This window comes from Musa acuminata, chromosome BXJ1-3, assembly GCF_036884655.1.
Source record: "Musa acuminata AAA Group cultivar baxijiao chromosome BXJ1-3, Cavendish_Baxijiao_AAA, whole genome shotgun sequence".
NCBI classification, from domain to species: domain Eukaryota; kingdom Viridiplantae; phylum Streptophyta; class Magnoliopsida; order Zingiberales; family Musaceae; genus Musa; species Musa acuminata.
The window spans coordinates 17,608,992-17,681,080 of NC_088329.1; the positions used below are offsets into that span (position 1 = coordinate 17,608,992).

At 38.6% G+C, this 72,089-nt stretch overlaps 1 protein-coding gene across 4 annotated transcripts; it reads left to right on the top strand.

The window, feature by feature from the left end:
* The first annotated feature begins 21,510 nt into the window (after window positions 1–21,510).
* Window positions 21,511–51,091, top strand: LOC135623700 (ribonuclease E/G-like protein, chloroplastic). 4 transcript variants are annotated; one of them, XM_065126950.1, is made up of 14 exons: window positions 21,511–21,826; window positions 23,482–23,582; window positions 24,213–24,397; window positions 25,402–25,666; window positions 25,750–26,831; window positions 28,542–28,859; window positions 28,989–29,030; window positions 29,310–29,434; window positions 30,642–30,789; window positions 31,206–31,278; window positions 49,178–49,290; window positions 49,849–49,968; window positions 50,377–50,532; window positions 50,742–51,091. In XM_065126950.1, exons 1-14 carry the CDS (start codon window positions 21,663–21,665, stop codon window positions 50,916–50,918), a joined length of 3,069 nt encoding a protein of 1,022 aa, XP_064983022.1. In that variant the 5' UTR covers window positions 21,511–21,662; the 3' UTR covers window positions 50,919–51,091. The 4 variants fall into 4 exon arrangements, with proteins under 4 accessions (XP_064983022.1, XP_064983030.1, XP_064983037.1 ...); XM_065126958.1 differs by lacking the exons at window positions 49,178–49,290; window positions 49,849–49,968; window positions 50,377–50,532; window positions 50,742–51,091 and adding an exon at window positions 33,473–33,558; XM_065126965.1 differs by lacking the exons at window positions 49,178–49,290; window positions 49,849–49,968; window positions 50,377–50,532; window positions 50,742–51,091 and adding an exon at window positions 31,365–31,625.
* The last annotated feature ends 20,998 nt before the right edge of the window (window positions 51,092–72,089 follow it).

Genomic DNA, 72,089 nt, shown 5'->3' on the forward strand with positions numbered 1-72,089 from the left:
CAGGTCTACTCGATCAAGATTAGACAGTTAACACAGGAGGAATTGACGTTGCGCTGAAAGAGATCACGTCAGGATATTGGATGGCTGAATGCTTCGGACGTCGGGCATCGGGCCAAGGAGAGCGAAATTGCGCCAAGGATATCGGGGTTGCGGAGGTCAACCGCCGATTGGGCAACAAGCCGCAAGAGAGGACGATGCACCGAAGAATCGGACGAAGCGCCAACCAATGACGTGCCGGGCAACAGAATGTCAATTCACGTTGTAATAATTGTCTAGATCGGAGTTGAGTTTTGGTTTGTGTATACAGGATTAACTACGATAACGATGAAGACATAAAGCGAAACAAAGTGTCAGAGTCAAGCGCGAAGGATTCGTTGGGAGTTCGAGAGTTTGACGGAAGTCCGAAGGTTCATCGAGAATGCTGCTGGAACTAGCCGAGAATGAGTAGGGAGCTTGCCGAAGGGTTTTTCGGAAGCTCGCCGGAAGGTTCGTTGGAAGTTCGCGGAGCTCACCGAGAAAGATCGGAGCTTATCGAAGAAGCTCGTTGGAACTCGCCAAGATCAAATCGTGAAGTCTAGCAGCTTACCGGGAGTCCGCAGAATGGTTTCCGAGAGTTTATCGGAAGACCGTCGGAAGTTCGCCGGAAGCCCGCCGGAAGAAGTCTTGACTTACGGACTTTGTAATAGCTTAGAAAATATCTTTAAATTTGTAGTTAGCACATTAATTAAGGTTAGGATTAGGTGTTAATCCTATAACCCAAGTATGGGCCAATTGGGACCGAGTTCGGACTGTTTTAGGCCAAGTTTAGAGCCCAACCAGTGAGCTGAATTGGCCTAGGCGGTGGCACCGCCCAGCACTATCAATGTCTGACAGTGACAAGCGGTGGCACCGCCACTGACAGGCGGTGGCACCGCCAGCATCGGGAACCCAAAGAGAATTCAAATTTTGGAGCCCAAATTTGAATCCTCTTTAGGCCTATAAATACCCCTCAAATCTCAGCTGAGATTACACCTTTTTGAGCAGCAATTGTTTGAGAGAAATGTCTTAGAAATGTCTTAGAAAAGTCTTTGCTAGTCTTGTTTTCAATTTGCTAGTGTTCACCTCCTTCTTTCTTGCTGAAAATCTGTAAGAGAGTGAACCGCTTGTAAAAAGTTGTAAGAGGGGTATTTGCCCTTCTATTTCAAGAGATTTGCTAGTGGAAGGTGGGAGCCTCATCGAAGAGGGGCCTTGCAAGTGGATGTAGGTCATTTGACCGAACCACTGTAAAATCGGCGTGATCTCTGGTTTGCATTTACTTATTGTCATTTACATTACTGCAAACCATTTGCACTTTAATGCTCTACTTCTTTGTCTCCGTCTTACTTATCTCTTCAAGTTAAAACGCAATCGAAATGGTTTCAAACGAAAACGTTACTTTTATCGTACGAAGTTTCTGAAAGTGTTTAAATCGTCAAAAGTTTATCACACTTTACCGCTGCACTAATTCACCCCCCCCTCTTAGTGCCACTCCGATCCTAACAATTGGTATCAGAGCCCGGTATTTCTCAATTCGGATTTACACCCGAGAGAAATGGCTCTTCATGGCTTTCAAGAGGGCTTATCGGTTTTTCGTCCACCGTTGTTTAACGGATTGGACTACACTTATTGGAAAACTCGAATGAGAGTTTTCTTGATTTCTATGAATTTGGATTTATGGAATATCATTGAAAACAGTTTTCAACTTCCCTCTAAACCGATGAACGAATGGTCAGATTTGGAGAAGAAATATTTTTCTTTAAACGCAAAGGCTATGAATGCCTTATTTTGCGCTTTGGACAAAAATGAGTTCAATCGGATTTCTACGTGCGAAATGGCTTTTGATATTTGGCGAACACTTGAAATCACGCACGAGGGAACTAGTAGAGTCAAAGACTCGAAAATTAACATTTTATTGCATGATTTTGAGCTTTTTCAAATGCAACCAAGCGAGACTATAGGCGACATGTACACCCGTTTCACGGATGTCGTCAATAATCTAAGAGTTCTTGGTAAATCTTTTTCGAATTTTGATCTTGTAAGCAAGATCTTAAGATCCCTTCCAAAAAGGTGGGATTTTAAAATAACCGCAATACAAGAAACAAAATATTTAAATATTTTTCCACTTGAAGAACTAATTGGTTTGTTGATGACATATGAAATGGTGCACAATGCACATGATAAACAAAATTACCTTCCAAAGAACAGGAAGGATTTGGAACTCCGGACAAATGGATACCACTTGAGCAATGACTCAAGTGATGAGGACAATGATGAACTTGAATTTCAAATACTAAATCTTAATAAATTTATTAAACAAAAATCTAAAATAAACAATGAATTTGAACGGAGGAAGAGGCCAAAGAAGAGGAAGGCAACCAAGGATGAATCAAGAACTTCCAAAGGTGAAACGACGAATTGGGCTTTGACGGGCTTCGACTACAAGGTAAGTAACTCAACTCTCTTGAATTATTTTGAAATTACTTGATGTTTTCCATGATGCATTTTCTCTTTTTTTTAAATAATTATTTTTCTCAAAAATTGTATGTTTTATGTTAATAGAATAAAATGTTAGATTTAAATAATCATATATATATGCTTGAGAAGCAAGAATGTGTATTTTGATGATTTCCATATTAACCTTCAATGATGATGCATGGTTTTTATATGGAAGGCTTGATGATTTTTTTTAAAACCTTGTCTTTGGTTTTCAAACATGATGTATGTTTTTGACATAAGAACAAAACTTGAGCATGCTAATATAAAGTCAATCACATAAATTAAAACTAAAGAAGTTTTAGTTATCTATAAGAATCATTCAAAATTATGTTCAATGAAACCATTGCATAATGATGTAATGAAAATATTAAACATTTTGAAACTATGTTTTAGTGTCATGCATAATGATCATGCTTAATAAATTTCGAAATTATGCATATGAATCTTGTGATTTATGGATTATTGATTTTTACCATAATAAAAGTGCCTTATTAATCTTTGTTGTAATAAATCTTACACTTTCGGTTTTAAACATTATACATGTTTTTATTTGGTATAAGTGAAATAAAATCATATGAATTGAAACAACTAAAAAGAGGAAAATATTTTTTCCTTGAAAAATTATTTTTCTCTATCCTATTGATCTTGATGTTTATTATGATAAATCTATGTATACCATTTTGAATCTCTTGAAAGTAATGTTGATATTTTGATGATTTTGATGATTTAAATTTGAAATGAGTTTTATCAAAATCATGATATTGATTTCTTGGAATAACATGAGATTACCTTTGATGATCATTTTGATTCATGGAATTTTGGATTCATGACTTGGTCTTACATTTGTTTATGAGATGGTTGAAATCTTTGTACGTTTGAATTCTTCCCTTCTCCTTTCAATTTATGCATGTTATATGTTAAAGATTTAAAACCATGTTTTGGTATCATGCATATCTAAGAAATATTGATGTGACAAATTGAATAAGTTGAAAATGAATGATGATTTTTCTCTTGAATATAACTTGTGATATTTTTTTTATATAAATCATCATTTTGATTTCTCGACATTCGATACATGAGATTTTATTATAAATCAAAATTTCTCATTAATCGATCTTCTACGATTTTACTTGATATTCTCTTGAGAGGAGATTTTCTAAATGAATCATGATTTTTCCTTGTGAGTTCTTGGAGTTATTACTTGATTTTTCTTTTAAAACAAGATCTCTTCTTTGTACTCCTATGATTTTTCTTGATATTTTATTGAAAGAAGATATTTACTATATGAATCATGTCTTTTGGTATTCAAATGATTTTATCCTTCATGACATGACTTCTTTGTATTTATGGCTTGCATGGCTTGAAATGTTTTGGTATAATGCATGCAATGATGAAATATTCATAAAGTTAAAATGATGTATGCAATACTTATGATAATGATGTACATGATGTATTTATTGCATATGATGTATATCATGAATGCTTTAAATGATGAATGTTTGGTATCATGATCAACATCTTGATAAATGCTTAAAAATTTTAATGTTTGAGTATCATGTATGATATGCTTATTAATGATGATTGATTTATTTTTCGATATCGTGCATGAAAAATAAGGTTATTGAAATTGTGTATGTTTTAATTTGAATATATAATGATGCACAAATAAGAATGATACTTACTTTTGTCATAATATGAAAATTGATATAAGGGTTTTCCCTTCTTTTTGACAATGACAAAGGGGGAGCAAGAATTTCTAGCGTTGACATCATGAAAAGAGACAAACTAACTAGCTTGCACAATTCAAGATGAAAGCAAAAATTACACTTCTCAAAAGAGAAGATGCAAATGTAACATTTGCCAAATTGTTTGCTTGCCTCATGTAAAACATTATCTCTTGCTAGTTTGGCATTTTTGCTAGCTTGTAAGTTGCAAAACTTGATCACTTTTTCAAACATTTTGCTAGCTTACACTTTGCAAAGAAAACAAAAATGACACTTCTAGAAGAAAGAGCTTGTTATTTTGAACATCACAAGCTTGCCTATTTTAAGAAACAAAAATTACAAAAGTGCTATCTTGCCTATCTCAAGAAGCAAAACTTGCAAGTTGCACATTGCAATAGGAAGCAAGAATTATGAGCTTACACAAGAAAGCTATCTTACATTTGCATTCGAAATTTTTGCTAGCTTGTATATTGTGAAACTTACATATCGTAAAAATTGCTAGCTTGTAGTCTAAAGAGAAGCAAAAAGTTGCTATCTCAAAAGAAGCAAATGTGCTATCTTGCCTATCTTAAGAGGCAAAAATGGTAACTTGCACATCTAGCAAACCTTGACAAATTCGCATATTTCAAGAAGCAAGAGTTGCTTTCTTGAACATCTCAATATTGCTAGCTTGCATGATGTAGAACTTGAGATCTTGAACATTACCAAAAGTGCTATCTTGTATGCTATAAAACTTGCATATCTAAAACTTGATAGCTTGAATGTCCTAAGCATGATGCATTACTTGCTAAATTTTCTAGCTTCAAAACTACATGATGATAAAACTTAATATTATATTTTTCATGCAATGAGTTGAACCCATATAACAAACACTTGATTGTGGTACTTCTCCTTTTTGTTGATGACAAAGAGGGAGAAGTATGTTGATGACATGACATGTGATGCATCAAGTTTATGCATATGTTCATGATGATGTGTTGCAAGTATTCATGATGAATATTGCAATGACTTAAATTCTGTTTGAATTCAAGGTTCTATCAATATGGCATATTGATAGGGGGAGTTTATTCAAACTCCGGGAGTTAAGGTTAACTCCGTCATCAAGTGGTTGTCATCATCAAAAAGGGGGAGATTGTTGAATCTCATATTTTGATGATGAAACCACTTGATATGTGTTTATAATTTAAACTGCATTTTGAGTGATGCAGGTCTACTCGATCAGGATTAGACAGTTAACGCAAGAGGAATTGACGTTGCATCGGAAGAGATCACGTCAGGATATTGGATGGCTGAACGCTTCGGACGTCGGGCATCGGGCCAAGGAGAGCGAAATTGCGCCAAGGATATCGGGGTTGCGGAGGTCAACCGCCGATTAGGCAACAAGCCACAAGAGAGGACGATGCACCGAAGAATCGGACGAAGCGCCAACCAATGACATGCCGGGCAACAGAATGTCAATTCGCGTTGTAATAATTGTCTAGATCGGAGTTGAGTTTTAGTTTGTGTGTGCAGGATTAACTACGATAACGATGAAGACATAAAGCGAAAGAAAGTGTCGGAGTCAAGCGCGAAGGATTCGTTGGGAGTTCGAGAGTTCGACGGAAGTCCGAAGGTTCATCGGGAATGCTGCCGGAACTAGCCGAGAATGAGTAGGGAGCTTGCTGAAGGGTTTTTCGGAAGCTCGCCGGAAGGTTTGTTGGAAGTTCGCGGAGCTCACCGAGAAAGATCGGAGCTTACCGAAGAAGCTCGTTGGAACTTGCCAAGATCAAATCGTGAAGTCTAGCAGCTTACCGGGAGTCCGCAGAATGGTTTCCGAGAGTTTATCGGAAGACCGTCGGAAGTTCGCCGGAAGCTCGCCGGAAGAAGTCGTGACTTACGGACTTTGTAATAGATTAGAAAATATCTTTAAATTCGTAGTTAGCACGTTAATTAGGGTTAGGATTAGGTGTTAATCCTATAACCCAAGTAGGGGCCAATTGGGCCCAATTTCGGACTGGTTTGGGCCAAGTTTGGAGCCCAACCAGTGAGCTGAATTGGCCTAGGCGGTGGCACCGCCCAGCACCCGAGAGCTGGGCGGTGGCACCGCTTGACTGGGCGGTGGCACCGCCCAGCACTGTCAATGTCTGACAGTGATAGGCGGTGGCACCGCCAACATCGGGAACCCAAAGAGAATTCAAATTTTGGAGCCCAAATTTGAATCCTCTTGAGGCCTATAAATACCCCTCAAATCTCAGCTGAGATTACAACTTTTTGAGCAGCAATTGTTTGAGAGAAAGGTCTTAGAAAAGTCTTTGCTAGTCTTGTTTTCAATTTGCTAGTGTTCACCTCCTTCTTTCTTGCTTAAAATATGTAAGAGAGTGAACCACTTGTAAAAAGTTGTAAGTGGGGTATTTGCCCTTCCATTTCAAGAGATTTGCTAGTGGAAGGTGGGAGCCTCATCGAAGAGGGGCCTCGCAAGTGGATGTAGGTCATTTGACCGAACCACTGTAAAATTGGCGTGATCTCTGGTTTGCATTTACTTATTGTCATTTACATTACTGTAAACCATTTGCACTTTAATGCTCTACTTCTTTGTCTCCATCTTACTTATCTCTTCAAGTTAAAATGCAATCGAAACGGTTTCAAACGAAAACGTTACTTTTATCGTACGAAGTTTCCGAAAGTGTTTAAATCGTCAAAAGTTTATCACACTTTGCCACTATACTAATTCACCCCCCCCTCTTAGTGCCGCTCCGATCCTAACATAACATGCATGAAACCTTAGCAATATACTTTTCATGATCAAATTTTTAATTTTTCAAAGATGCTAAAAAGAAAAACGTGATATAATTTTTGAAAAATAATTTTTTATTTTCTATTCCTACTATCTGAATTAAGCACTCATGAAAGACTTCAAGTAATTTCAAAATAATTCAAGAGAGTTGAGTTACTTACCTTGTAGTCGAAGCCCGTCAAAGCCCAATTCGCGGAGGATTACCTTCCTCTTCTTTGGCCTCTTCCTCCGTTCAAGTTCATTGTTTATTTTAGATTTTTGTTTAATAAACTTATTAAGATTTAGTGTTCGAAGTTCAAGTTCATCATTGTCCTCATCACTTGAGTCATCACTCAAATGGTATTCATTTGTCCGGAGTTCCAAATCCCTCCTATTCTTTGGAAGGTGGTTCAAGTGCTCATCGGGTTCAAAATGTTCCAAAAGTGTCATTTCATAGGTCATTAATGACCCGATTAATTCTTCTAATGGAAAATCATTTAAATTTTTTTATCTCTTGTATTGTGGTTATTTTAGGATCCCATATTTTTGAAAGGGATCTTAAGATCTTGCTTACGAGATCAAAATTTGAAAAAGATTTACCAAGAACTCTTAGATTATTGACGACATCTGTGAAACATGTGTACATGTCGCCTATAATCTCGCTTGGTTGCATTCGAAAAAGCTCAAAATCATGCAATAAAATGTTAACTTTCGAGTCTTTGACTCTACTAATTCCCTCGTGCGTGATTTCAAGTGTTCGCCAAATATCAAAAGTCGTTTCACACATAGAAACCCGATTAAACTCGTTTTTGTCTAAGGCGCAAAACAAGGCATTCATAGCCTTTGCGTTTAAAGAAAATACTTCATCTCCAAATACGACCATTTGTTCATTAGTTTAGAGGGAAGTTGAAAACCGTTTTAAACAATATTCCATAAATCCAAATTCATAGAAATCAAGAAAACTCTCATTCGAGTTTTCCAATAAGTGTAGTCCAATCCGTTAAACAACGGTGGACAAACAACCGATAAACCCTCTTGAAAGCCATAAAGAGCCATTTCTCTCGGGTGTAAATCCGAAATGAGAAATACCGGGCTCTGATACCAATTGTTAGGATCAAGAGCACTAAGAGGGGGGGGGGGTGAATTAGTATAGCGGAAAACTTTCGACAATTAAAACTGCATTCGTACAATAAAAGCGATTTTGGTAAGAAAGTCGATTCGTAAATCACTTTAACTTATGATCAAGGGAGATGCAGTTAAAGTAAAGATATAAAGGCAGTTTGCAGTTATGATAGAAATCAGAATGTAAACGCAAACTGAAATATGATATTCGTATGATAAAACCGATTTCCGTCTTAACGTCGATTCAGAAAATACTTAACTATGTAACACGTTCGTAAATGAGCAGAAGGCAGTAAGCTACTGAGGAGGTTTACAGTAAAGATAAGATGCTCAAAGTAAATGCAAACTGAGATTTAGAGTGGTTCGGTCAATCTTGACCTACATCCACTTTTGGCTTCCTCCACCGACGAGGTCATCGACGTCAACTAGAGGCCTTCCTTCAATAGGCGAAGGCCAACCATCATTTTACAGTTACACTCCTTTTGACGGGCTTAGGAGACAACCCTTACAGAATTTCTCTCCTCTCTTGAAAGCTCAAAACTTGAAAGAAAAGAGGGAGGAGAACTTCTAGCTTTCGGTGCTTTTTGGCTGCCCTTTCATGCAGGAAAGGGTGGGGGGTTTATATAGGCCCCAAACTGGTTTGAATTTGGATCTCAAAAGTGTCTTTTCTTGGATTTCCGGGGTCCTAGCGGTACTACCTCCTGACTGGGGCGGTACAACCACTTGGCAGCTCGGAGACTGAGCCTCTAGGCGATGCCACCACCTGATAGGGGCGGTTGCACCACCCATTCTCACTCGAAGACTGAGCCCAGGCGGTGCCACCGCCTGACTGGGGCCGTTACACCGCTTAGCAGAGCTCGGTCAAGCGGTTCCACCACTTGTCAAGGGCGGTTGTACCGCCCAGTCTCACTCGGAGACTGAGCCCAAGCGGTGCCACTGCCTGACCTGGGCGGTTGCACCACCCAGCTTTCTTGGGAAACCATCTCCTAGGCGGTGCCACCGCCTGACTAGAATTCTAGTCCGAATGGGTTGATCCATTCGGCCCAATTTGGGTCTATCAAGGGCCCAATTGCCCCCAGATTAAGTTAATGGGATCACCTCCCATTCCTAACTTAATCTACATGCTAACTACGATATTTCTTAAGACATTTACTGCAACTTGCTCCGGTGCGTCAATCGCTTCTTCCGACGAGCTTCCGGCGAACTTTCGGCAAACTCCTGGACTTACGACGATCCACTTGGCGAGTTCCGACGAGCTTCTTTGGCAAGCTCCTAGACTTCTCGGATTTGTTCCCGTAGAATCTCCAACGATCGTCCGGACTTCCGTCGAACTCTCGAACTCCCAACGTGATCATGGTCTTGACTCCGGCATAACTCCTACTACATGTCTTACTTCCATTGTAGTTAATCCTGCACATGTAAAACAAAACTTCGATCAAGACAATTAATCCTAAGCAATTAACCAAGTTGTCTGGCATGTCATTGGTCCCTCGATGCTTCGTCCGATTCTTTGGCGCATCATCCTCTCCTGCGGCCTATTGCCCAATTGGCCAATTGACTCCACAACTTCGATATCCTTGGCACAATATTCGCTCTTCTTGGCTTGATGCCCGAGTCCACGGCCCATAGCCTTCTGCCGATACGTCCACCGATCCATCGGCCCGACGTCCAATCTTCTAATATGTTCCTCCAGCACAACATGATTTTTCCTACTTTAATTATCTCATCCTAATCGAAGCATCCTGCGTTACTCAAAATGCAGATTAAATCATAAACAAATATCAAGTGGTTTCATCATCAAAATACGAGATTCAACAAGCCTTTCTACGGTAGCAATTGCTCCGATCACATCGGTGACATTCCTTCGATGCAGTTCTTGTTGAGCCCAAGACTTCAAACCATCGAAGAAGCTAAACAGCTTATCCTTCTCGGACATGTCATATATGTCCAGCATTAGTGTAGAAAATTGCTTCACATAGTCTTGAATGGAAGTACTTTGGCAGAGTTGTCTTAGTTTCCTCCTTATGATGAACTTTGCGTTCTCAGGTGGAAACTGAGTTCTTAACTCCCGCTTTAAGTCCTCCCATATGTCCACCCGACACCGACCTTATCGGATCTCCTCCCAATGGGTTCGCCACCAAAGTTGTGCATCCCTATTCAAATACATGGTAGCTATCGAAACTTTAGTTTCTTCATAATCAGGCCTTGTAGCTCGAAAGTATTGTTTCATATTGAATAGGAAATTCTCGAGCTCTTTAGCATCTCTGGCACCTCCATAACAATGCGGCTCGGGTGCCCTCAAGTTTTGTGGCGATGCAATGCAGGTATTGCTCCCTCCCGCATTTAGTGCCCTTGTGAGTGCTGTCACTCTAGAAGTGAGTTCAGCCACGACTTCGTGCAAATGTTGCATGGAGTCTTTAGTATCGTCCATCAATCGATCGACTAGGGCCTCAACCTTGTCGATTCAGGATTCAGCTTCTTCTTGCTGTTGAATCTCGGATTTTGATGATATAATCAATTGGTGGGTTAATTGATCTAATCCATATTATTGAGTTAAGTGTGCAGGATTAACTACGATAACCAGAAAACATATAGCAAGGATACCGGAGTCGAGCTCGATGGACGTTTAAGAGACCGAAGAATCATCGGAGATGCTGCCGGAACCAACCGAGAAGAAATCGGGAACGTGTCGGAAGTTCGCCGAAGAAATTGTCGGAGGCTCGCGGAGATCACCGAGAAGGCTCGGCTACTCGTTAAAGTCATCACAAAGATTGGGAGCTTGCAGGGAGTCCGTCGGAAGGAATTCGTCGGAAAGCTCGCCGGAACAAGACTCGACGTTCGCGGTTGAAAACTTGCTTAGGATGTTTTTGTGTTATATAGTTCACTTGTAATTAGGATTAGGATTAAGAGATAATCCTATATCCTAGTTAGGGGCCAACTGGGCCCAAAGTCAGATTTGGTTTGGGCTAAAATTAAGCCAAACCAATGAATCGGAGAGCCAGGCGGTGGCACCGCCTGGCTGGGCGGTGACACCTCCTTGGCTGGGCGGTTGCACCGTCCAGCACCCGAGCGCTGGGCGGTGGCACCTCCAGCATTCGGAAACCTAAAGAGAATTCAAATTTTGGAGCCCAAATTTGAATCCTCTTGAGGCCTATAAATACCCCTCAAATCTCAGCTGAGGTTACAACTTTTGAGAAGCATTTTGATTGAGAGAAAAGTCTTAGAAAGTCTTAGCAACTCTTGTTTTCAATTTGCTAGAGAGTTCTCCTCCTTCTTTCTTATTGAAAATCTGTAAGAGGTTAAACTGCTTGTAAAAGGTTGTAAGAGGGGTGTTTACCCTTTCATTTTCAAGAGATTTGCTAGTGGAAGGCGGGAGCCTCATCGAAGAGGGGCATCGCAAGTGGAGTAGGTCATTTGACCGAACCACTCTAAAAATCGGCGTAATCTCTGGTTTGCATTTTATTATTGTCATTTACATTACTGCAAATCTTCTTACTGCTTTAGTTCCTTATTACCCTTGCTGCGCAACTTTAAGAATACGCTTTCAAGTTAAACTTTTTAAGTTCCGTTCTTATCGTACGAAAGATTTTGATTAAAATCGAAGTTTTAATCCGCTGCACTAATTCACCCCCCCCCTCTTAGTGCCGCTCCGATCCTAACAAGTGGTATCAGAGCAAGGTTATCTCTCATATTTGGTTTAATACCCAAGAGAGATGGCTTACTCCGGCATGCAAGAGGGCCACTCTATTGCACGACCACCTTTGTTTAATGGGTCGGATTACACATATTGGAAGACTCGCATGAGGATCTTCCTCATTTCTATGGACTTTGAGCTTTGGTCTATTATTGAGAATGGATTTCAAAAATCTTATCTTCCGATGAGCGAATGGAATGAATCGGAGAAGAAGGTTTTTGCTTTAAATGCAAAGGCTATGAATGCCTTGTTTTGTGCATTAGACAAAAACGAATTTAATCGTGTTTCAATGTGTGATTCGACTTTTGATATTTGGAGAACTCTTGAGGTCACTCATGAAGGCACTAGCCGAGTGAAAGAGTCCAAATCAACATCCTTGTGCACTCTTACGAACTTTTCCGAATGAAGCCAAGTGAATCCATCGGAGACATGTACACCCGGTTTACGGATGTCATCAATGGACTCAAAGCTCTTGGTAAAGATTTTACTAACTTTGAACTAGTAACTAAAATCTTAAGATCCCTCCCTAAAAGTTGGGATCCAAAAGTTACGGCCATTCAAGAGGCCAAAGACCTTAAAGCATTCCCTCTTGAAGAACTCATTGGGTCTCTAATGACCTACGAAATGACATGTCAAGCTCATGACGAGCTCGAGAACCCCCTTCCAAAGAACAGGAAGGATATGGCACTCAAATCACAAGAAGACCACTTGAAAGGAACATCAAGTGATAAGGACAGTGACAATGACATTGCACTTTTGACTCAAAAATTTAAAAAATATTTAAGAAAGAACAAACTTAAAAATAATATAAAAAATAAATTTGAACAAAAGGACCAAGTGATTTGCTATGAATGCAAAAAACCGGGACACTACAAGAACGATTGTCCTCAAGCCAAAAAGAGGACATCAAAGAAGAAGGCGCTCAAGGCAACATGGGATGATTCAAACGCGTCCGAAGAAGAGGAGTCGAACACGGAACAAGTTGCTCATTACGCGCTAATGGCTTTAGAAGAAGAGGTATGTGATTTATTTAATGAAGATTTATCTTTTGAAGAACTCTCTATCGCTTTTCATGAATTATTTGATGAATGTAGAACTGTTAGCAAGAAGTTAAGTATCTTAAAGAAAGAGCATGCTTTGCTACAAGATAAGTTTGATAGTCTTTAAACTCCTCCATGCTCTAAGTGTGAGCATTTAGAAGCAATAAAAAATGAAAATTTGCTTCTTAAGGAAACCTTAAACAAGTTTAAGGTTGGTAGCAAAGGATTAGATATGATCCTTGCACACAAGGGTCACATCGCAAATAGAAATGGAATTGGATTTGTAAAAGGATTACATCAAAATCCTACCACTTTCATATAAGGACCTACATTATATGTTTCCTCTTATATGAAATGCAACTTCTGTTGCAAATCCGGACATATTGCCTACAAATGTCCATTTAGGAAAATTAGTTTACAAAAATTAATATGGGTTCCTAAAGAAACTATAAAGGATTCAAAAATAAATAACAAGGTTAGTGGGTCAATTTTTGAGGCACCCAAAATCAAATGGGTACCTAAAAATCATCCTCTTTTGTAGACAAACCCACAAGCTAGGAGCAAGAGATGGTATCTCGATAGTAGATGCTCAAGACATATGACTGGAGATCCATCTCATTTCTCTATGCTCACTAGCAAAGAAGAAGGGTACGTCACCTTCGGAGACAACAACAAAGGCAAAATCATTGGCAAGGGAACTATTGGTAACAAATTTAGTTTTTCCATTGATGATGTTTTACTAGTTGATGGATTAAAACATAATCTCTTGAGTATTAGTCAACTATGCGATAAAGGTTATATCGTTAGATTTGAATCAAATATGTGCATTATTGAAAAACCAAATCATAACATGACTATGATTGCTTTAAAACAAAATAATGTCTATACCATCAATCTTGATGAACTAAGTAATGAAATGTGTTTCTCCGCCGTAAATGATGATGCTTGGCTTTGGCATAGGAGATTAGGTCATGCAAGCATGAAAACAATATCGAAAATCTCATCTCAAGAATTAGTACGAGGGATTCCGAATATGAAGTTTATTAAGGATAAGGTATGCGATGCATGTCAACTAGGCAAACAAATAAAAACAAGCTTCAAACCAAAAAATCAAATTAGCACCACTAGACCATTACAATTGATCCATTTGGACTTATTTGGACCAATTGATACAACAAGTCTAGGTGGAAGCAAATATGCTTTCGTGATTGTGGATGACTACTCTAGATACACTTGGACCTATTTCTTAGCTCACAAAAGTGATTGCTTCAAGTGTTTCTCTAAATTTTGTAAACTCACTCAAAACGAAAAAGGCTTCATGATTTCATCAATTCGGAGTGATCACGGTGGTGAATTCCAAAACCGTGACTTTCAAAATTTTTGCGAAGTTAATGGGTACAATCACAACTTCTCAACTCCAAGAAATCCTCAACAAAATGGAGTAGTTGAAAGGAAAAATAGAAACCTACAAGAAATGGCAAGAACTATGTTAAATGAACATAGTTTACCCAAATATTTTTGGGCCGAAGCCGTAAATACGGCTTGTTACATCTTGAATAGGGTCCTAATAAGACCATCTCTATCAAAAACTCCCTTTGAATTATGGAATAACAAAAAACCAAATATTTCTTATTTTAAAGTTTTTGGTTGTAAATGCTTCATTTTAAATGAAAAGGATGCCCTAGGTAAATTTGATGCTAAATCCAATGAAGGCATTTTTCTTGGTTACTCCTCCGTTTCTAAGGCCTTTTGTGTCTTTAACAAAAGGACCTTAGTAATAGAAGAGTCTATTCATATAGTTTTTAATGAAATTTCTAATTCAAAGAAAAATAATTTTGATGATGATCTTGGTTTTGATAATCTGAATTTAAACGAACCCCTTCTTCAAAATAGCCATTTGAATGCATCTTCTTCCGAAATTTCTTTACCCAAAGAATAGAAGTATGTAGATGCTCATCCAAAGGAGCTAATTACAGGAGATACAACAAAAGGGGTTCTAACTCGTTCTTCTTTCAAGAATTTTTGTGCTAACGCCGCTTTCCTTTCTCAAATTGAACCTAAATGCATTGACGAAGCCTTAAAAGATGATTTTTGGGTCATTGCAATGCAAGGAGAATTGAACCAATTTGAGAGGAATGAGGTATGGAAGCTTGTTCCTAGACCAAGTGACCACTTAGTCATAGGTACTAAGTGGGTCTTTAGAAACAAGCAAGACGAAAATGGTATCGTGGTTAGAAACAAGGCTAGATTAGTGGCCAAAGGTTTCAACCAAGAAGAAGGTATCGATTACGAAGAAACCTTCGCTCCCGTGGCTCGATTAGAAGCCATAAGGATGCTCCTTGCCTATGCTAGTAGTAATAATTTTAAACTATTTCAAATGGATGTCAAAAGTGCTTTCTTGAATGATTTTATTTCCGAAGAAGTATATGTCGAACAACCTCCCGGATTTGAAAATTCTCTTCTTCCTAATCATGTATTCAAATTGACTAAAGCTCTCTATGGCTTGAAACAAGCTCCTAGAGCTTGGTATGAAAGGCTTAGTTCCTTTCTTATTTTAAATAATTTTACCAAAGGCAAGGTTGATACTACATTGTTTATTAAACATTTTGAAAATAATTTTCTTATTGTGCAAATTTATGTTGACGATATTATTTTTGGCTCTTCGGATGAATCACTATGTGAATCATTTGCCAAATGTATGAGTCATGAATTTGAAATGAGTTTAATGGGTGAATTAACTTTCTTTTTGGGATTACAAATCAAACAACTTAGTGATGGTATATTTCTTAACCAATCTAAATATACATTAGAATTGTTAAAACGATTTAACATGGATAATTCAAAAGCAATAAACACCCCTATGAGTACTGCAACTAAGTTAGATATGGATGAAAATAGTGAAAATTTCGATCAAAAAACATATAGAGGAATGATAGGTAGTCTACTCTACCTCACCGCGACTAGACCAGATATTATGTTTAGTGTAGGACTTTGCGCTAGGTTTCAATCTAACCCTAAATTATCTCATCTGAAGAGTGTTAAAAGAATATTCAGGTATCTTAAAGGAACTCCAAATTTAGGATTGTGGTATCCAAAATCTGAAAAATTTGATCTAATAGCTTATGTAGACGCCGATTTTGGCGGATGCAGGATCGATAGAAAAAGTACATCTGGAACATGCCAATTTTTAGGACATGCACTTGTTTCTTGGACTTCCAAGAAACAAAATTCAGTTGCATTATCTACGGCGGAAGCCGAATACATTGCTGCAAGTGTATGTTGTGCACAAATCATTTGGATGAAAAATACATTAGAAGACTATGGAATTCACTTTAAAAACATTCCCATAAAATGTGATAATACTAGTGCCATATGTCTTATTAAAAATCCAATTCTGCACTCTAGAACTAAGCACATCAACGTTAGGCATCATTTCATACGCGATCATGTCCTTAACAATGATATTGTTCTAGAATTCATTGACACAAAGCATCAATTAGCAGATATATTTACAAAAGCTTTGAACGAAGATCAATTTGAATTCATTAGAAGGGAATTAGGCATGTTAAATTGTCCCTAAAATGAGCTTCACGAAAAATGACTCGTCCTTTTCCTTTCTTTTGTGGATTTGATTTCTTCCTTCTTCTTCAATTCAAAATGATCCATTAAAGTATAACTTATGATCTTGAGGGAAGAAGCTAAACAAAAGGGAGGAAGAAAAATTTTTTTTCTTTCCTCCGCGGGATGCCAACGGTGGCACCGCCAGATCCGGCGGTTGCACCGCTTGGCGCTCGGGCGCCAGGCGGTGACACCGACCGGTTTGGCGGTGACACCGACCGAGCGAGCCTTACTAACCCGAGGGGTTAGGGCCGGCGGTGACACCGCCCCCAACCCAAAAAAAACACTCTCAAAACCCTCTCCCATTCTCTGTAACCCTCATTCTAACTCTTAGAAGCATTGGAGAAGGATTCTTGGTGGTCCAAGCTTTCCATCTCTCAACATAATCTCCATAAGGTAACACTTGAAATCCCTCTTTTTGGTATCCCATTCCTTCTTTTCTTTCCTCTTTTCCTTGCTTATTTTTCACAATTTCATCATCATCTTGTCTAGATTATGGCTCCTAAGAGATCAAAAGGAAAAAGGATTGAAGGAGATTCATTTGACCATGATCTTTTTAGATCAAAAGAGGTAGCCCTTAGCTTTCTAAAATTTGAAACACGATGTGTCCATAAGGGAAAATACGTTGATTTGGATGAACTAGAGGACTTAGAACCCATTAGGTGGTTTGCACACCTAGAAGCTCTACCTCTACTACAAATAGATGAACCAATCTATCCGCGATTAGTTAGATTGTTCTATACCAACCTATATGAGGACAACGATAGCCTAAGCACTTACCTTCTAGGAACACCCATTAGAATATTTGACAGCAACATTTGTGAGCTAATTGGCATAACTGAAAAAGATAGGGGATGCTCTTTTAAAGGTAAATGGGACGTCAAAACAATAGGAGCAACCTATACCGAAGCCGTGAAAACAATTTTTGCAAATCCAAACCTTGACTTCCTACCCAAGAGCTGTGAACACTTACTGCCTTTCAACTCTAAAATTCTTCATCACATTATCACAAGCATCATTTTCCCCAAACAATTTCATCTTGACGAAATAAGTCAAATAGAGATAGGAACCATGTATTGGATTATGACCGGTCAGCATAATTGTTTTGGGTACTTAATTCGCCAACACATGTAGGATATTATGACTAAAGATACTATATTGCCATATGGGAGGTTAATCACTAGAATTCTTCATGCCTATGACATTTGCATTCCACCCGATGAAGAATCTATTCAAAATGATCGATATAACATAATAAATAAAAACCTACTGAAAAGACTTAGGTGCACTTTTAGCAATGGCATATGGGTTAGGCAGCCTAGAAGGACGGATCCAATTCCTCCACCAATAGAACAACCCGAAACACCAATTCTTATGGGAAATGAATCTCCTCCTCCTAGTCCCTTTGGCACAGCACCTTTAGCTCCTGTTTCCTCCTCTAAAGATATCATTATGGCGGAGCTATCTCAGATCAAATCACAGCAAGAACAAATTCAGTATCAATAAGTTGAAATTTTGAAGACACTACGACAGATGAATGAAAAATAGATATCATGTATCAGCACTGTGGATTACCTCCTAAGGATTAAATTGATGTATCTTTTTATTCTGTTCTGTTTGCTTTTAACAACAAGTTCAAGTTTGTCATCGATTGAACGATAACTGATCTTTCCTTTTAGATAACTACTGTTTTAATCTGCATAAATGATGATGTCTTTTGGATAAACTATTTCTGGCAAATTTGAATGATGAACTTTGATAAATGCTAAACCTTTTTCTATGATCATCAATTAGCTGGCTTGTCTCTTTTTGTTGATGACAAAGGGGGAGAAGTGATGACTAAGTGATGACTTACACCATAACGATAGCATGACTAATATGAATTACAAAAACATGTGTGATATGAATGTCTTATATGCCTTGCAAATCCTTGAAAATATCACAAGATTGATATCATGAAATTTATATTGAAAATCTTTATCTTCTGTCGTAGCAAAATTCGTCCCTTATCATTTAACTTATGATTTTCATCGAAGTTTCGTACTTACTATTGTTTAATGAGGATAACGATAAGTTCTACGATTAGAACTTATCGGGTTATGCTTGAATCCAATGGGATGGAATTCAAGTGTTTTTTATCTTCTCATAATATGACATATAGATAGGGGGAGTTATGTTTAACTCCGTCATCAATTGATTGTCATCATCAAAAAGGGGGAGATTATTGAATCTCGGATTTTGATGATATAATCAATTGGTGGGTTAATTGATCTAATCCATATTATTGAGTTAAGTATGCAGGATTAACTACGATAACCAGAAAACATAAAGCAAGGATACCGGAGTCAAGCTCGATGGACGTTTAAGAGACCGAAGAATCATCGGAGATGCTGCCGGAACTAACCGAGAAGAAATCGGGAACGTGTCGGAAGTTCGCCGAAGAAATTGTCGGAGGCTCGCGGAGATCACTGAGAAGGCTCGGCTACTCGTTAAAGTCATCACAAAGATTGGGAGCTTACAGGGAGTCCGTCGGAAGGAATTCGTCGGAAAGCTCGTCGGAACAAGACTCGACGTTCGCGGTTGAAAACTTGCTTAGGATGTTTTTGTGTTATGTAGTTCACTTGTAATTAGGATTAGGATTAAGAGATAATCCTATATCCTGGTTAGGGGCCAACTGGGCCCAAAGTCAGATTTGGTTTGGGCTAAAATTAAGCCAAACCAATGAATCGGAGAGCCAGGCGGTGGAACCGCCCAGCACCCGAGAGCTGGGCGGTGACACCTCCTTGGCTGGGCGGTTGCACCGTCCAGCACCCGAGCGCTGGGCGGTGGCACCGCTTGGCTGGGCGGTGGCACCTCCAGCATTCGGAAACCTAAAGAGAATTCAAATTTTGGAGCCCAAATTTGAATCCTCTTGAGGCCTATAAATACCCCTCAAATCTCAGCTGAGGTTACAACTTTTGAGAAGCATTTTGATTGAGAGAAAAGTCTCAGAAAGTCTTAGCAAGTCTTGTTTTCAATTTGCTAGAGAGTTCTCCTCCTTCTTTCTTATTGAAAATTTGTAAGAGGTTGAACTGCTTGTAAAAGGTTGTAAGAGGGGTGTTTACCCTTTCATTTTCAAGAGATTTGCTAGTGGAAGGCGGGAGCCTCATCGAAGAGGGGCATCGCAAGTGGAGTAGGTCATTTGACCGAACCACTCTAAAAATCGGCGTAATCTCTGGTTTGCATTTTATTATTATCATTTACATTACTGCAAATCTTCTTACTGCTTTAGTTCCTTATTACCCTTGCTGCGCAACTTTAAGAATACGCTTTCAAGTTAAACTTTTCAAGTTCCGTTCTTATCGTACGAAAGATTTTGATTAAAATCGAAATTTTAATCCGCTGCACTAATTCACCCCCCCCCCCCTCTTAGTGCCGCTCCGATCCTAACACTTGCAAGCTCTCTACCCCAAGAAGCCTTCATTGGCCTTGGTAGAGTTCCTCCAAGCTCACTTCAAGAACATCCAAGTGGGTTTCCGCTACTATGAGTCTCTCTTTATGACTCTTCTTCCCGGTTGGTACTCCGAATTGCGCCTCCTCCGCTCGTAAAGAGTAGCCAATTTTTAGCTCATCATGTTTGTTGCCACGATCCTCCAAAGCGGCTTCAATGACATGAGAGCGAGTTTGCACTTGCAGCCCACCTACGGCTATTTGGGGCAAAGGTCCGGCTTGTCCGGCCTTGCTCAATTTGCCACGATGCTTAGCCATGGTGAGATTATGAAGTTGCTTCGCTGCTTGCTCGCTCTGATACCATAATAATATCACAGACTTAGCTAGAATTGCCTAAGTCGTGAGGCACCCTTGTGGTAAAGTCATGAACTTAGCTGAAGTTGCCTAAGTCATGAAGCACCCTTGCTCCAATACCTCAGACTTAGCTGAGATTGCCTAAGTTATGAGACGCCCTTGTGATATATGCGTCTACAAATGGTTCAGCCTAGTTGCAACCTCGTACAGGTCCCGAAGGACCTATAAAATAGAAAGTTGATTAGATTGAAAACGAGCGACAGACAAATCCCGACGTCTCACGGAGAGGGAAGCTTTACAAATAATTCAGCAAGCACCTTGAGTGCAAGAGAGAAAAGAGAGAAAGGAGAAAACAAAGAATTTAGAAGGTAGAAGAATAAACAGTTGCAACTCCACAAACAACTGCTCACCGGGTACCGGGCGCGAAGGTAAGTTCCCGACAAGTTAACGTGCAAACTTATGAAGATTTTTTAACGCCCGACAATATATCGAAGCCCTATCTAGCCCTGTGCCACCCAAGGGTTTTCAAGGTGCTGAGATGGCTGACGTTTTATATGCAGTTACGACTTGCAAGAAACAAGTCGTGAAATGTAAAAACTGAGCTGTTTTAGGCAGTTCAGCCCGACGCGACGAGCGGTCACATTGCAACATTATAACCTATTCGAACATGTATTTTTACAAGCAAAAACACACAAAACTAAGGCAAAACTTGCTTCCATGTCTCGGTGCAAGCATACAAAAGTGACAAACGGTTCGTTGAACAAAATTATTGCAGGTACGCGATGAACGTTCATGACAATGTGGACGACCTTACACAATCGGAACTGAACCAAGCCGTACCCCTTCTTAAGCCATAACATAAAGAATCACAATAAGTTTGTTCATCAATGTTTCCGTCAACCATTTTATCACGTTTTATTTTTGTGTCATTATTTTAGTTGATTTTTAATCATCAACGTTCTAGTTAAATATTGTTTGCTCATATTCGATTTTGATTTTGTTTCTTCTTCCAACATAAATATCTTCCTTAAGCTTAAACCTATTGCTTTTGTTTGTATTTTGCTTTTTACCTTTATGAAAGCCCGAAGCAAGTTTCTGTTTTTGTTTCTGAAAATACGAAACAGAAACCCAGGGCATGCACAGATTTAATCTCAACCGTCGATCCTGCGAATCTCCAAATACAGGGCCAGGATTTGTAACACAGATTATTTATCTATTTATTTATTTATATGTAAAAGTTGCCAGAAATTAAATCTCTTCTTATCCCCATCCCTTCGCCTCGGCCTTCGCTCCACCCAAAAACCTCGAGCCAAAACCCACTCCGTCGCCGTTTCCTCCTCTCTCTGTCTTTCAATCCACAATTGCAACTCCGGGAATGCTCCTCTTCCCTGTCCTGTCACCTTGCGCCACTTTCGATGGCGACGCCAATCGCGCCTCCTCTCTGTCTTCGTAACCCAGGTGGGATTCAAACGCGGAGCTCCATGGAGCTCTGGGAAACTTGCCATCTCTTACCCCTCGGGCGCCGCCGCGGGGTCGACCACTATTTGCGGTTTGGTTCCCCGGGAAGGTTGCTCCCGCCGTACGTTCTCTCTCTGTCTCACATGCTTTCTGGGTGATTGTTCCTCGAGTACCTTCTTTTATTATATTGTTCTGTGTTCTGCTTTAGTTGGAGTCAATAATTCCGCCTCCTATTCCTTTGACGATTTCTGTGGGACTTACGTTGTGATTGGTTCAAGCATGGTTTTTGTTTCAATTTCAACTAGGTAATTGCTTACATTTGCGACGGTAATTTGTGCTCAGTGAATCCTACTTTGTACCTCATAAATACGTTTGCTGATGTCTCTTATTGATAAACAGTAGGAAAATTTTGTTTTTTCTTTATTTATTGAAATTGCATGTTGCACCGAGGAACTCTCCTGTATATTCTAAGGGAAAGTATTGCTTTGTTTATGGAAAAAAGGGTTTTTCAAAATTGGGTGGCGAATTACTCTCCCTTTTCTTTGATTTTCGCCTGTTTTCGGGCTCTGTGATGTCCACCAGCTTTCACCCATTTATTGCAATAGATGGCCCTTCAAGACTCTCAATGCAGGCTTGCTAGAAGGTTACTCTCCCTGTGAGGTTTAATCCTCATTTTTTGTCAATTTCTAAAGCATTCTTTAATAGTTATAACGTACCCTAAATCCTTCATTTGGATCAAATCATAGATTGATAAATTTCTGCTTAAGTGTCACCTATATTTCCTGGCTGAAAATGGAATTTTTGGTTAATGTCTTGGTTGGCCGCAAGTTGCACCTCAAATTCATGCAGTTCCTCAGCCAAATGCTTTTTAGTTATTTCTTTCTCGGCAGCTGCCTAGCCTAGTCTAAAGTAAGATATATCCAAAAGATACTCAATTTCTTCTTTTAATGTGCTTATTTTTTTCTTTCTTTCTTAATTTCTTTCTGTGTGTCTGGAGCCGAAATATTTCATAGTGAGAAGATGTGATTACTCTTTAGTCTTGCAATGTGCTTAGTTAAAAATTGAGGATGCCATGGAATGGGGGACACTGTTGAGTTGTGGTGTATTCATAAGGACTTTATAGATTTGAGTTTGTGAGAGGGTTTTTGTCATGGTTCCTAAATAGTTCCACGTTTGGAAAACTAGAAAGTGTAGGTTTGGACTTTGGATATAAAACTGAATGGTCTACTGCTAAAAAGTTGGAGCCATGTCAACAGGTTCTGCTCTATACGAATTATTGAGATACTAGGTTACTTTGTTGTTGCCACTAGCATTAAAATCAGTATTAGCACATATGGTCAGAAATCTGCAGTCTCAATAACATTCCCTTTGTGAGTTTTCTTGAGATAACTAGGGTATTTGGGACATTCCCCTGAAATTTGTCAACCCTTGATTACATGGAAATTTATTCAAGTATCTCATTTCCTGAGAAGAAAATAATGCCACCCATAAGTGAGAGGTTATGCGACACAGAGACTGCCGAGAAAATATAAATCAAAATGCTTGCTTTAAAGTGGTTTTGCCCTCTCTGTATTCACATGAAAACTTTAATTGCTAGAATTATGATATCTGAAGGTTTTTTGTGCCATCACGATACTCTAGTCTTTAGCTTTGTTGATTTTTGAAGGTATGCAAATTTACATGTACTCATTTTTTACATCTGGATGCACTCTATTTCAAAGTCTGATGCAATTGCCTGTAGAGGCCAAGCATTTCAAACACTTCGTTGTTTTGCAGATATAATTGGCAATGGATGCTACAGCAGAATGAAATGAAGGCCATTTTTTGCCCTGGAATTTCTTCCCATCTTTCAGGAACATTGATCTCCCCGATGGATGGTATTGGTGTTTTTCTTTAAAGTTCTTATGTGGTAAAAAATATACTACAAAATTTACTTTCAGAAACTTTTCACTAAGCTGTTGCATCAATTTTTATACCTCTCTCTGTCTTGTCAGTAACTTTCGTATGCTTCTGCCATGTAATACAAAGCTCTTATGTTATACATTTTTATTAAATTAAGTCTAGTTCGGCAAACTTTTCTCATTTGTGGCTCAGCTTCTTTCAGTCAGCCCTGAATATCTTGAAAGGCTAATAGCATTTGCCAAAATTTCTAATGGTCAATTTGTAGAACATTCCTTTCTTCTCTTGTAATCTTCTCCTTGATCCTGCAGTTGGTTTTCACTTTGTTGTTGTTGCTAGTTTAGATGACGAAATGTAGACTAGCAAAGTGACAGTAGCTGGAACAGAACGTCAACTTTTATTACACTTTGATATTATTTTCATAGTAAAAAATCCTCATGTTCTTTTCATAGTACAAACCCCTCGTGTTCTTTTCATTAGTTATAAAACTAATGATTTTTTTCCATTTGTCTTGACATTTCTTATATGATATTTTCCAATCTTCACAACATTTTAATGGTCGAGGACTGGCCTCAAATTATAGCTTTTCAAGGCCATGTATCTTTCAGGTGACTCAGCCATAACATGCAAAGGGGTGCAGAAGGTACTTTGGAGTGTCAAAGCTGATATAGAAGATGGCTATTTGTTATTTATAACAGGCGATCCTGTTTCCCTAGGCTGTTGGGAGCCAGATATGGCTATTCGCTTATCTCGCTGTAGAGGACATGCTAACTTATGGACATCTGAAATAAAGGTAGTCTTATGTGCTCAGTGGCAAGATTTACTTTTTACCCTTCTTCTTTTTATCTTTAGTACTTGTTCACCATAGATAACCTTTGCTAATACTTCACTAAGTTGAGTTTGAGCATGATGAATTGTGAACTTAAGCAATTGTGACTCCTATTTGGTGCTTAGATTGGATTTCGATTTGTTCTCAACTGATTTACCTTCCTGGACTTTTGATTGTTATTATTTGCTGTATAATGCATTAATATTGTAGCAATTGATTATATCTATATGTCTGTTTATCTGAAATATTATGTCAAAAATGACTTCTCTGTGCATGCAAATTAGTGTTGACTTTATTCTTCAACATGAGATTGGAACTGAAAATATTAAGCAATACTTTATAAAACTTATCATATATGTTAAGTGTTGATTAATGGGTAACTGGAAGATTGGACATTAGGTGGGTGCTTCCACTGTTTTCAATGTTGTTTATTTGCTTCAACTTTAATATTTATTTTGCTCATTTATGTGAATTTCTATTACCATCCAGTGGGTCCTAGTCCATATTTGAGCACATCTCTACTGTTCCTGTTTCTGTCAGAAGTTCCAAGTTAAAAGCAATGGCTTGTGAATCTCAATTTAACTGTTTTCAAGCACCTCCAAACAAATGTCACTATATTTCTGTTGTCCAAATGCACCAGGAGTTTCTAAACAAATAGCTAACAGAGACGAATTCCCAAAGTACCTGAGAAGTTGTTTTTGGATATTCCTCTTCAAAAGAAAATACCTCCCCCTGCCCCCTCCTCAGGCTTTAACACATTGTTGATTTAATGTTTTCATATTTTCTGCAATTTGGTACTAATAATCTATTTGTGACAGTCATATTTTGACTACTGAAAATATTGAGACATTGTCTAATGACATCTGGTAAAGCAACCTTGACCTTGATATTGAATACTTTGTTGAGTTCTTTCAATATGTTTGGAGAAATAAGTTCTTGTAAGTTCTCAAGCTACCATGTATCTTTAGGTACCTTGTGGGATTCATTTCAAATACAATTATTTCATAAAAGACAAGAAACAGCGTTCTAGGGACCCTGTTTGGAGACTGGGGCCTGAGTTCTCTCTATCCATACCTTCTCGTGGTGGAGAAAATGAAGTGATCGTGGTGAGAGATTGTTGGATGAGGACTAGAATACAAGGACCACCAGTTCCCTCATGGGGATCATGGATGCTGGATGTAGACTTTCCTGACAATCACATCATGCATGAAAGTTATCGAGCTTCCTCTGCAGGTAATTTCACTTGGCGCAACAATTCGTTGCTTGAGACTCCTTTCATGGCACTGAACACTTAAATGCTTCCAGTGGATTGACAGGTGAGCTTGAGATATTGGGAAGTCTTAATGGTGCTTCTTTGCTGGATGAACATTCGTCAGAAGATTGTATGCCTAAAGAAGACCGTAAATTGTTAGATATGGATACCAAAAAGAATTCTGAAGGTTCTGAGGAGAAACTTTCCGAACAAGAACAACCTGTTGAGGAACCATGGCTCCTTCGATCTACTCTTCTATCTTTTAGTGATTCTGGTGAACTTGGTGATGCAATCAGTCAAGAAGAACAACAACCAGAAAAGGGACTGGGAAAGTTGCATGAGATTGAAAAAATGTCACCCAAGGATGATCACAAGCTAGTCCACATCGATGAACCTGCTTCAACAGTAATACTTATAAATTCATCCGGATGCACCATGCAAAGAATTGCTGTATTGGAAGATGATAAGCTTGTTGAGCTACTATTGGAACCGGTGAAAAATAATGTACAGTGTGATAGTATATATTTAGGTGTGCTCACAAAGCTTGTTCCCCATATGGGTGGGGCATTTGTAGATATCGGGATATCTCGGCCTTCCTTTATGGATGTTAAGCGGAATAGAGAACCATTTGTGTATCCTCCATTCCATAATGAGATTGAGAGAGAGTCTGCTAACAATTCTAATAGGCTTGAACCAAAAGTTAATACTGAAAACCATGGGCATGACCAGCCTTCTTATGATGAAGATGATATGTCCGATGAGTTATTAGACGTAGACCATCTTGATGAACATGAAGTAGCAGATGAACTGGATGTCTCTGATGCTAATGAGATGAACATGAATGATGATATAATTGAGTACAATGGTGTAGTTGATTCCGAAGAAAATAGTGAGGAACATGGGATTCACATTGAAGACGAGTATATGGATGATTTCCTCCCACTAGCAACAACAAGCTCAAACAGCTCTGGTCTCCCACTTCTAATACGACAGAGCTTGAGGAATTCTGATGTCATTGGTAAGGACAAAAATAAATGGGGTCATGTTCGTGAAGGAACAAAAGTAATCGTGCAAGTGGTTAAAGAGGGACTAGGGACAAAAGGTCCTGCTCTAACTGCTTATCCTAATCTAAGAAGCAGATTCTGGGTATGTATGTAGTATAATCTAGTTGTATTTTAGTTTTATTTTGTTATTTATCAACTTTGTAAATCTCTTTTTGTTTAGCAACATACCAGCAGCTATGTTTCCTTTCCTTTCTTACATGGTAGGACTGCATAATAACTTGCAATATATTTTTCTGGTAATGCTTGGTTCTCTTACTTTTTTGTACCTCATGATTTCATTCAAAATAGTAATTGCCTTAGGATGCAACTAAAAAACTTGATCCTTGGAGCCACTAGCATATGGTGACAAGGAAAAGATGATCACACTATATGGTTATACTTCACTGCTAATAAACAATAACATGCCTAATTGTTTTTGGTATTATGACCTGTCATATAATTATTCAGTCCATGTTAATATTTGTTCTAGGTTAGGATGATAGGTGGCAAGGTGGCATTACAAACAATAAGTTGGTGTCGCAGAAAATTAAATTATTGAGGTGGGTGTTCAGTGATATTAGAAAAGATTTAATAAAGAATAATTGTGTCCTGAAAGTTATGAGCAGTACTTATTGAGGAGAACCTTCCTCTAATTATGTGGGCAAGGTGAGATGAACTGATTCATAAGATCTGTGCCAAGAAATAAAGTGAAATGAGAGCAATAAGATAGGATGTGACAGATTATTTGCTTGTTGCTTTTTGCAGAATTAAATTGCTGATCAGGACCCATGTACACAATGTTGTTTCTTCTTTTTATTATTGTCATATTATTTAATTCAAATTCTTACAGTTGTCTGTGGGATGGCATGCCTACAAAATACAAAATGATGCATTGCAGACGTCTTGGAGTACATGTGGCTATGACATATTCAGCATGCATGTTGGCATGTTTGCAAACACTTGAGTGCAAGCATGGTGTATGGTTGTTCATCTCTGATATAAGTTTGTTATTCTGAAGCTATAATAGTCAAGGAGTTCTAATCATTAATTTCTAGGCCCAATAGTTTATAGTATATTTCCTTGAATATTAATGGTTGCATTTAACATTGTAAGGGGAGACATATAGTTCAGACATTGCCATATATACTGACATCAACAAATCATAAAAGTAAAACTCCCTAATGACTGCAGTGAAATAGAAATTATTCCAATCATGCTTTAAAATATTGGTTCAGTACTACTGATCGATATTTACTAGTTTGACCATGGATAACAATGGACCATACACCTTGCTATCACTTGGTATTATCACTTTGTTGTTTTTAAGTATATTGGATGATATAGGTTGGTAGTTATTGGTCCGATAAATCATCGAAACTAGTAAGAAACTATCATTACATATCAAAATGAGTTCAAGATCAAGATCAAAGTTCTAATGCTTCTTTCGTGTATTAGTAGCTAAATGTTTAGTGAGTGTAATTTTTCAATTTCAATTCCAGTATTTTTACATAAAACCTAATTTATTTGCTTGAAAGATGTTATGCCAGATGAACATTTAAGTCTATTGATCCTAGAGATAAGTTTCAGATACAGAGGCAATGTTTGGCTGCATTCATTGATTGCATTGATTCAGTACATAGCTTCAGGTATAAATGTAAATTGAATTGTTGTGTCTCTAGCAAGAGCTCATTGAACCACATGTTTTGCTTCAGTCTCGATAGGCCAGTTTTAAGTTGCTGAACATGTAAGAAAATCTATTTTTTGTTGACAATACAATTGTCAGTCGTGAGGAAGTTGTCTCTGCTTCTTGCAGATATTAATCACTCGATGTGATAGGATAGGAGTCTCAAAGAAGATCACAGGGGCAGAACGCACTCGCTTAAAAGTTATTGCAAAAACATTGCAACCCCCAGGTTTTGGTTTAACAGTACGAACAGTTGCTGCTGGTCATTCTTTGGATGAACTGAAAAAAGATCTTGATGGTTTAATTTCAACATGGAAAAGCATAATTGAACATGCAAAATCTGCAGCTTTAGCTGCTGAAGAGGGTGTAGAAGATGCAGTTCCTGTAATGTTGCACAGGGCTATGGGTCAGACCTTGTCTGTTGTTCAAGACTATTTCAATGAGAAGGTTGCCCAATTTTCTGTTATGTGTATGTTTTTTGAATTATTTTCTCTTTCCCTCTCTTTCTCTCTCTAACAGTTCTGTTGACTTTGAATGTCATAATCTCACTTGTCTACCTGTGACCTTAATCTTCAGGTTAAGAGCATGGCTGTCGATTCTCCTCGAACTTATCATGAGGTATAATATTCACTAAAAGCGAACATTGATTTTGATTTTGCAAGTTTAATCATTCAGATGCATAAAACTAAAACTGTTGCCTTAGTGTATATTTTGCCTTGAAATACAAGTAGCTATTTGTTTTAGACTGCTGGTTAGTGAATTGTGTGATTTTTCACATGGCTAATTCTCATTCAGTAGATAAAAGTTGTTGAAATTCGAGGAAAAATTATTGACCAATGTAGAACTTCTTTTTTTTTGGAACATCAACCACTTGTCACCAGTGCTTTTGATCTTCAGGTTACCAGCTATCTCCAGGAAATTGCACCAGACTTGTGTAACCGGGTTGAGCTCTATGATAAAAGAATTCCTATTTTTGATGAGTACAACATCGAAGAAGAGATCAACAGCATTCTTAGTAAAAGGTAAGTACAAGCAGTCTAATTTATCTGTCCAAACAGATTTGACTCTCATGGGTTCTGTAGTTCACAGACTTGAGATTGGAGATATTTGATCGAAGACAGTAATTGGCTTACTGTATCAGTTGTAAATAGAGTACATGTACAACATTATTTCTGCATGCATCCTTGCATCTTGATTAGAGTTTTAATATAGGGCATGATCTTGATGCATACTTGCTGTAGTCATTGTCCCTTTGGACATAATGTATGCCTTCAAAACTTTTGCTGGGTTCAAAGTTGGTGATTATTTAGCTAAATCATGAATGGAACAAATTTTTATAAGTATTGGCTATAGAACTCTGTGTTTCTAGTTTGCATTTGACTTGTAAATATCTGCTCACTTAACGAAGAATATGATAAAGTTACTGCCTGGTTGTTCTATCATGGTGAAGCATTGGAATGCGCCAAAAAGATAAAGGCACTTAACGAAGAATAACGAAGAATCTCATGGTGAAGCATTTGAAGGCCTTTTTACCATATTTTGCAAATTCATATTGGTCTAAGGGCAATAACATCAGAATTGATTGGTTGTGATAGGTGAGATTGGAATGCGCCAAAAAGATAATTTTTTAAAAAATAAATCATAAAAATATTTGAAAAATAAAAATAACTTGAGAGAAATATAAATATCATATTGTTAAAAATTACTTTACTCATATATTTCACGAGTTATCTACTTTTATTAAGTCATGAATTAAAATGCAATAAATAAAAAGCTTTTTTAAAATAATTATTACATATTTATTGGAAAAATAAATAGTAATAATATCATATAGATATTTTGATATAGTAAATTATTATTATACACATCATACGAGAGATCCAAAATTTATCCACCTGCATTTTTTGAAGATGCTAAGTGGAAGCAGGATTAGATAATGCAAAGACCATTGAAGATAAACTTCATTCAAAGGGTCCCCGGAAAATTTAAGGGTAAACGTTGATTCCGTTAGTTTCTGCCCCATTAGATTGGTGGATTCTTATGATGCTAATCTGATGATTCCGACATGGTACCTTTGTTGATTGGACGCTGTTCTGTTTGGCTCAAGGGGATATAAATACTTGTGTGGCTGGTTTTCTCCTCTTACAGCATACTTTGGTGGCTTTTTTTCTGTAAGTGCCTGAAATAGTTGCACTATAGTTTAATGCTAATGTTCTGCTTTTCTTGTAGGGTCCCTCTGTCTAATGGAGGTTATCTGGTGATTGAACAGACTGAAGCTTTGGTTTCAGTCGATGTTAATGGGGGCCAGTGCATGCTAGGAGAAGGGACATCTCAGGAGAAAGCTGTTCTAGATGTCAATCTTGCAGCTGTGAAACAAGTATGTTAAATCCAAATCTTTGTCACCACTTTAGTAATCATGTTAAATCATTAATTTGAAAGATTCTTGTGATGCTGAATTCCTGTCCAGTCTCACCCTTCAACTATTTATGACCAGTCTTCACCATGACAACATTGTTGTTTCCATTTTATTTGTAGCAGCACTAAAAATGAAAACTCCTTGATCTAAGTTGCCCAGTGGTTGATCTTAACCATGGCAAATGTTTCATTCATAAAATTGCACTGGATGGGCTGAAAGTCAAGAGCGAGTCTCAAGGACTCTCTTTCCGTTTCTTCTTCTCTTGTGTTTGTTTGATGTAAATAGTTAACACAATCAAAATACCAACCTTAATTTAAAGTCTATTTTGCCACGATGGAAGAAGTTGCTAAAACTTAAATCATTTTATTTTGCTGTAGATTGCAAGGGAGCTACGTCTAAGAGATATTGGTGGCATCATTGTGGTCGATTTTATTGATATGGTTGATGAATGTAAGTAAATACCCTTGAGTACCATTTTCTGCACTCTTCTTATTATGTATCATGATTTTAACATTGGTTGCTCCCCTTGTGAGCAGGGTGACCATGTTTTAAATCAATAGAAATAGCTCTCTGGTTATCCGGGTAAGGCTGTATATATTGATCCTTTCCAAACCTCACATTAGTGGGAGCCTTATGAATGGTTCACCCTCAAAAGGTTGTTTAAATAGGCCTCTGATCTAAATAGCTGAATGTAGAGCTCTATTAGATATTAACATGGTTTTATTGCTTGAGATTTTAAATTGTAGTTATCAAAACAATCCAGCCAAGCCTTGGGTTAACAGTTTTCTAGTTGGACATTGGTAAACTGGGGACATCTTAAGTTCATTATAAGTACTTAAAATACATTAAAATCGATAAATTTGTACTAATAAAAACAAAAAAAATCATAGTGGGGCTATTGAGATCTTAGGCATTACTGAAGCATTAATCACCTATTTAGGAGTTTGTAATCACCTATTTAGGAGTAACAAACAATTCAGGATTATGCTATATTATTTTACAAGTTCTACTCTTACATTAATCACTTAAATAAAATAAAGTTGTTAAAACTGAAGTAGACTGCTGTCAATGCTTAATAAATAAACCAATTTTTCTGTTTCGTATTTAAGAAATTAAGTGTTTCTCAAGAACGATCAAATTTCTTCAAGTAATTATTTATTGTTTATAAATATTCGAATGATGGCCTCTGCTAAAGAAGCACTGTAGAAGCAGCGGTGATTAAAAGACTGAAACCTATCAACATGATTATGAAACGAGGCTGGGTCTTGGATGCATCATCTTATCACCTATTGCTTGGTGGCCCCACACCTCTAGACTTATTATGTATGTCCATAAACTATTTCTTGCAGTCATATGTGATGTAGAAGGCATCAGTTATGTTAGAGGCCACTTGTTCTGGGGATAAATAAACATACAACCCACATAACTTGGCAGTTGGCAAAGAGTATTATTGACAGATCAAAAAGGTACAGTGAGGTGGTCTTGCTCACAGAACTCAATAAAACAGAAGTTTGACATCTCTATGATGATGAGAGGGTAGATGCTGGGGTCACAGTTAATGAGAAGAACAAGGCATGGTATTGAGGGGCATTGAGGTATTTTGGCAATGTTTCCCTTTGGCCTTGTGAAAGTTGAATCATGGGCCTTTTGGTCTTTTAGTTGATATGATAAAATCCGGTCATTCACATGGTATTGGTCATTTTTAATGGTTAATGAAAAACTAGCCATGTTGAATGGTCCAGGCTGGTCTAGAAGTATGATCTGATTATGGAAATGGATTGGAAAGGGGTCTGGTTCATGAATTTGTTAATCACTATTGTTTGACATAAATACTAAAATATTTATTTTGTTAGATCTAATTCCATACGTATCTCTGTAGAGATTGGTGAAACAAACATTAAGTTCTTTTAGATGCCAATGTTCTAAATTAACTGGTTGACCAGAAGGAGAATGTGTGTCCAGAAGATGATAGGGGGAATTATGAGAGAAAAGGGAATATAATACTATAAACAACTTCCTGGAGAGCATAAATCTTTAACCTAACAACAAAGAATGATCCTAAACAATGTATAGCTTGTCCTGACCCTAAAAAAATTCATTTCTGCTTTCTTGCATAGAAAAATCTTTTCTGATTATATAGGTTTCTTCGAGAGTAGGCACTTGTTCTTTGAAGTCTAAATGGTTTTAGAATCTGAAAGTGAAAGGATGCTCTCGAACAATTTATCTATTATTCATCTTTCGATTTCCAACAAGAGGCTCTTGTATAAATTTACCTCTAAGAATCAATGTAGAACAAGGGCTGTTAAAAACTTGTACCTTCTTTATAATGCTCTGGCCTGATGCTTGAACTAAATACAGAAGGTTGTTGTCCAACTGATTAGTAAATTGTGAATTCACTTGCTGTAGATGTTATATCATTTGGATTCTCTTATTAGCTGATTCAAGTTTTTTTTCTAACAATAGAGATAAAGCCATATTAAGGAGGATGCTACTGCTTCTTTAAGCCTTCAATTGAGTATTTTTATGCTGCCTGTAACTTGTCAATATAATGGGATCTGGTTACTGACCAATCAGTTCATCATTGTTTTTTAAAAATTAAACATAGTTATGAACATCACCTTTTTCTGTTTCAATTTGTTATCAGGCAAATCCCTCAGCCTCAACCTATCTCACCTATCCGTTGAGCTTGTTTTTATCTTCTTATACAAGACTTGACACCAGCAGCCACAAGACCTAATCTAATAATTGGTACATTTTATAAAACTCATACTTATTTCTTACTAGAAAGTTTGATAAGGTTATATATAACAAGGTTCGCAATACCGTACCGTACTGGTATTTCGACCTGGGCTCAGTACCGGTACGGTACGGTGTACCGAACACTGTAGCACTGCTACAGTGCGGACAGGTACCGGGCGGTCCGCGTACCGCTGGCCTGTCGGACCGGTACGTACCGCCTGTACCGGGCGTTACGATTCGGTATGGCAGACACTGATATATAAGAATTATAATGTTATAAGTGAAAGCTTGATGAATCAAACATAGGTTGATGAATTTTTTGTTAATGGTAATGGTATTAGATATTTGTCATTGAAAATGGAAGAAGAGAAAGAAGTAAAAAGCTTACTAGACTAGATGGTGAAGTTTTGAATAGAAAAATATATTTGTTGTTGGTTGATGGTATTAGATATTTGTTACTATGATATTAGATATTTGTTGTTGAAAATGGAAGAAGAAAAAGATACGAAAAAAATTTAGTAGAGCTAGATACAAAAAGAGGTTGTTTGGAATTTAGATGAGGATAATATTAATATTATTTAGACTATAATGATCAATAGGATTAGAATCTTAATAAAGGAGATTCTTGGAGAAATTAAAGATAGAGTCTAGTTCTAAGAGGGTTGTTGGTGGCATGAGAAAGCAGGATTTGTTGTATCGGTACATACCACCCGGTACGAGTGGTACGTACTGGTCCGATAGGATACCGGTATGCGGACTGCCTTCTACTGGGCAGTACCAGTCACTTGACCCGTATTGGGTGATACGGGGTTTGTACCGGGCAGTAACGGTCGAAATCCAACTGTTATCGATTTGTACCAATCGATAACGGTTGAATTTCGACCATTATCGATCAAGGTTTAAGATTGCCATATTTTAAACGATCAATTTGACCATTTGAGGCTTAGAAAAGGGTTTTAAACCCTTTCCTCCCTCTTCTTTCAACTCATTTTATTCTCTCAATATCTTAAACTCTCTTAAACTTTTTTTCACTCACATCTCTTTCTTATTATCATATTTTGTTGGTCATACTTCTTGGAGCAACAGTACGATGATTAATCTTATGATACGGAGTAGCAGATCAGTAGCAAAGTAGAAGTTATGATATTCTTTATGCTCTGCACCAATACATGCCACATTCGTCATTTTCTCAGGAGTCGCCTCGGACACGTGGTTCATGACGATCAGACTACGACCATCACCACATTGATGCACCAATGACATATAGTGTATCAGTCAAGTTTCGCAATACCGTACCATACCGTACCGGTATTTCAACTTGAGCTCGGTACCGGTACGGTATGGTGTACCGAGCGGTACACCCAGGTGTACCGAGCGGTACACCCAGGTGTACCGAGCACTGTAGCACTGCTACAGTGCGGACCGGTACCAGGCGATCCACGTACCGCTAGCCTGTCGGACCGGTACGTACCGCCCGTACCGGGCGGTACGATTCGGTATGACAGACACTGGTATCAGTACACTATGTCGTTAGATCAATTTTAAGATTGGATTCAATAAATATATTATATTGATATACAAATACATAGGATTGAGGACCCCAATCCATCACCCTTGAATCCCGTCGATCCTTTTGGTGATAGAACCAGGTATATCAAAGTTTAAGTTGTATAAAAAAAAAATCTAACAATTTAAATAATTTCTTTGTTGATAATTCAATATTAACGAAAAGACGATTTAAAATGTACCACAAAGCTACTCCTCAAAGCCCAAAAAAGATATGTGGCATTATTATTTCTTAATTTATATTATTTTTGCTAAAATTATATTAAATTCATATTTATTTCTAACTTAAAAACACTAATCTAATTTTTTTTTTTCTATTTTCAAGTATTTTTGGAGGTGTTTTTATGATTTTGGACGTACCGTTGATACACCCCTGTGTATCGTCAGTACGCCTTGGTACGTACCGTACCGAGCAGGGCTCGGTATATTGGTATGGACCAAAATTACAATCTTTGTGAGAAAGTTCAAAAAGTAATTATTAAAGATTAATAAAATTATAAAAATAAGAAAAAAATTAAGAAAATAAAAATCTAAAATAGAGGCTAAGAGAGTTGTTAGTATGATGAGATATAAGACTTATGATAATTTTTATAATAGGTACCAAGGATGGGAAAAAAATAGAGAAATAAAGTGTAAGTATTTAGGTGATTAGATGCATTAAAGATGAAGATGAAAGAATCCTTATTAATGATAGTGAAATTAAGAAAAGATAGAAAAATATTTTTATAAATTATTTAATGAATGTTCCACAATTGACTTGGATTCAAAGATAGATAATAATGATAGATCTAGTAATTATAGATTTGTTCGTAAAATTAGAGCTAGTGAGGTAAAAGAAGTCTTAAAATAGATAAAGAGTGAGAGACCTAATGATAGCTCTATTAAGGTTTGAAAAAATTTAAATGACCAAGGCATAGTTTAGTTAACTAGTTTATTTAGCAAAATTTTGAGATTTAAAAGATGCCTAATAAATAGAAGAAGAGTGGCTAATTTATAAGAATAAGGGTGATATCTAAAATTATTCTAGTTATTGAGGAATTAAAAGCATGAGTCACATTATAAAATTTAAACATTGGAAAAGAGTAATTGAAAGTATGATAAAACTTAAAATAAGTATCTCCTAAAATCAATATGGTTTTATGTCTAGAAGATAAAAATAGAAGCTATTTACTTATTAAGATAATTAATGAAAATGTTTAAGAGAAAAAGAAAGATTTGCTTATGATTTTTATTAATTTAGAGAAGGCCTATGATATAGCTCCTAGAAATTCATTATGATGAGTTTCAAAAATAATGTGTATTCACTAGTTATAATGATGTTATAAAGGGTATACATGATAATGTATCCACTAGTGTTACAATTAAAAGGAGTTTGTCTAGTGAGTTCCTATTAGTATAAGGCTGTATCAAGAATCCATATTAAGTCTTTACTTTTTTACATTGCTTGCTTGGGTAGACCTTGGAGTAATCTTAAGTGATGAGAGTTTAAGTATAATTAATTCTAAACTTGAGTTGGAGACAATCATTTGAAACTAAATGTTTTAGATTAAGTAGGACTAAGACGAAATAAATGAGATGTAATTTTGGTAATATAAGGAATAGACATGAGGATATATAGTTAAGTTAGATACATAAGAAGTTTTATTAAGTTTTAGGATCTTAGATCAATTATTCAACAAGATAAAGCAATTGATGAAAATATTATTCATAGAATAAAAATGGGATGGTTGAAACGCCATGAGGCATCAGGAGTTTATGATCGGGTACCTTTGAGATTAAACGAAAAATTTTACAAATAGTTGTTAAACCAGCAATGCTTTATGGACTCCTTTATTGACTAGTGAAGTCATCGGGCACCTAGATGCTCGCCTAGGTGCCCAGGCGTGGCTCGAGTGCTCGCCTGTTGGGTTCAACGGGCAACTTGTTAGGACTCTAGCTAGGAGAGTCCTAATTGAGAGGGACATTCATATAAAATCTACCTAAGCCGACCCCTATTAAAGAGGTGAAGAGGCCGGCTAGGGTTAGGAGGTTATTTCTTAGAGAAGAATTAGGAGTTGTAAAGGAATATGAGTCTTGAGTAGGAGTCCTATTAAAAGTTGGTTAGAAGTAGGAGTCTTGAGTAGGAGTCCTATTAGGAGTTAGGGTTTAGAAGCCCTATAAATAGCCATGTATTTCTCCTCTTTTGATAAGCAATAGATGAATCTTTTCTGCAGCCTTTGAGCAACAATTTGGAGGGAGGAACCCCTATAGAGTTCCAAGGAGGCCGATCCCCTAAAGAGATCAACCCCAAGTTTAGAATCTGCAAGGGTTCTAACACCTGGTATCAGAGCAGCGTTCTTGGCGTCTCGCTGCCCTTCCACAGCCATCCATCAACCATCCACAATCGCCCAAACCGATTCCCACAATTGCTTAAGAGATCGTTGTCAAATTCCGTCGTCATCTCCACCACCACGGATCATCCTTTGATCTCCCCGTGAATTGCAACAGGTTCTGGTTTTCTACCTTACTGCTGCTGCAATTTAGTTATTCTTATTTGAAAATCCCAAAAAAATTATTCCTATATTGCTGCATAAACTTTTCGTCATAAAGTTTTCTTCTCTACGATGAAAGATACATTGCAAAATTCCAACCGTATAGCACCGTCTGTTTGATCTTGCTACTGTGATTTTTCTATCCAAATCTCTATGAAATTTTTATGACATCTTTGACATTTCCTAACAGCAGATTTCCTTTGGTTTTGTCAAAAAATTCTCAATATAAACCATTGATATTTTATGTCTAATCTGCTATACTTGAAAATCTACACTGTAAAATTTCAGCCACATAGCACTGTTTGTTTGATCTTGATACTATGTTGTTTCTATCCAAATCTCTACGAAATTTTCATGATAGCTTTGACACTTCCTAACAGTGGAATTCCCTTTGGTTTCATAAAAAAATTCATAATATAAACCACTAATCTTTTACGTCCAATCTGCTATACTTAAAAATCTGTGCTGCAGAAAATTTCAGCCGCATATTGTTGCCTTAACCCATCTATTTGCAATATTTTTTGAATGAAATTTCTTATACACTTCATAGATCATCTTGGCTTCCATCTAAGATTGATCTATTAAGAAATTCATCTCTAAAAACGATTTTGTATTGCTGCAAATTTTCGTCATAACCCGCTGAAATTTCTCGACGAGAATTGTACAATCGCAACTTGCACCAATTTCCTTACTGTTATACTGCCGAAATTTTCTTGATTAAATTAGATATCCTTGCTGTCATATAAACTGTGATTTTGCTATCAATTCCCTCCTCAATTCTCTCAAGTTTTTGGTGGAAATTATGTCGAGAAACCGTTGTTTCTTCGACGATAATTCTACTCTTACAAGACAGCACATACTTGCTGCAACTTCCACTTATTTCTATTAAACCTTTATTACCATCTACCATAGATCCAAAACTTTCATCTACAGTCCTAAAACTCCACCAAACCACACCCTCAAACTGCACCCAAAATAGCCACAAAACAAGCCTAAACCTTAGCCTACATGCACCAATCTACCAACCCTTTCGACCATCACCTCTCTCAACCAATACATACCTATAACCCGACAACAAAAGAGAGAGATCTTAACATCACAGATTTGGCGGCATATACTATGGCATCTGAGGAGGTAATCAATGCTAAATTCGAAGCCTTCGAGGCGCGAATGGAGAATAAGATTCGGACGCTCTTTACCGAACTCAGATTGGGCCAACCACTAAGCCCGAAGAAATCACATCAAGGAGAGAGCTTTGACCAATCGCACCAAGCCCAAAGATATGACTTCCAAGAGAGGGGAAGCTCTATGACCGACTCCAACTATCCATGCATGAGAGTGGACTTCCCTAGATGGGAAGAAGGAGACCCGATTGGTTGGATCTCGCGCGCGGAGCGATATTTTCGGTACCATAAAACTGCGGATGCATCTATGGTGAAAATTGCAGCTATACATCTTGAAGGGGATGCTATACAGTGATTTGACTGGTTTGAACATACTTATGGAGTCCTTTCATGGCGATAATTCAAAGAAGGACTGCTGATCCGCTTTAGACCAACCGATTACGAGGATATTGACGGACAACTAGCAAAGATCCGACAAACCTCCACCATTCAGGAGTGCCAAACCAGGTTTGAAAGGTTATCTAATCAAACTCGTGATTGGTCTAAAAAACAACTATTGAGGACCTTCATTGAGGGCTTAAAGTCGGAGATCCGAGGAGAAGTTAAAGCGCGACAACCGTATACGCTTATGTCAGCCATCTCTTTCGCACGACATCAAGAGGAGCAATTGAACCATGAAGCTCGGAGGACTAGGGTCGCTCCTCAACCAGCAATATTGAAGCCCTTAGCCCCCCTTACTGTCGACCGAGTCCCTACACCAAAAAGGTTAATAAGAGAAGAGCTTCGGGAGCGATATGCGAAGGGGTTATGTTGGCATTGTGACGAGCCGTGGAGCCGTGAGCATCGCTGTAGTAAAGGGAGACTTCTTATGATTGAACCAATAGAGGAAGAGGTCATTGAACATCCAGAAGAGAGCCTTGAACAAGAAGAAAAAGATGCAGAAGAAGAGCCACAACCGACCGAAGTTACGGTACATACACTAGCTGGCTACTCAAACCCGCAAACGATGAAAGTTGGAGGCCTTCTCAAACAACAACCGATCACTGTTCTCATCGACACGGGCAGTACTAATACCTTTCTAAATAGTAAGATTACTATCCAGATGGCCTTACCTATCGAGAATTGCAGCAGGTTTGACGTTAAGGTCACAAATGGATGGATTTTGAAGTATGATCGTAGGCGCTTGCAAGTGAAATTGTTGCTGATCATGAGGCCTTACCAAGAGATAATTGCATATTTCTTCCTTCTCCTTCTTGATGATCATGAGGCCATGCTCAAAATTAAATGGTTGATGACATTAGGTGATATTTCTTGGAATTTTATGCAATTAATTATGAAATTTTACAGTAAGGAGAAACAGGTGATACTGAACGGGAAACGTGGGGGCGACGTAACGACGATTTGCACACAACAAAATGAGAAGGTTTTGCATAAAGTATACAGCGGCTTTTTGGTACAACTTGAGCAGCAAACTAAGGGAGAGCCAATAGAATTTGAAGATCTAAAACTACTTCCTTTGCTTGCTGAATTTTTAGATATATTTGACGAACCGCACAACCTACCTCTTACCCGTCAGCATGATCATTATATAATGATTCTTTCAGGCAAATCTCCAGCAAATACTCGGCCATATCAGTATCTACATCTCCAGAAGGATGAAATAGAAAGGATTGTAAAAGAGATGCTCGAAACAGGAGTTATTCGGCCAAGTTGCAACCTCTACTCTTCACCGGTGCTACTTGTACGTAAGAAGGACGGAACATGACGAATATGCGTTGATTACCGAGCTCTCAATGGCATAACCATCAATAATAAATACCCTATTCCAGTAGTAGATGAATTGCTAGATGAAAGGGAGCACAAATTTTCACAAAGTTGGACCTTCGATCCGGGTATTATCAAATACGAGTGTACGAAGAAGTCATATCGAAAACCGCCTTTCGAACACACAACGGCCGCTACGAATTTTTACTTTCTTCAACAAAAGGTGAAATATCTTAAGCATATCATATCAGAGGAAGGTGTGACGGTGGACCCCTTCAAAATTGAAGCAATGCAAAACTGGCCTACCCCGAGGAACATAAAATTGCTACATGGCTTTCTGGGTTTAACAGGCTACTACCGTAAGTTCATGAAAAACTATAGAAAGATCAGTGTACCACTTACTTCCTTACTGGAAAAAGATGTCTTCCAATGGTTGAATAGAGCCTCCACTGCCTTCGATAAACTTAAGGCAGCCATAACGACGACGCCGGTGCTAGCGCTACCATATTTCAACCGACCCTTCATCATTGAGGCTGATGCATCTGGAAACAGAATGGGAGACGTTCTTATGCAAGATGGTCGACCACTCATATACATTAGCAAGGCATTGTCTCCCCCCTATCAAAACATGTTAACAAATGATAAGGAGATGCTCGCCATTGTGCACGCAGCAACGAGGTGGCGATCGTACTTGATCAAGCGATGCTTTCAAATCAAGACCGACCATAAAAGTCTAAAATATCTCTTGAAGCAGAAGATATCTTCCCCCCGAACAGCAAAAATGGGTAACAAAGGTTCTTGGATATGATTATGAAATAACTTACAAAAAGGGGAAAGAGAATGTTGTTGCAGATGCGCTTTTACGGCTACCAAAGCAAGCTAAATTTTTAGCCATTTCACTTTCGACTACTGACTTCTTTGAGGATATTAAGATGGAATGGCAAGAAGATTCGGAGACCAGTAAGATCATACAAAAATTAGAGGAAGCACCAAGCTCTGTGGCTCATTACAATTGGGACTCAAAAGAATTACACTATAAGGGACACATTGTGCTTGTGACAAATTCTACTTGCATTTTCACGAGTAGATTGTGGACAAAGTTATTCCATATGCAGGGTACTAAATTGAAAAGAAGTATGGCATATCACCCACAAACCGATGGCCAGACAGAAGTTGTAAATAGGTGCTTGGAGATAGCCCAAAGCCACCCACCAAGTATGACTACCCAAGGAGAACTCCAGACCCAGCTAAGTGCCATTATTGATCGACGGATCGTGATTCAACGACGACGACTCACTACTGAAGTGCTAATACAGCGGGCGAACCTACCAATAGAAGATGTCACTTGGGAGAACTATGATGACTTGAAGATCAAATTCTCAGAATTCATGAATCGTCAGCCTCGAGGACAAGGCTGATTTGAAGAGGGCGGGTCTGTTAGGACTCTAGCTAGGAGAGTCCTAATTGAGAGGGACATTTATGTAAAATCTATCTAAGCCGACCCCTATTAAAGAGTTGAAGAGGCCGGCTAGAGTTAGGAGGTTGTTTCTTAGAGAAGAATTAGGAGTTGTAAAGGAATAGGAATCTTGAGTAGGAGTCCTATTAAAAGTTGGTTAGAAGTAGGAGTCTTGAGTAGGAGTCCTATTAGGAGTTAGGGTTTAGAAGCCCTATAAATCGTCATGTATTTCTCCTCTTTTGATAAGCAATAGATGAATCTTTTCTGCAGCCTTTGAGCAACAACTTGGAGGGAGGAACCCCCATAGAGTTCCAAGGAGGCCGATCTCCTAAAGAGATCAATCCCAAGTTTAGAATCTGCAAGGGTTCTATCACAACATCACTTAGGCACAGCCTAGGCATTCGTTTGGACCCAAGCATTGGGTAGGCCAGGTGCCTGCCTAGTTCAACTCAGGTCAAGTTGAGCCTGAGTTGAACCAAAATAGTCCTATATGGTTCGATTGAACTAGTTATTTGATGCAAAAATCCGTCTTTCCCACACACGAACTGTGCCCTAACGTAGAAATCCCTCTTTCCCACTTTCTGCATGGTGGTGGAGTTCCTCCCTTCAGCAAATGACGGCAGCGTCTTCCTCCAATGGTAGCAGTGATGTCTTCCTCTGGCAGTAGTGGCGCAACGGCGTCTTCTTTCCCTCCCTCCTAGTGTATCTCTCTCTTTCTCCTTCGTCACCACCAAAAACCCCCCCACCCCTGTTAGAACCCTTGCAGATTCTAAACTTGGGGTTGATCTCTTTAGGGGATCGGCCTCCTTGGAACTCTATAGGGGTTCCTCCCTCCAAGTTGCTGCTCAAAGGCTGCAGAAAAGATTCATCTATTGCTTATCAAAAGAGAAGGAATACATAGCTATTTATAGGGCTTCTAAACCCTAACTCCTAATAGGACTCCTACTTAAGACTCTTACTTCTAACCAACTCCTAATAGGACTCCTAGTCAAGACTCCTATTCCCTTACAACTCCTAATTCTTCTCTAAGAAAACACCTCATAACAGAATGTCCCTCTCAATTAGGACTCTCCTAGCTAGAGTCCTAATAGTTTTATATGGATGTCCCTCTCAATTAGGACTCTCCTAGCTAGAGTCCTAACAGTTTTACATGAATGTCCCTCTCAATTAGGACTCTCCAAGCTAGAGTCCTAACAGACCCGCCCTCTTCAAATCAGCCTTGTCCTCGAGGTTGATGATTCGTGAATTCTGAGAATTTGATCTTCAAGTCATCATAGTTCTCCCAAGTGGCATCTTCTATTGGTAGGTTCGCCCACTGTATTAGCACTTCATTAGTGGGTCGTTGTCGTCGAGTCACGATCCGTCGATCAATAACGACACTTGGCTGGGTCTGGAGTTCTCTTTGGGTAGTCCTATTTGGTGGGTGGCTTTGGGCTGTCTCCAAGCACCTATTTTAAACTTCCGTCTGGCTGTTGGTTTGTGAGTGATATGTCGTACTCCTTTTCAATTTAGTACCCTGCATATGGAATAACTTTGTCCAAAATCTGCTCTTGAAGATGCAAGTAGAATTTGTCACAAGCACAATGTGTTCCTTATAGCATAATTCTTTTGAGTCCCGATTGTAATGAGCCACGGAGCTTGGTGCTTCCTCTAATTTTTTTTGTATCTTACTGGTCTCCGAATCTTCCTGCCATTCCATCTTAATATCCTCAAGGAAGTCGCTGGTTGGAAGTAAAACGATCAAAAATTCAGCTTGCTCAAGTAGCTGCGAAAGCGCATCTGCAACAATATTCTCTTTCCACCTTTTGTAAGTTATTTTATAATCAAATCCAAGAAGTTTTGTTACCCATTTTTGCTGCTCAGGGGATAATATCTTTCGCTCCAAAAAGTACTTAAGGCTTTTTTGGTCGGTTTTAATTTGAAATCGTCGACCAATCAAGTAGGGTCTCCACCGCGTTGCTGCGCGCACAATGGCGAGCATCTCCTTATCATATGTTGACTTATTTTGATAGGAGGGAGATAATGCCTTGCTAGTGTATGCGAGTGTTCGACCATCTTGCAGCAGAATGGCTCCAATTCTGACTCCAGATGTGTCGGCCTCAATAATGAAGGGTCGGTTGAAATCTGGTAGTGTTAGCACTGGCATCGTCGTCATGGCTGCCTTAAGTTTGTCGAAGGCCGCGGAGGCTCTGTCTGACCATTGGAAGACATCTTTCTTCAGTAAGGAAGTAACTGGTGCACTAATCTCTCCAAAGTTTTTCACGAACTTGCAGTAGTAGCCTGTTAAACCCAGAAAGCCATATAGCAATTTTATTTTTCTCGGGGTCAGCCAGTTTTGCATTGCTCCAATTTTGAAGGGGTCCACCGTCACACCTTCCTCTGATATGATATGCCTAAGATATCCTAACTTTTGTTGAAGAAAGTAAAAATTTCTAGTGGCCGTTGTGTGTTCGAAAGGCGGTTTTCGGTATGACTTCTTCGTACACTCGTATTTGATAATACCCGGATTAAAGGTCCATCTTTGTGAAGATTTGTGCTCCCTTTTATATAGCAATTCATCTAGTACTGGAATAGGGTATTTATCCTTGATAGTTATGCCATTGAGAGCTCGGTAATCAACGCATATTCGCCATGTTCCGTCCTTCTTGTGTACAAGTAGCACCGGTGAAGAGTAGAGGTTGCAACTCGGCCGAATAACTCCTGTTTCGAGCATCTCTTTTATAATCCTTTCTATTTCATCCTTCTGGAGATGTAGATACTGATATGGCCAAGTATTTACTGAAGATTTGTCTGGAAGAATCGTTATACAATAATCATGCCGACGGGTAAGAGGTAGGTTGCACGGTTCGTCAAATATATCTAAAAATTCAGCAAGCAAAGGAAGTAGATTTGGATCTTCAAATTTTGTTGGCTCTCCCTTAGTTTGCTGCTCAAGTTGTACCAAAAAACCACTGCATGCTTTATGCAAAACCTTCTCCAATTGTTGTGTGCAAATCATCGTTACGTCGCCGTCACGTTTCCCATGCAATATCACCTGTTTCTCCTTACTGTAAAATTTTATAAATAGTTGCATAAAATTCCAAGAAATATCACATAATGTCATCAACCATTTAATTCTGAGTATGGCCTTATGATCATCAAGAGGGAGGAGGAAGAAATCTGCAATTATCTCTTGGTCCTGCAGCAACAGTTTCACCTGCGGGCACCTATGATCACACTTCAAAATCCGTCCGTTGGCGACCTTAGCGACAAACCTGCTGCAATTCTCAATAGGTAAGTTCATATGGACAGCAACCTTACTGTTTAGGAAGTTATTAGTGCTGCCCGTGTCGATGAGAATAGTGATCGGTTGTTTTTTGAGAAGGCCTCCAACTTTCATCGTTTGCGGGTTTGAGTAGCCAGCTAGTGTATGTATCGTAACTTCGATCGGTTTTGGATCTTCTTTTGCATCTTCTTCTTCATGTTCAAGGCTCTCTTCTGGATGTTCAATGACCTCTTCTTCTATCGGTTCAATCATAAGAAGTCCCCCTTTACTACAGCGATGCTCACGGCTCCACGGCTCATCACAATGCCAACATAACCCCTTCGCATATCGCTCCCGAAACTCGTCTCTTGTTAACCTCTTTGGTGTAGGGACTTGGTCGACAGTAGGGGGGGCTGAGGGCTTCAATATTACTGGTTGAGGAGCGACCCTAGTCCTCCGAGCTTCATGGTTCAATTGCTCCTCTTGATGTCGTGCGAAAGAGATGGCTGCCATAAGCGTATACGGTTGTCGCGCTTTAACTTCTCCTCGGATCTCCGGCTTCAAGCCCTCAATGAAGGTCCTCAATAGCTGTTTTTGAGACCAATCATGAGTTTGATTAGATAACCTTTCAAACCTGGTTTGGTACTCCTGAATGGTGGAGGTTTGTCGGATCTTTGCTAGTTGTTCGTCAATATTCTCGTAATCGGTTGGTCTGAAGCGAATCAGCAGTCCTTCTTTGAATTGTCGCCATGAAAGGACTCCATAAGTATGTTCAAATCAGTTAAACCACTGTATAGCATCCCCTTCAAGATGTATAACTGCAATTTTCACCATAGATACATCCGCGGTTTTATGGTACCGAAAATATCGCTCCGCGCGCGAGATCCAACCAATCGAGTCTCCTTCTTCCCATCTAGGGAAGTCCACTCTCATGCATTGGATAGTTGGGGTTGGTCATAGAGCCTACCCTCCCTTGGAAGTCATCTCTTCGGGCTTGGTGTGATTGGGCAAAGCTCTCTCCTTGATATGATTTCTTCGGGCTTAGTGGTCGGCCCAATCTGAGTTCGGTAAAGAGCGTCCGAATCTTATCCTCCATTCGCGCCTCCAAGGCTTCGAATTTAGCATTGATTGCCTCCTTAGATGCCATTGTATATGACCCCAAATCAATAATGTTAAGATCTCTCTTTTGCTGTTGGGTTAAAGGCATGTATAGGTTGAGAGAAGTGATGGTCGAAAGTATTGGTGCATTGGTGGATGTAGGCTGCGGTTTAGGCTTGTTTTGTGGCTGTTTTGGGTGCAGTTTGAGGGTGTGGTTTGGTAGAGTTTTAGGGCTGTGGATGAAAGTTTTGGATCTGTGGTAGATGGTAGCAAAGGTTTGACAGAAATCCGTGGAAGTTGCAGCAAGTATGTGCTGTCTTGTAAGAGTAGAATTGTCGTCGAAGAAACAATGGTTTCTCGACGTAATTTCCACCAAAAACTTGAGAGAATTGAGGAGGAAATTGATAGCAAAATCACAGTTTATATGACAGCAAGGATATCTAATTTAATCAAGAAAATTTTGGTAGTATAACAGCAAGGAAATTGGTGCAAGTTGCAATTGCAGAATTGTCGTCGAAAAATTTCAACGGGTTACAATGAAAATTTGCAGCAACATAAAATCATTTTTAGAGATGAATTTCTTAATAGATCAATCTTAGATGGAAGCCAAGATGATCTATGAAGTGTATAAGAAATTTCATTCAAAAAAGATTGCAAATAGATGGGTTAAGGCAACGATATGCAGCTGAAATTTTCTGCAGCATAGATTTTCAAGTGCAGCAGATTGGACATAAAAGATCAGTAGTTTATATTGAGAATTTTTTGATAAAACCAAAGGGAAATCCACTGTTAGGAAGTGTCAAAGATGTCATAAAAATTTCATAGAAATTTGGATAGAAAAAACACAGTAGCAAGATCAAACAGATGGTGCTATGCGGTTGGAATTCTGCAATGTATCTTTCGTCGTAGAGATGAAAACTTTGTGACGAAAAGTTTATGCAGCAATATAGGAACGAATTTTTTTTTTTTTTTGGATTTTCGAATAAGGATAACTAAATTGCAGCAGCAGTAAGGTAGGAAACTAGAACCTGTTGCAATTCACGGGGAGATCAAAGGATGATCCGCGGTGGTGGAGATTATGGTGGAATTCGGTGATGATCTTTTAAGCAATTGTGGGAATTGCTTTGGGCGGTTGAGGAGGGCTGATGGATGGCAGTGGAAGGGCAGCGAGATGCCAAGAACGCTGCTCTGATACCAGGTGTTAGAACCCTTGCAGATTCTAAACTTGGGGTTGATCTCTTTAGGGGATCGGCCTCCTTGGAACTCTATAGGGGTTCCTCCCTCCAAGTTACTGCTCAAAGGCTGCAGAAAAGATTCATCTATTGCTTATCAAAAGAGAAGGAATACATAGCTATTTATAGGGCTTCTAAACCCTAACTCCTAATGGGACTCCTACTTAAGACTCTTACTTCTAACCAACTCCTAATAGGACTCCTAGTCAAGACTCCTATTCCCTTACAACTCCTAATTCTTCTCTAAGAAAACACCTCATAACAGAATGTCCCTCTCAATTAGGACTCTCCTAGCTAGAGTCCTAACAGTTTTACATGGATGTCCCTCTCAATTAGGACTCTCCTAGCTAGAGTCCTAACAGTTTTACATGAATGTCCCTCTCAATTAGGACTCTCCAAGCTAGAGTCCTAACAACCCCCCCCCCCCCTAAAATCCCGCTTCCCTCCCTATTCACCACTGTCTTCTTGCACGTTCACCACTGCCTTCTTTGTTGTTTTATTTTTATAGGTGTTTCAAGTTTTAGATAAATCAAAGTTGATTATTTCTGTCTAAGTTTGTGAAACAGCAACTGCCTTCTAGATTAAGTTGACCTGGGAGCTCTCTAGTGGGGCTTGAGCAGCCCTATTTATATTAATTAACCACAGTTGTTTATTTGTGTTAATTATGTTATATAATTTTTAAATTATAATATTCGGGATCACGTTTCGTATAGGGGAGCACCTTGGGCATTTTGGGACTGTGGTGCCTTTTGACACCAAGCGTTTTTGAATACACTATTATGGACTGAGTGTTAGGTTGAGTGTCGAATAGTTAAGAAATAATATATAAAAAAATTATATAGTTGAGATGAGAATGTTAACGCCGATGTGTGGAGTTATTAGAAAAGATAAGAAAAGAAATGTTTTTATTTGTGTGCAATTTGGTGTCGGTTTGATAGAGAATAAAATGAAAGAGTATCGTTTAAGGTAGTAAGGACATGTGCTCAGAAACATATAGATATGGTAATTAGACTTGGTGAAATAGTTACTATTAGTGACATGAGGATAGGTAGAGGGAGACTTAAAAAGATTCTAATAGTAATTATAAATAATAATTTAAAATTTTAAAGATATGGCTCTTTATATATCTCAATAATGGCAAAAGATTCATGTAACCGATTCTAAATAGTTGGAACTTTATGAATTTGCTATTGTTTTTGTTGCATCATAATTGCACCTTTTTTTTCTTCATATGCTATGGTTCCTTGTCTCTTTACATTTTGATGTTTTAGCTTCACAATATTTCTTGCATATGATTACTGGAAAATTGAAGTACTTTGTGCCAGTATAATAGAGTACACTAGAATATTTGGATCAGATGTTTCTGTTCAAATATAACCCGTCTTTGTAATAGAACTCCGTTGCTTTGTGACTGAGGGTGTTTATTTCATTTGATTGGTTCATTTTGTTCTCCCTGTTTCATGTTTTTTCAGAAGTTTTGTTTGGCTATCCACCCACATAGTAGTAGATTTTTTTTTGCATTAATGCTTTTTGAGATTGAGAATAATATGTTTTTTGTAAAATTCTTGTTATGTGTTTATTTATTTTCTTTCCAGCAAATAGAAGGCTAGTCTATGAAGAAATGAAGAAGGCAGTTGAAAGGGATCGGTCAACAGTGAGAGTTTCTGAGCTATCTAAGCTTGGATTGATGGAAATCACCAGGAAGAGGGTATGCATTGAGGAGACGGTTACAATATTCTCTGATGAACCACATTAACTGAGAAGTGATGGTTTCATAAGTATAAACTTGTTAAGTAGAATTACAACCAAACACATGCAGCATTACAGATAATCTTTTGTAACAAGATGTAAAGCAAGCTTATTTTTATGTGAACTCTCAAATGATAAATAATTTATGTGACCCAGGATTTCATTAATAATATTGATGAAATTTACTTTTTTATTAATTATGGTAACTGAATTGTATATCCAGTACTTTGATTAGCTAAACATTGTATAAATTATAGCTATGAGTTGGATTCTATATTGTGTAGAATTAATTAGAATAAATTATAGCTAAACATTCTATATCCAGTTCCGTAGATCCTTAATGGTTTTATTTCTTTACATTTGTATAGTTATTAGCCATGATATGAGTCAACAAAAGGTGGTTTTGAAACAGAGGCAACAGCAGTTGTAAATTGTGAGGGTGGCTAGAGTGTTGGTAATGATTTCTGTACAACTTGGATTTCACCAGGAAACATGAATTAATTAATGCATGTTGCAGGTCCGCCCGAGTGTGACATTCATGATCAGTGAACCATGCACTTGCTGTCATGCTACTGGTCGTGTGGAAGCTTTAGAAACATCATTCTCAAAGATTGAACACGAAATATGCCGCTTGCTTGTAAGATAAATCTTTTCATTTCTCTCTGATGTTCTAATGCTTCAACTTCTTGTGCTTCCTTAAGAAATGAAGGATAAAGGTTTTGTGTTGATTCCTTATACCTAAAGGAAAAAACCCAGAAAGAGGATTCCTTCCCAACATCGTACACTTCCGTTGTCCTATATTTACTGTTTATATGTGCTATGTGGTTGAACTATATCATCATATATAATTATTTTAAATTATGAGGTGCTTGCTATCTTTGATTTGCTCCTTCAAAACAAACTACTCTTGGCTGTTCTTTGGTGACTCTCATGTAACCTTTAACTGACTTTCTCCATGTACCTACTCGGCCTCGAAGTTCATCTTCTTTCTTGCAGTCTTTTTTATTACTTATTCTGTGGTCCTTATCTTTCTTTGATGTTTCAGGCTGTCTCTAATCAGAAGCCAGACCCTGATAACGCGAAGTCTTGGCCACGGTTTGTGCTAAGGGTGGACCGTTACATGTGCAACTACTTAACATCAGGAAAGCGAACAAAGCTTGCAGTCTTAAGCAGTTGTCTAAAAGTGTGGATTTTATTGAAGGTATACAATGACAGTCATTTCATCCAAGTCAAGATTTATGGTTATGCGGAAATCGTAGTTTTTCTCTAGTAACCAATGGCTGTTGAGTCACTCGTAAGCGCTCTTGCTTCTCCTAAGAATGCTAGAGAATTCGTGGAACAAAAGGTTATATAATCATTGTAGATGGTGGTATAGCAAGCATGATCAATGAGTTATAATATCACTTGCAGGTGGCCAGAGGATTTCCTCGAGGAACATTTGAGGTGAAACCATTTGCAGATGACAAGGCAAGTGAAGCGAAGCAAGTTGCTATTTCCAGATTGCGGCCTGCAGAAGCTGCTGCTTATATTTCAAGCACCAAGCTCACTCTTTTCCCTGTCAAGAAATGGAAGAGTCGAAAAAAATGAAGGCGCTTTCGATGAGCTATCTCCACTCCCTGAATCAACCATTTGAAAATTTTCTTGTGTAATCGTGGGATTTGAAATCATGGCATATGGAGCTTTATTCTTCACATTTGATAACATAAAGAGGTCATTTATGTGAGCTTTATGTTGGTTATAATAATGAAATTTCTCGAACATTACAATGCTCTTTGTTCTTTGTTAATGATATTAAGGGCAGCTTACCGCCGCACGTGTCTAATAAGCTATCAAAATTTAATTATTTTTAGTCGAAGGTTTAGATTTTTTGAGAGAACTTTTCATGGCCACAGCATGCGCTAAGGTCACCAGGAAGCCTACACGCCCCTCAGCTGATTGATTTTGACACTAGCGAGCGGGAATAAGTAATCCTCAGCTTTGGTTCTGAACTCCCATCTCCTCTTCTCTCGTTAGGGGAAATCCGACACAAAACTAGCCTCTCGTCGGAAGGGCTTTGGCATAAGATTTTTGCTAGTTTTTTTCTCCTCTTAGTCAGGGTTTTTTCTCACCGTCTGAACCTTAGACTTCCAAACTCCTGTTGTTGATCTATATGGGGTTTGGGTTCAACGATCTGATCTGTGGAGGAATTATGCTTTTGCTGTAATAAATATAACTTAGAAAGGAGAAATTTATCTACTTTTACTGTAAATTTAAAGTGTCTAAAATAGAGAACTAAAGTAAAGAGTTCTTTATCTATAATTGCTTAAAAAGTTATCATGCGAGAAGCACAGGTAGATCACTGTAGAACGCTTGCTGTCGGTTTTTTCTTTCTTTCCTCTTCTCACCAATTCGACAACACAACACCTTTGTTAGGCATTGTGGAAGGGGTTGAATATGTCGAGTTTGTTGCTATGTCTTTGGACAGCGAGGACAAAGATAAATATAGTGTTCTACGATGGTTCTCTGCCATAGAATTCTATTGCATGTTGAAAGAGTATCTCTAGATAGAAAATATTGCAGTCGGCTTAGGGGCTACTTTGTTGAGTTCTTTGTTGTCGAGACCTCCTCTTGAGGCTACTATAGAGGGTTAGAAAGACCTCGAGGCCTTTGTCTTGCTAGAAGGGTCGAACACACATCTACTTGCATTGGTTGGTAGCCCAAAAAAGGGACGTTAGCAGCTTGATTCCGAGCAGTAACTCCTCCTCTACTTTCTCCTATAGTTCTCTTGACTAGAGTAGGCTCTAGTTGTCGGGGGATCTTACTGGAACAACCTGAGGAATGACCCTTGGTGGCCGTCGACGGAAAGTATCTCTCCATGTAGTAGGATTTTTCTATTGCAAGGCGTCGATGGGAGGTAGAAGGTTGGTTTCAACTGTGATTTGGCTTTTCATGGGGTTGGGTTTTTCTTTCGTGTCTTCAAGGTTACAATTCCCTTCGTTAAGTAGCTATGATTCTAGGAGTCATGATATAGGGAAATTTGGACTCCTTAGAGATGGGGTGATGAGATATTCCTTGTAGGAAAATCTGAGGCGACATTACATGGACAGTGAAAGAACAAAAACAAACTTCTAGAATTCCCATAGAAAAATAAGGTTTCATCGTCGTGCAAGGATTGGTGCGCAAAAACTCACAAAGCCGAAAAATATACGTACAAGGGAGATTGTGTTACCTAGGAAAATCTTATAAATCTATGAGAGAGGATGAAGAATATCAATTGCCCTCCTCTCTAACAGTGATCCATATGGTAGGGGCTGTGAATACACTCCTCAAATCGCTGTACAATCCTCCTCACTATGTGCACTACGCAATCAAGAAGGGGCTATAGGTTGAGGAGAGAGAGAGTAGAGAATAGAAGGTGGCAACAAAAAAGAACTTAGCCCATGACCCTTTGATTCCCTCCTATTTGTCAACTTACCCTAATGAATCCTACCATATTGGGTACTAGTGTTGAATCTCGGATTTTGATTATGAAATCAATTGATAAATTATTTGATATAATATATGTGTTAAGATAAGTGTGCATAATTAACTACGATAGCGGTAAGGCATAAAGCATATGATGAGCCGGAGTCGAAGATTTGAACGATGTACCGGAAGTGTGTCGGGAGCTCATTGAGAGTTCGTCGGAAGATCGCTAAGAGTTTGTTGGGAGTTCGCTGAGGGTCCGTTGGGAGTTCGCCGAAAGCTCGGCCGGAGGATCGTCGAGAGAAAACTCGACATACCGAATATAGATTGCTTGCCTTAATCGTAGTTAGTACATTAGTTGAGTTAGGATTGGGAGGTAATCTCACTAACTCGGTTAGGGGTCAACTGGGCCCTTAATAAGGCTGAATTGGGCCGATTGAACAACCCATTCAACACCTAAAGCCACAGCCGATAGTGGCACCGCTTGGGACTCAGTCTCCCAATGCTTTAGGCAGTAGTACCGTCGGCAGTTAATACTGTCAGGCGGTGGTACCACCCTTATCAAGCGGTGGTACCACCCTTATCAAGCGGTGGTACCGCTAAAGCTCGGTCTCCGAGCTCTATCAGGTGGTGGTATCGCCTAGACTAGGCAATGGTACCGTCAGTACCCCAAAATCCGGGGATATGACACTTTTTAGCTCAAATTCTGAAGTCATTTGGGCCTATAAATACCCAACCCTTTTCTGCATGAAATGGTACAAAAGTGTGAACATAATCTTGAATTCTTGGGGTGCTAAAAGTGTTGTAAAAGTGCAAAAGAGTCCTCCTCCTCCCTTTCTAAGTGTTGAGATCATTCAAGAGAGGTGTGAGGCTTGTAAGGGTTATCTCCTAAACCCGTGAAAAGGAGAAAGCATTGTAAAGAGGTGGTTGGTCTTCGCCTATTGAAGGAAGCCCATTAATGGACACTAGTGACCTCGACAGAGGAGGAATCAGAAGTGGATGTAGGTCACAATGACCAAACCACTATAAATTCCGGTGTGCTCATTTTCATTCTCCTTTTCATTACTGTCATTTCTTAGATAATTGCTAGTTCTTTCATTCTAAAGTCAAGCACTTTCCGAAATTGATTTTCGATGAACGAAATATTTTACAAACCGACGATTTTCTCCACTACACTAATTCACCCCCCTCTCTTAGTGCCGCTCTTGATCCTAACAATTGGTATTAGAGCTTGGTCACTCTTGTTTGGTTTGAAACCCAAGAGAGATGGCATTTGTCGGCAATCAAGAGAGTTATTCAATTACACATCCTCTCATGTTCAATGGGACAGATTACACATATTGAAAGACTAGAATGAGGATCTTTCTAATTTCAATAGATTTTGAGTTATGGAACCTTGTGGAAAATGACTTTCAAAAGTCTTCTCTTCCAATGAACGATTGGAATGAGTTGGAGAAGAAGACTTTCGCTTTAAACGTCAAGGCTATGAATGCCTTGTTTTGTGCTTTAGATGAAAACAAGTTCAATCGAGTGTCTATTTGTGAAACAACTTTTGATATTTGGCACATACTCGAAATCACTCATGAAGACACTAGTAGAGTAAAGGAGTAAAAAATAAATCTTTTAGTTCATACTTATGAATTTTTTCGGATGAAACCAAGTGAAACTATTGTCGACATGTATATCCGTTTTACGAATGTCGTTAATAATTTAAAAGCTCTTGGCAAATGTTTTTCAAACTTTGAACTTGTTAATAAAATCTTGAGATCCCTTCCAAAGAGTTGGGACCCTAAAGTAATGGTCATTTAAGAGGCCAAGGATTTAAATAATTTTCCTCTCGAAGAACTTATTGAGTCACTAATGACCTACGAAATGACTTACAATGCTCATGAAGAGCTTGAGAACAACCTTCCAAAGAACAAAAAGGATATAACACTAAGAACTCATAAAGACCACTTGAAAGAAAATTTAAGTGATGAGGACTTTGATGATGACTTGGCACTCTTGATAAGAAAGTTTAAAAAATTTATAAAAATAAATAAATTTAAAAATGACACTAAAAATAAAATAAAACTCAAGAAAGAACAAGTAATATACTACGAATGCAGGAAGCTGGGATATTTTAAAAGCGAATGTCTCCAAACAAAGAAGAAGCAATCAAAAAAGAAGAAGGCTCTTAAAGCAACTTGGGATGACTCAAGTGCATCCGAAGAAGAGGAGCCAACCAACATAGAGCAAGTTGCTCACTACGCATTAATGGCTATCGGAGATGAGGTAAGTAGTTCATTAGATGCAAATTTATCTTTCGACAAGCTTTTAAGTGCTTTTCATTAATTGTTTGATGAATGTAGATCTTTGATTAAAATGTATAACTCTTTAAAAAAGGATTATACCATTTTAAATGTTGAATTTGAGAAACTTAATCATGATAATCCTTCTTTGCCTCTATGTACTAAGTGTGAACACTTAGAGACACTTAAGAAGAAAAACTTGCTACTCAAAGAAACCTTAGAAAAGTTTGAGGTTAGTAGCAAGTTCTTGAACATGATCCTTACCAATAAGGGTCATGTTCATAGAAGAGGCGGAATCGGATTTGTGAGTAGCTCTCACTAAAATCCAACCACCTTTGTTAAAGGCCCTACCTTGCATGTATCACCCCACACCAAATGTAACTTTTGTTGCCTATAAATATCCACTTAAGAGATATAGTCCATACAAATTGATTTGGGTTCCTAAAGGAACCATAAAGAATTCTATATAAAACGATAAGTTGAGTAGATCAATTTTTGAGGTACGCAAGGTCAAATGACTACCTAAAAATCACCCTCTTTTATAGAAATGTTTACCATCACAATCTAGGAACAAGAGAGTACCTTGATAGTGGATGCTCAAGGCACATGACCGGAGATCCATCTTAATTCTCTAAACTCACTAGTCTAGACGAAGGGTATGTCACATTCGGAGTTAACAATAAGGATAAAATCATTAGCAAAGGAACCATAGGTAACAAATCCAACTTTTCGATTGAAGATGTGTTATTGGTTGATGGCTTAAAGCATAATCTTTTGAGCATTAGTCAATTGTGTGATAAAGGATACATCATTAGATTTGAATCCAATGCTTGCATTATTGAAAAACAACACAAAAACATATCTATTATTGCCCTAAAACAAAATAATATATATACTATCGACATTGATGATCTTTATAATGAAATGTGTTTTTCAGTTTTGATTGACGATGCTTGGCTTTAGCATAGGAGATTAGGTCATGCTAACATGAAACTAATCTCTCAAATCTCATCTAAAGAACTTGTTGTTAGGATCGAGAGCACTAAGAGGGGGGGGGGGGGGGGGGGGGGGGGGGGTGAATTAGTGTAGCAGAAATCTTTCAGCGATTAAAAACGAAAGCTGCGTTCGTTTGATAAAAACTATTTTGATGCAAAAGCCGATTCTAAGAATACTTATGATTAAGTACAGTTTATGTCTAAACACAGTTTGCGTCTAAGCGCAGTTTACGCAGTTTGCGTCTAAATGCAGTTTGCGTCTAAATGCAGATTGCGTCTAAGCGCAGTTTGGCGCAGTTTGCGTTTAAGTGCAGTTTGCGTCTAAGATCATATTGCGTCTAAGCGCAGTGCAGTTTGCGTCTAAACGTAGTTTTACGTCTAAACACAGTTTTACGTCTAAACGTAGTTTTACGTCTAAACGCAGTTTGCGTCTAAACTCAGTTTTATGTCTAAACGTAGTTTTACGTCTAAACGTAGTTTGCGTCTAAACGCAGTTTTACGTCTAAACGTAGTTTTACGTTTAAAAGTAGTTTACGTCTAAAACACAGTTTTACGTCTAAACACAGTTTGCGCAGTTTACGTCAAAAACACAGTTTTACGTCTAAACACAGTTTGCACAGTTTACGTCTAAACGCAGTTTTAAAGGAATCTGAACTTAGAAACTTCGTTCGTAAAAGCACAGAAGACAGTTTTGCAGAATCAAAATATAAACATAAACTGTAATGTATGAAAACACCGATTTACGTCTGAATGCAGATTCGGAAAGATCAGCACTTAGAAACTTGTTCGTAAAGGCGCAGAGAGCAGTAGCTATGTAGGAGGTTTGCAGTAATGATAAAGTGCTCAAAATAAACGCAAACCAGAGATTTAGAGTGGTTCGGTCAGCCATGACCTACTCCACTTTTGGCTTCCTCCACCGACGAGGTCACCGACGTCAACTAGAGGCCTTCTTTCAATAGGCAAAGGCCAACTGCCCTTTTACAGATTCACTCCTTTTGATGGGCTCAGGAGACGACCCTTACAGGACCTTTCTCTCCTCTCTTTACAACTCAGGACTTTAAGAACAGAAAGAGGAGAACTTTAGGACTTTACACAAATTTGAGCTCTTAGAATCACAGAAAAGATTAAGAATTCGGCGTAGGTCTGTATCTTTTCAGTGCTGAATGGGTGGGGTATTTATAGGCCCCAACCTAATTCAAATTTGGAGCTCAAAACGATCAAATCCCGGAATTCCGGGACCAGGCGGTTGTACCTCCTGACTGGAGAGGTTGCACCGCCTGGCAGAGCTCGAAGACTGAGCCTCTGGGCGGTGCTACCTCTGTTAGGGGCGGTTGCACCTCTCTGCTAGAGCTCGAAGACCGAGCTCAGGCGGTGCCACCTCTCTGTCAGGGAGGTTGCACCGCCCAGTCTAGCTCGAAGACTGAGCTCAAGCGGTGCCACCTCCTGGCTGGGGCGGTTGCACCGCCCAGTCTCGCTGGGAGACTTAGCCCAGGCGGTGCCACCTCCTGGCCTAGGCGGTTGCACCTCCTGGTGCAATCAGGGTCCGAATGGTTAGCTCCATTCGGCCCAATTTCAGTCTTTCAGGGGCCCATTTGCCCCAAGATTAAGCTAATGGGATCACCTCCCATTTTCCAACTTAATCAACGTGCTAACTACGATTAGATCTAAGACAATTTCTGCAGCTTTGCTTCGGTGCGTCAATCGCTTCTTCCGGCGAGTTTCCGGCGAACTTCCGTTGATCATCCGATGAACCCTCGGTGATGCTCCTGCGGACTTCCGGCAAACTCCTGGACTTTGCGACGATCCACTTGGCGAGTTCCGACGAGCTTCGCTTGGCAAGCTTCTGGACTTCTCGGATCTGTTCTCGCAGAACCTCCGACGACCGTCCGAACTTCCGTCGAACTCTCGAACTCCCAACGTGATCATGAACTTGACTCCGGCGTAACTCCTGCTGCTTGTCTAACTTTCATCATAGTTAATCCTGCACACTTATCTCAACACATAGATTAGACAACAAATGACAATTGACTTCATCATCAAAATCCGAGATTCAACAATCTCCCCCTTTTTGATGATGACAATCAATTGATAATGGAGTTTATCCTTAACTCCCCCTGTATATATGCCATAGTTGAGATAAGTCAACCTTGAATTCAAGACCTAAGAATTCAAGTGACGTATTGATAAGTTAGATCAGTTAAACTTATCAATACTCCCGTCATGATACTCATCATGATGTATCTCTTCAAAGATGATGTCAAGGCTTGACATACATCATCAAGTTTGTATGATTGTGTTTGTAACTATTCATCTTGTAGTTTGAACATTATCATATAAAGCTGTGAAGCACTATTACATGATGCACACATTAGCAAGTTTTGCATTTTCTTCACATGATAAGATATCAACTTAGGGCATAATGCAAACTTTAGCACATGTTCATATATCTCTTGGTGATGCAAGGACGGCATAATCATAGCAGTGTTTATAGCATCACTCATAGTATTTCTAATCATGGCAGTGTGTATCAATTCATATATCTCCCCCTTTGTCATCAACAAAAAGCATAGTAATTATGATACCAGGAAAATAATAATAGCAAGCTTATAGAGGAATTTTACATATATTGCTTTAAATACTTCTTCCCCTTTTTGTTATAATCCATTGTCTATGTAAAGATTTTGCAGGATGGAATACATACACATGAATCACTTCATCAAATCTATTTTAGAAACTTATTTTTCATGAAAGTGTACGAGAAAATCTGTTTTATAGCATTCGAATAAATAAGATGCATTCAGACAAGATTTTGTTGCAGATTTTCACATATAATCATAGAAGCATGGCAATCAAGTGATTTGATCATTCAATATAGTCCGAAAAATAATTTTAACAAATTTATCTATTCGGACACATCAACATTCCTAATTCTGAATGAAATCAAAGCACAAGGTTTTCAAAACTTTTAGTTTCAAAGCACAACATTCTTAATTTGGACACATCACAAACAGTAATGATACCATAAAAATCTGAGATAACTTTTACCACAAGACGCAAGATATATGTTTACCACGATAGATGTTTACAGCCAGCACATCAGAAGTGAGTAACATAAGAAGTTTACAACAACAACAGGTGTTCAACAAGTTCATTGATGAGGTGGAAAATTAAAGTGCCTAAACAAGGAGTCAAATTGACTATGAATTTGCTGCAGCTCAGATAGGATTTGATCTTGTCGTTGTTCAATCCGTTCTTGTCTCTGTTCGAATCGATCCATTCGAATCCCAATTTCTTCGATGGATGTATGAGTTTGCTCAACTGGATGTGTTTCCTCAAAGGGAAGGGTCGGAGGAGATTGGGTACCCCTAAATACTGGTGTTTCCGGTTCTGGTTCAGGTTGAGGGTGATCAGTCCTTCTAGGGATTCTAACCCAGTTACCATTTCTATAGTAACATCTTAGTCGGTGAAGTAGATTTTTGTTTATTATGCTGAATCTATCTACTTTCATTACTTCTTCTTCTGGTGGTATTAGAATGTCGTAAGCTTTCATTATTCTTGTGATTATACCACCATATGGGAGCATCATATCTTTCTTAGATAATTCTAACATGTTTTGTTGGATAAGATAACCAAGACAGATGTCATGTCCCTTCATGATTAAGTGCATAGTTCCTAATTCTAATTGACTTACTTCATCATGATGGTATTGTTTAGGAAGAATTATACTAGTCATGATATGATGAAGTATCTTAGTGTTCAAAGGCAGTAGATGTTCACAACTTTTAGGAACCAATGCTATGTTAGGATTGGCAAAGATTGTTCCTAAGGCTTCAGCATAGGATGTTCCAATACTTTCATCATCCCATGATCCTTTAAAGTAAAGTCCTATGCTTTTTATGGGAATGCCTATTCATATCACAAATGAACCTATCAGTGATTGAGATGTGTTGTCATAAAAGATAGGTGGACATCCTTTCTTCATCATCTATTTGTATGTTATTGTAAAATAATCTAACTAGCCTAGGATAGATGGGTTCGTTAATCTGCAAGATTGGAAGTAGATCTAGGTTTGCAAACCATTGGATAGTCTCTAAGTCTCTTAGTTCATTTAGATCTACGTATTTTCCCTTATTGATACTTCTAAGTTCAAAAGAGGGAAATTTTTCAGCATGGTTTTTTGAATCGAAAAGGGTGAAATCAAACTCTTCTACTAATCTCCTCTTTCCCTTGTCCCTTGAGGATCTTCTAGATCCCATAACTACTGCTGTTTAGAGGGATGATGATGAGCAAGAGTAAATGAAGAACAAAACAGAATTTAAGGGCTTCTTAGAGAGTACCTTTGTGAAATCTTCAAGAGAAGGAAGGATTCTTGATGTTTTGCTCCGAAATGGGAGGTATTTGGAAAGCTTAGAGGAGTGAAATGAGAATGGAGGAGACTTGGAAGAGTAGAGGAGGAAATGGGAGTGAGTTGGGGCCGGTTACACCGCCGGCCCTAGCGTGGGTTTAAAAAGGCAGAGTTGCGGGCGGTTGCACCTCTGGCTGGAGCGGTGCAACCGTTGGCAACCCGTGGTAGCTGGAGGTGCCACCGCCAGCTGGAGAGGTGCCACCGCCTACAGCCAGTGAGCACCTAATGTGATTTGATCGGGGAGCCTTTGCCTTGAGGAGAGTTTTTCATTTCAGAGCAATTAACGTTTCTTACGTGATTTCGTATGAGTTTTTATTTAAGGAAGAAGCTCTTGTACGATCAAGATAGATCTTTTAACGTGCGTATGTCGTACGTATGTTAATAGTTTGTTTGGTATCCCTTTTAAGATCATGACATATTTAGTTTCTTCATGATACAAGAATTAATTCGTAGATGATAGAGTTGACGGGTTCGAAGATCAAGGGGATATGTGAATTTGGGAATCATATGTTTCTAATAAGGTTGTATCCAAATCGCATTTGTGATTTCATAACTTCCACTTGTTACTTAAGCGTTGTGAGTTCTTTTTTGACTCTTGGTTTATGACTATCGAGAATCAAGGAGCAGAATATTATTTCTTGCTCCAGCCTAAAATTTTAATGTTTTTATAGGAAGGGATGATTTTTAGGTACCCATTTGCTTTTGGGTGCCTCATAAATAGATCTACATTTCTTATCATGTTGCATAGAATTTGTCATGGTTCCTTTAGGAACCCAAATCAATTTGTTTGGACTTATTTTCTTGAATGGACAACAATGTGTCTTGTGTCCAAATTTACAACAGAAGTTACATTTGTCTTGATGTCGAATATGTAAGATGGAGTCTTTTATGAAGGTGGTTGGATTTTGGTGAGGACTTCTCACGAATCCAATTCCACTTCTTTTGGGAACGTGACCCTTGTTTGTAAGGATCATGTTCAATGACTTGCTACCAACCTCGAATTTCTTCAAGGTGTCCTTAAGTAGCAAGTTTTCTTTTTGGAGAGTTTCTAGATCATGACATTTTATGCATGGGCTTAAACTATCATGATGTTCAACATTTAACTTATCGAAATTACAAATAAGACTATCATGCTCCTTTTTTAGCAATTTGTATTTACTACTGATAGTCTTACACTCATCAAACAATTCATGGAAAGCATTTAATAATTCATCGAATGATAAATCTGCATCTATTGAATTTGTTACCTTATCTTCGATGGCCATTAAGGCGTAATGAGCAACTTGCTCGGTGTTGGACTCCTCTTCTTCGGATGCGCTCGAGTCATCCCATGTTGCTTGAAGCGCCTTCTTCTTTGATGTTCTCCTTTTGACTTGGGGACAATCACTCTTGTAGTGTCCCGGCTTTTTGCATTCATAGCAGATTACTTGGTCCTTCTTGGGTTCAAGTTTATTTTTTGCATCATTCTTAAACTTGTTTCTTTTAAAGAACTTTTTAAACTTTCTTGTTAGAAGTGCCAAGTCATCATCACAGTCCTCATCACTTGAGTTTTCTCTCAAGTGGCATTCAGAAGTTTTGAGTGCCATATCCTTCCTGTTCTTTGGAAGGATGTCTTCTTGCTCTTCATGAGCTTTACAAGTCATTTCGTAGGTCATTAATGACCCGATTAGTTCTTCAAGAGGGAAATTTCGCAGATCTTTTGCCTCTTGAATAGCAGTGACTTTAGGATCCCAACTCTTAGGAAGGGATCTTAGTATCTTATTAACAAGCTCAAAATCCGAAAAGCTCTTTCCGAGTCCTTTTAGACTGTTGACGACATCCGTGAAACGGGTAAACATGTCGCCAATGGTTTCACTCGGTTTCATCCGAAAAAGTTCGAAAGAATGTAACAGCAAATTGATTTTTGACTCTTTTACTCTACTTGTGCCTTCATGGGTCACTTCGAGTGTGTGCCAAATATCAAATGCAGTTTCACAAGTTGAAACACGGTTAAACTCGTTTTTATCAAGTGCACAAAATAAGGCATTCATAGCCTTTGCATTAAGAGCGAAAGCCTTCTTCTCCAAATCATTCCAATCGATCATTGGAAGAGAAGACTTCGAAAATCCATTTTCGACAAGATTCCACAGTTCAAAATCCATAGAAATAAGAAAGATCCTCATTCGGGTCTTCCAGTAGGTGTAGTCCGTCCCACTGAACATGGGTGGACGCGTAGTAGAATGCCCCTCTTGGTTTCCGGCGTATGCCATTTCTCTTGGGTTTTAATCCGTTAGAGAGTTAACCTTGCTCTGATACCAATTGTTAGGATCGAGAGCACTAAGAGGGGGGGGGGGTGAATTAGTGCAGCAGGAATCTTTCAGCGATTAAAAACGAAAGCTGCGTTCGTTTGATAAAAACTATTTTGATGCAAAAGCCGATTCTAAGAATACTTATGATTAAGTACAGTTTATGTCTAAACACAGTTTGCGTCTAAGCGCAGTTTACGCAGTTTGCATCTAAATGCAGTTTGCGTCTAAATGCAGATTGTGTCTAAGCGCAGTTTGGCGCAGTTTGCGTTTAAGCGCAGTTTGCGTCTAAGATCAGATTGCGTCTAAGCGCAGTGCAGTTTGCGTCTAAACGTAGTTTTACGTCTAAACACAGTTTTACGTCTAAACGTAGTTTTACGTCTAAACGTAGTTTGCGTCTAAACGCAGTTTTAAGTCTAAACGTAGTTTTACGTCTAAACGCAGTTTGCGTCTAAATGCAGTTTTACGTCTAAACGTAGTTTTACGTTTAAAAGTAGTTTACATCTAAAACACAGTTTTACGTCTAAACATAGTTTGCACAGTTTACGTCAAAAACACAGTTTTACGTCTAAACACAGTTTGCGCAGTTTACGTCTAAACGCAGTTTTAAAGGAATCTGAACTTAGAAACTTCGTTCGTAAAAGCGCAGAAGACAGTTTTGCAGAATCAAAACGTAAACGTAAACTGTAATGTATGAAAACACCGATTTACGTCTGAATGCAGATTCGAAAAGATCAGCACTTAGAAACTTGTTCTTAAAGGCGCAGAGAGCAGTAGCTATGTAGGAGGTTTGCAGCAATGATAAAGTGCTCAAAATAAACGCAAATCAGAGATTTAGAGTGGTTCGGTCAGTCTTGACCTACTCCACGTTTGGCTTCCTCCACCGACGAGGTCACCGACGTCAACTAGAGGCCTTCCTTCAATAGGCGAAGGCCAACTGCCCTTTTACAGATTCACTCCTTTTGATGGGCTCAGGAGACAACCCTTTCAGGACCTTGTTGAATCTCGGATTTTGATGATATAATCAATTGGTGGGTTAATTGATCTAATCCATATTATTGAGTTAAGTGTGCAGGATTAACTACGATAACCAGAAAACATAAAGCAAGGATACCGGAGTCGAGCTCGATGGACGTTTAAGAGACCGAAGAATCATCGGAGATGTTGCCGGAACCAACCGAGAAGAAATCGGGAACGTGTCGGAAGTTCGTCGAAGAAATCGTCGGAGGCTCGCGGAGATCACCGAGAAGGCTCGGCTACTCGTTAAAGTCATCACAAAGATTGGGAGCTTGCAGGGAGTCCGTCGGAAGAAGTTCGTCGGAAAGCTCGCCGGAACAAGACTCGACGTTCGCGGTTATAAAAAACTTGCTTAGGATGTTTTTTTTGTGTTATGTAGTTCACCTGTAATTAGGATTAGGATTAAGAGATAATCCTATATCCTGGTTAGGGGCCAATTGGGCCCAAAGTCAGATTTGGTTTGGGCTAAAATTAAGCCAAACCAATGAATCGGAGAGCTAGGCGGTGGCACCGCCTGGCTGGGCGGTGACACCTCCTTGGCTGGGCGGTTGCACCGTCCAGCACCCGAGCGCTGGGCGGTGGCACCGCCTGGCTGGGCGGTGGCACCTCCAGCACCGGGAACCCTAAGAGAATTTAAATTTTGGAGCCCAAATTTGAATCCTCTTGAGGCCTATAAATACCCCTCAAATCTCAGCTGAGATAACAACTTTTTGAGAAGCATTTTGATTGAGAGAAAAGTCTTAGAAAGTCTTAGCAAGTCTTGTTTTCAATTTGCTAGAGAGTTCTCCTTCTTCTTTCTTATTGAAAATTTGTAAGAGGTTGAACTGCTTGTAAAAGGTTGTAAGAGGGTGTTTACCCTTCCATTTCAAGAGATTTGCTAGTGGAAGGTGGGAGCCTCATCGAAGAGGGGCATCGCAAGTGGAGTAGGTCATTTGACCGAACCACTCTAAAAATCGGCGTAATCTCTGGTTTGCATTTTATTATTGTCATTTACATTACTGCAAATCTTCTTACTGCTTTAGTTCCTTATTACCCTTGCTGTGCAACTTTAAGAATACGCTTTCAAGTTATACTTTTCAAGTTCCGTTCTTATCGTACGAAAGATTTTATTAAAATCGAAGTTTTAATCCGCTGCACTAATTCACCCCCCCCTCTTAGTGCCGCTCCGATCCTAACAGACCTTTCTCTCCTCTCTTTACAACTCAGGACTTGAAGAACAGAAAGAGGAGAACTTTAGGACTTTATACAAATTTGAGCTCTTAGAATCACAGAAAAGATCAAGAATTCGGTGTAGGTCTGTATCTTTTCAGTGCTGAATGGGTGGGGTATTTATAGGCCCCAACCCAATTCAAATTTGGAGCTCAAAACGATCAAATCCCGGAATTCCGGGACCAGGCGGTTGCACCTCCTGACTGGAGAGGTTGCACCACCTGGCAGAGCTCGAAGACTGAGCCTCTAGTCGGTGCTACCTCTGTCAGGGGCGGTTGCACCTCTCTGCCAAAGCTCGAAGACCGAGCTCAGGCGGTGCCACCTCTCTGTCAGGGAGGTTGCACCGCCCAGTCTAGCTCGAAGACTGAGCTCAAGTGGTGCCACCTCCTGGCTGGGGCGGTTGCACCGCCCAGTCTCGCTGGGAGACTTAGCCCAGGTGGTGCCACCTCCTGGCCTAGGCGGTTGCACCTCCTGGTGCAATCAGGGTCCGAATGGTTAGCTCCATTCGGCCCAATTTCAGTCTTTCAGGGGCCCAATTGCCCCAAGATTAAGCTAATGGGATCACCTCCCATTTTCCAACTTAATCAACGTGCTAACTACGATTAGATCTAAGACAATTTCTGCAGCTTTGCTTCGGTGCGTCAATCGCTTCTTCCGGCGAGTTTCCGGCGAACTTCCGTCGATCATCCGATGAACCCTCGGTGATGCTCCTGCGGACTTCCGGCAAACTCCTGGACTTTGCGACGATCCACTTAGCGAGTTCCGACGAGCTTCGCTTGGCAAGCTTCTGGACTTCTCGGATCTGTTTTTGCAGAACCTCCGACGACCGTCCGAACTTCCGTCGAACTCTCGAACTCCCAACGTGATCATGAACTTGACTCCGACGCAACTCCTACTGCTTGTCTAACTTTCATCGTAGTTAATCCTGCACACTTATCTCAACACATAGATTAGACAACAAATGACAATTGACTTCATCATCAAAATCCGAGATTCAACACTTGTAAGAGATATTCCTCATATTATGTTCGTTAAAGACAATGTGTGTGATGCATGTCAACTAGAAAAACAAATAAAAGATAGTTTCAAATCAAAGAATCAAATCAGCACCTCTAGACCATTGCAATTGATTAATATGGATTTGTTTGGACCAATTGATACATCAAGCCTAGGAGGTACCAAATACGCCTTTGTAATTGTGGACGATTATAGTAGATACACTTGGACATACTTCTTGGCACACAAAAGTGATTGCTTTAGGTATTTTTTGAAGTTTTGTAAACTTGTTCAAAATGAAAAAGGCTTTATGATTTCATGAATTCAGAGTGATCATGGTGGCGAATTTCAAAACCATGATTTCCAAAGTTTTTGTGAATCTAATGGATATAATCATAATTTTTTTACTTTAAGAAATCCTCAACAAAATGGTGTAGTAGAAAGAAAAAATAGAAACTTATAAGAAATGATAAGAACCATGTTGAACGAACATAGTCTACCCAAATATTTTTGGGCCGAAGCTGTTAATACAATATGCTAAGTCATGAATAGGGTTCTAGTAAGACCATTACTTTCCAAAACTCCTTATGAATTGTAGAATAACAAAAAACCTAATATTTTATATTTTTAAAGTTTTCGATTGTAAATGTTTTATCTTGAATGAAAATGATGCCTTGGGAAAGTTTGATGCAAAATCCGATGAAGAAATTTTTCTTGGTTATTCTTCTATTTCTATAGCCATTCGTATCTTTAACAAAATAACTTTGGTTATAAAAGAGTCTATTCATGTTGTCTTTAATAAAGTTTTCAAATTAAAGAAAAATAAGTTTGATAATGATCTTAATTTTGATTCTTTGAATTTAAATGAACCTCATCCTTCAACTAGCAACTTGGATACATCTTCTCCTGATAGATTCTTACCCAAGGAATGGAAGTACGTAGATTCTCATCCTAAGGAGCTAATTATCGAAGACACATCAAAAGAGGTTCAAACTCATTCTTTTCTTAAGAATTTTTGTGCCAACTTCATTTTTCTTTCTCAAATTGAACCTAAATGCATTGACGAAGCCTTGAAAGATGATTTATGAGTTATTGCAATGCAAGAAGAGTTGAACCAATTTGAGAGAAATGAGGTATGGAAACTTGTTCCGAGGTCAAATGACCATTTAGTTATTAGTACTATGGGTCTTTAGAAACAAGCAAGATGAATTTGATATCGTGGTTAGAAATAATGCTAGATTAGTGGCCAAGGGTTTTAAACAATAAGAAGGTATCGATTATGAAGAAACCTTCGCTCCTATGGCACGAGTAGTAGTAATAATTTTAAGTTATTTCAAATAGATGTTAAAAGTACTTTTCTTAATGACTTTATTTCCAAAGAAGTTTATATTTAATAACCTCCCAGATTTAAGAATGATAATTTTTTGAATCATATGTTTAAATTAACTAAAGCTCTCTATGGATTAAAACAAGCCCCAAGGGCTTGGTATGAGAGATTTAGCTCCTTTCTTATCCAAAATAATTTTTCTAAAGGTAAGGTCGATACTACATTGTTTATTGAAAATTTTAAGAATAATTTTCTTATTGTTCAAATTTATGTTCATGATATTATTTTTGGTTCTACAAATGAATCTTTATGCAAATCGTTTGCCAAGAGTATGAGCCTAGAGTTTAAAATGAGTTTAATGGGAAAACTAACTTTCTTTTTAGGCTTACAAATCAAACAACTTAGTGATGTTATTTTTCTTAGTCAAACAAAATATGCATTAGACTTGCTAAAACGGTTTAAAATGGATAGTTCAAAGGCTATCAATACTCCTATAAGTACATCCACTAAGTTAGACATTGACGAAGGTAGAGAAAGCCTTGATCAAAAAGCTTGTAAAGGTATGATAAGTAGTTTACTATACCTCACTGCAACTACACCAGACATCATGTTTAGCATAGGACTTTGTACTTGGTTTTAATCTAACCCCGAGCAATCTCATTTAAAAACCGTTAAAAGGATTTTTAGATACCTAATAGGAACTCCTAAACTAGGATTATGATATCCAAAATTTAAAAAATTTGAATTTCTTGGTTATGCGGATGCTGATTTCGCTGGTTGCCAAATAGATAGAAAAAGCACATTCGGAACATGTCAATTTTTAGGACACGCACTTGTCTCTTGGTCTTCCAAGAAACAAAACTCGGTTGCACTATCTACAACCGAAGCTGAGTATATAGCAGTAGGTGCATGTTGTGCTCAAGTTATACGGATGAAAAACACTTTAGAGAATTATGGAATTCTCCTAAAAAACATACCTATAAAGTATGATAACACTAGTGCAATATGCTTGACAAAAATTCTATTCAACACTCTAGAACTAAATATATTGATATTAGGCATCACTTTATACGAGATCATGTTAATAACCATGACATATCTTTAGAATTTATTGATACAAAACATCAATTACCTGACATTTTTACAAAACCCTTGATTGAGAAACAATTTGATTTTATAAGAAGAGAATTAGGTATGCTAAATTTCTCTGATACATGAGTTCCTATTTAAATATTTCTTCGAATTTTCTTAATTGAGTTCTATTTTTCGAGATCATTCACTATTATTTCTTCACTTGAGATAAGATTTGAAGCATGAATTTATGGTATGAGCCATATGAATTATTCCATACAAATTTTCTCCTCTTACTAAAGTAGAACTTCAAAAATCTTATATGATGTTTATGTAAATAAGTGTGTGCACCACTTAATGATAAAGATCTTGCACGCTAGAACCACACAATATCGACAATACACAAATTTGCACCACACCATAGTGCAGCAAGTACTCACTGCCTATAGGCGGTGGCACCGCCCAGCTGGCGGTAGCACCGCTAGTGCTCATTGGTTGCAGGTGGTTTCACTGCCCGTAACTCAGCACTATAAAAACCCAAGTTAGGGCCGGTGGTAGAATCGACCCCAACTCACTCTACACCTCTCTAAAGAGCCCCAAAACCCTCATTCCTCTTGCTCTCCCTCTAGTAACTCAAAAGAATCCTCATCCTCTACTAAATCAAGGATCAATCTCAAACCTCTTTATTGGTGATCACAAGAAGGTTAAACTACTAAGGTAATCCCTAAACCAAATCATTTCCTTCTTTGCATTACTTGTTCTTGCCTCTCATTTGTTCTTAATAAATGTAGTCTCCATGACTTCTAGAAGATCCTCAAGGGATAAAGGGAAAAGGAGATTAGATGAAACCTATGACTCCCTACTTTTTGATTCTCCTCAACATGCCCTTAAATTTCCCATCATAGAGACTAGAAATGTTCATAACGGGAAATACGTAGATTTAGAGGAATTGAGCAATTTGAAACTAATTCAATGGTTTGCTAACTTAGATATCCTCCAAATCCTTCAAATAAGTGAACCTATCTATCCTAGACTTGTTAGGTTGTTTTACAACAACTTGCATGTGGATGAACACGATAGGGTCTCCACTTATCTCTTAGGACATCATATACCCATTACGGATAGCATAATTTGTAACCTCATAGGAATTACTGAGAAAAGGAGAGGTTGTTACTTTAGAGGACAATGGGACAAAGAATCAGTTGGGACCACCTATTCTGATGCCTTAGGTACAATTTTGGTAATTTAAACTTGTCTATCCTTCTAAAAAGCTATGAAAACTTACTACCTTTCAACACCAAATTACTTCATAGCATCTTGATAAGTATTATACTCCCAAAACAATATCATCATAATGAAGTTAGTCAAATGGAATTAGGAACGATATATTGAATCATGAAGAGACCTGACAATTGTTTTGGTTACCTAATACAATGAAACATGATTGTGCCAATCATATATGCCCTGCAAGCTAATCAAATAAGTGATGGCACGTGTGATTTGACATGCAATCTTTTTGCTTATTATATTTTAGTATTTTATCACTTTATATTAACTATTACATATATATATATATATATATATATATATATATATATATATATATATATATATATATATATTGTGATGTCCTTGGATCTGTATAATGAGAATCGGATCGTGATAAGATCATGATAATGAGATCGATTCACCTTTAAACACATATCCTAAATAATCCCGGTCATAGGCTACTCGAGAAAGACATCGAGATAACCAAACAGACTAATGTGCTATATATCCGTCCATATGATGGATGCAACTGGTCTCATAGTTGCTCATGTGGGGATACTAGCGATACAGTACAGGTGCTCATTGGAGAATGAGTTCACTGATTGATCCACTTACGGAATACTGGATGGTTGATGATGCCTTATTGTCAAACAGCGATTTCGTGGTCCTAGTGATATATCTGGTCCTTAGACTTAAGACACCAAGGATGTCCTGTATGAGTGCTCCACTCTTTGATATAGACGTATAGGTTTGGATGTCCCAGATCTAGCATAACTGGTCTTCGGGAGTGGTAGTCAACCTTACGAAGGCTATTGAGTGTCGATAGAGGATCATCCACTCTTAGTGTCATGAAAGGAATGTCCCATGTGTTCTTGCTTAGACAAATCCCTAGCCAGGGTCATTCGGATTGAGAGAGAAAGAGTTCTTCGGGAGAATCCGATTAGAGCAAGACTCGAGTAGAAATCGTATGGGTCTGATAACACTATGCCCGGTATACGATCTCTGATATATTAGATGTATGAGGGACTATAGGTGCATGGTAACTAAGGACAGACAAGTCCAATGGATTGGATTCTCCTATATCGTCTGGGGACTATGGCGTAGTGGCCTAGTACATCCGTAGTTGATGAGTCGAGTGAATTATTATGAAGATAATAATTCACTAAGCTAGAAGGAGTTCTGACAGATATGGCTCACGACTAGCTTGATATTTGGGCCTAGAGGGTCAGACACATATGGTAGGTATTGCGATTGGTAGAGGTTCGGATATGAGATATCCATCGGAGCCCCTATCTTATTGGATATTCGATAAACCTATGAATTATTGGATCCTATAGATGAGATCTAATAAGAGCCCATGAGAGATTATTGGATAGAGATTCACTATTCTAAGAGGCTTGGGTAGTTGGATAAGGATCCAATACCCAATAAGGGGAGGATCCATTCGGGTTAATTTGATAGAAGACCTCTATAAATAGGAGGGATTTAGTGGTTCATAGGTTAGAGCCTTTGCTTGCCTCTCATATTCTCCTCCCCCTCTCCACCTCAAAGCAGGTCTAGAGTTTTGAGGAACATCATCGCATCCCTGTTGTGTGGATCACCGCTAGAGAGGAGGGCACTTAACTACTTTCACCTATCCTAGAGATCTGTAGGGATACAGGGATATATGATCTCCATAGGTAACATAAGCTATTCTATATGCAGATTCAAGTTTCGTGGATTTTTGCACACCAATCTTCACATGACGACAAACATATATTTGGGAATTGAGGATTTTATTTTATGTTCTTCTACTGCATATGTGATGTCGCCCTCAAGATTTTCCAATAGTGGTATCAGAGCTAGGTTGTTCATGCGATAGATTGATTTTCAACTGTGTAGGTTGTTCATGCGATAGAGCTAGGTGGCGCTGCCCCACACAGGTAGGGCCGCAGGCACAACGGCCACCTGCGTGTGGGCACCGTGCCCGCGTGCAAGGGCGACGCCTGCGGGTGCTGGATCCGTGAGCATAGGCACCTACATGCGCTGCGTGGGGCAGCGCCACCTGTAGGGGAGCTCGCAGGTGGGGGTGCCGCCCACGGGGGCACTCACTTGCAAGAGTAGCGCCGCCTACGGGCAGGGGCAGCGCCCCTGCGCCCCTCGCCACACAAGGCTGTTGCCGACAGGGTGGCGGTAGCCACAACAAGCAAGGGAGAAAGAATTTTAGGATTTTGGGCAAAAAGATAGTTTTTGAATTTAAGAAATTTTAGTTATGTTATTTTTTCCAAATTATGAAAATACCCCTCAGAAGTGAAAAAATTCCCTGCATATCCTTGAATTCTGAAAATATTAATTAATTAAAAGGTTTAATTGATTATTATTTTTATTATTATCTAGTAGTCCTAAATGATGATGATTTATACATGTGATGTATGATATGTGGACGGATGATGATGGACCATGTGATGTG

Bases quoted from the DNA above. Each gene is read 5' to 3' on its own strand.
- LOC135623700 (XM_065126950.1), top strand. From the start codon at position 21,663: ATGGCGACGCCAATCGCGCCTCCTCTCTGTCTTCGTAACCCAGGTGGG. The intron at 24,398-25,401 runs GTAGTCTTATGT...ATGTATCTTTAG, and splicing joins TATGGACATCTGAAATAAAG to GTACCTTGTGGGATTCATTT. The intron at 28,860-28,988 runs GTTGCCCAATTT...CTTAATCTTCAG, and splicing joins AAGACTATTTCAATGAGAAG to GTTAAGAGCATGGCTGTCGA.